The following is a 72,089-nucleotide window of genomic DNA, read 5'->3' as shown; positions in this document are numbered from 1 at the left end:
GGCCCAGCCGCTCCGCGGCATGTGGGATCTTTCCGTACCGGGGCACGAACCCGCGTCCCCTGCATCGGCAGGCGGACTCTCAACCACTGTGCCACCAGGGAAGCCCTATATACAGATCTTTAATGAGCCTCCCCTTTTCAGCACTACTTCCCATTCCTGCTCTGCTTACTCCTCTGACTTTGAGGCAGGAATCCCTATTGGGTACCTTGTTTACAGAAATCATCCACGTAGGGTATTCTCTCGGTTATGGCTTTCTTTGCTGACTTCATTCATTAACATACACCCTTCAGTCTTCCAGAAATGCCTTGGCACCGCTCTTATACTAAAGATACTCTCCTCTTATCTGTCTCATTTTGTGGTTATTCCTTTTTCATGCTTCTATTTTTTTTATTTCATTGGAATGTCAGATGGATGAGAGGCAAATAAGTGTGCTACTTGCTGTCTTGAGCCAGATGCTTCTTCTCATGTGATATTAACAAGATACTCTGTGTGGCTTGGTACATTTTGTCATGAAAAAAATTTTAAACAAATACAAAAGTAGAGAGAACGCCCAATGACCTAATTTTAACAATCTTCAAGATTTTGCTTTATCCAAATTTTAAACGTGTTTTCCTTTGATAAAGTATTTTAAGGCAAATCTTAGGTATCAAATTATTGCACCCTTACATACTTCAGTATACATCTCTTAAAAATATGGTATTTTTTAACACAACTGTAGTATTGTTATCAGTGACAAAATTAACAATTCTTTGATGCATCTAATATGCAATCTGTAATTAAATGTTCATAATTGGTTGTGAAATGCTTTTTTTTACAGTGACTTTCTTTTCTTTTTTTTTAAACTCAGGATTCAAACAGGGTCCACGCAATGCATTTAATTGTTGAATTTCTTAAGTATATTTATAGCTGGAGCAATTGCCCTGCTCCTCCCTCTGGATTTCTCCTACCATTTACTTCTTACTGAAACTGGGTCAATTGTCTTGCATAATGCCTGACATTCTGGATTTATCTCTTTGCTTCTTCATAGTCATAGTTCACGCAAATGGAAATTGGGTCCAAAGTTCTGATTAAGTTCAGGAACACCTTCACGTTACAAATTTTTCATCTGTGCTGCTGCGTGCTTGACATCACCTCATATAATGAGACACATGGTGTCTGGCTATTCTTTTTGTGAAGTTTAAAATGACTGGTGGGCTCACGCATAGCACAGGAAGATCAGCTTGGTGCTTTGTGACCACCTAGAGGGGTGGGATAGGGAGGATGGGAGGGAGGGAGATGCAAGAGGGAAGAGATATGGGAACATATGTATATGTATAACTGACTCACTTTGTTATAAAGCAGAAACTAACACACCATTGTAAAGCAATTATACCCCAATAAAGATGTTAAAAAAATAAATAAATAAAAATAAAATTAAAAAAATAATAAATTACCTGGAAACCATCAAAAAAAAAAAAAAAATGACTGGTGGGCTCAGAGGACCAAACCTGATACTTTTATTTTAATGTTCCCTTTAAACCTATCTTTTGATGGGTTTACTCAATGATGACCGTCGTTTGATTAATTATTTCACTAAGCATTGCAAAATGGTGATTAAAAAAAAACAAAGAAAAACACTTGATCATTTCTTCTACATTTAGCAGTTGGAAAGCCTCTGCTTCCTCAGTTGGAGTTACCCAGACATACAGTTTGTTCAGGAAAGACAGAGCAAACAGTTATTTCTTCTCTCAGTTTCCAGTTTTCAGAGTAAGAACTTCATGCTCTGGTTAAGTCCAGTGGTAGTTATTGTTTCTGTAGAAACTATTGTTCTCTCAATTTCTGCAATTGTCACATAGATTTTTTTCTCTGACAGAATCATTGTTTAAGAGAGCATTCAAATCATCACATGGAAGGGTACTTTGATTTCTGGTATGTTGTTTATTTCTAGTTTTATTACTTATTTTTTTATTAAACTTCCTCAAAATATGATAAACATCACATTTAAAGTGTTCATTTTTATCAGTTTTGACATATGTCTATGTATATTCTTCTTAACAATCAAGGTAAAAAAATATTTTCATTACCCTTCAGAAATTCCTTGTGCCCCTTGGTAATCCATCTTTCCCCCCCAGGCAACCGTTGTTCTACTTTCAGTCATGATGGATTAGTTTGCGTTTTATAGAATTTTGTCGAAATGGAATCATATAATATGTATCCTTTTAATTGCCAGGCTTCTTTTACAAAGCACAGTGATTTTTGAGATTCATTCATATTGTCGCTTATATCAATAAGTTTTTCCTCTTTATTGTTGAGTAGCATGCTATTATATGATTATGAAACAATTTGGTTATCCATTCAGCCACTGATAGACCTCTGGGTTGTTTCCAGTTTGAGTAATTACAAATAAAGCTGCTGGGAATATTCTTGTATAAGTCTTTGAGTGGATGGCTATTTCCTTTACTCTTGGGTAAATACCTAAGAACAGAAATTTTTTTTGTCATTTTGTAGGTATATTTTTAACTTTTTAAGGAAACTGTCAGCCAGTAAGTTCTTTTTTAACCACTCTGTGGATCTCAGCCTTTCCATTGGCATGGTTAGAGCTTTTCTGTCCAACACAGTAGCTACTAGCTACATGTTGCTATTGAGCTTTTGAAATATGCCTAATCTGAACTGATTTGCCCTTTAAGTGTGAAATACAAACAGTATTTAAAGACAGTCCAAAAATGTAATATATTTAATTAATAATTTTTATATTGATTACACGTTGATTCAAATGTAAAATTAGAGGGACTTCCCTGGTGGTCCAGTAGTTAAGACTACACACTTCCACTGCAGGGGGCACAGGTTCAATCCCTGGTCTGGGAATTAAGATCCCGCATGCCAGCGTGGGTTTTTTTTAATTAAAAAAAAAAAAAAATGCAAATGTAAAATACAGCTAATTTTGATAAGATGATTCTACTTTATATTCATAAATCTTGCTGTGTACATTGTTGAAAATAGAACAGGATGAGGAGGACCAGGACATGAAAGAGATGTCATCCTATGGGCCTCCAGATCTGAGATTTTTATAGCACTGGACTTTTTAGCTACCTGGTCATCAATAAAACCTATAAATCTGACAAGGCCCATACGGCCTGGTGATCAAAATATACATAGCGGGGGTGGCCCAGTGGATGGTGCCCTGGTGGCGCAGTGGATAAGACTCTGAGCTCCCAATGCAGGGGGCCTGGGTTCGATCCCTGGTCAGGGAACTAGATCCCACATTCTAGACGCAACTAAGAGTTCACATGCCACAACTGAGGAGCCCACCTGCCGCAACTAAGACCCGGTTCAACCAAATAAATAAATAAATAATTTTTTTAAAAAAGGATTCGTATCTCAAAACTCAATGAAACAAGCAAACAACCCAATTTAAAAAAAAAGCAAAAAACAAAATATACATGGCATGCCTAATGCACATGACTAACATGAAAAGGATTGTTCGCAATAGAGGTGTTTTAGGCTGGCTATAAGCAATCTCTAATCTTTTGGCTGCAGCAAATTTAATGGCAGAGAGATACGGAGTTATGTATTGCCATCTTCTGGTGAGTTTCATCTACTCCTGGCAGTACTTAATCAGATGGTGGATAAGGTTTCACAATAGACCCTTAACATAGCTGACTTTCCTAAATTAATGCCCTTATCAATATGAATATATGTATTTATTAAATTAACAGTGTAAATTACGCCTGAAAAAGAATTACCTATTTTTATTTTTGTTTTTTTTCTTTTATTCTGGCTGTGCCAGGCAGCATGTGGGATCTTAGTTCCCCCACCAGGGTTCCAACGTGGCCCCTGGCAGTGGAAGTCCTAACCACCGGACCGCCAGGGAAGTCCCATCGAACTACCTACTCCTAGACATAGACTGTTTTTAAGTTTAAAGGGCTGGGATTATGATTGTTTTGTTCATCATTGCATCCCCAGTACCTAACACTATTTAGGGTCAATCTAGGTATTCAGATACATATGTTGAATAATAATAATAGGTTTTGTTATTGTCTTTATATTGTCTGACTTTGCTTTTTGAATCAAATGGAAATTGATTCCTGAGTCTGAGGCCTCAGGGCTATCTCACAATTTTCTAAGCTCCTCGCCTTGCTTCTTGTTTTATCCAATATATTTATATTACTTCTGGGTGTTAAAAAGCCCCAGTTTTCTATGAAAGAGGTGATTTGCTTCCTCTTCCAAACATCCTGTCTCTCCCAATGTCCTGGTTAATTTCAAGCACTTGATATTTTCCCCATGGAATATACAAACAATGCCCGAGATCTTTCCCTAGGGCTGAAATTTTATCTTGTTGACTCCATTATTCTCTACTATGGAAGGTTTGGCCACATTGACTTGTAACAATTCTGTTCTCCATTTCTGTGTTATCCTTCACGCAGGCTCCTCTGGCAGATGGACCTTGCGTCTTTACTGAGATGCCTCTTTCTGATGAACGACGATCTCAGAGAATGTACGTTTTGGTTGTCAGAGCCAAAGTCCTCACCATACGTATTACATACTGAATCTGGAGGGGATAAATATCAACTAGTCCACCGAATGGATTTTGTGTATCACAAAACAGTGGCATATCAGTTTAGAGTGACTTGTTTAAGGTTGTAAAGCACACCAGGAATAGATGTTCTTCAGCAGTTTTGCCTCCTTGTTTCTCTTGAATCTTTTAGACATATTTGCCTCTTTAGCACAAGAAAAATAATTTTATAGGAAAGCTGTTTCCTCATAGTCTTGTAGTGAGAAATGATTTTTCCTTCCTTATTTGATTATGTCATTATGCTTCACACTCCTCTCTGGTACATTTCCAGGAGGAACTTCATCTGAGATTAGTTTTTCCTTTTCTACCCTGTATATCTGTATCTTTCTTCTTTTATCATCTCTCCTTTTCCCCTTCATACCAGTTCATTTTCTCATTATCCTCTTCCTGACTCACTGATTCCTTTGTGCTTATATATTTTCCTGTCCTGGCGTGGTCATTTCCTCCCTGTCCTGTGATTACCACGATTCCAAACATTTTTGGTGCTAAGCTTCTGAAATAAACTAAGGCACTCATAAGACACTTTTTCTAGCAAATAAAACCTCACACCTTATTCAAAGGCATGGTTTTTGTGTATAACCATTAACAGCTTTACTCTCTTCCTGCTTGTTAATTGACAAAAATGATAACTACCATAATTGAATACCTACTATGTCTCAGGTACTGTAGGAATCACTTTCCATACATTATTTCTAATATTAATAAACTTCTTAGGAGGTAAGCGTTACATTATGCAAATAAATGAACAAGGTCTCAGAAACTAAAAATAATACATCCAAGGTCACTCAGCAGAGGTAGGATTAGAACCCAGAATTATCTGAGACCAAATTTTGTGTTCTTCTCATGAGGTTATATAACCTTTTAAAACTAGGTTTAGTAGAAACCTAAATAGTAGAAGCATATTTCTACTATCTCATCAGTACTTTATAAAATTTGAATAACCCCAAAGACATTTAAAAATAATCCAAATTTAGTGGATTTTAGTGGATTTTGGAAGTTTTTTCCAAATCTGGTAATTGTAGGACAGCACAGTCCAATAAAGCTTTCGGTAATGATGGAACTCTGTATCCATGGTGCCTAATATGGCAGCTACTAGCCACATGTAGCTTGAGCACATGAACTGTGGCTAGTGTGACTGATAAACTGAATTTATAACTAAATTTAATCTTAGTCCATTTATTTTTGGTTTTAAATAGACAAATGTGGCTACCACATTGGATAGGGTGGCTATAGAATGTACAAGCATTCCTCCAATTTTTTCCTGTTGTAGTAGTTTTACTACATTGCTTGCCTAATTTTAGGTCTTTCTGTTCCATTTAGCCACTCTGAAATCACTGTGAGAAGGGCAAAAGAAATTATTTGAGTCTTTGATTATGATCATGGTAATGGGTGTCAGTGGAAATTATTTTTAAATATTAATTTCTAAGAGCAATATTATGGCATCACCATATATCTTTGCCCTTGCTTAGCTTCTTTTCAATGAATGTTAAAAACTTAACACTCTTTTCTTTAATTGGGACTTAATTAGCTTCAATGTGTAACGTAAAGGTCTTCTTTTAACACCACTGATTCACAGAATATTTCTTTTCTTTACTCCATAGCATCATTTATTGCTCTCTATATGCTTTGTACGCATGCATTTAGTATTTAAGATACAAAGAGGGTGAGGTTACATAGTCTACATTGTGGGTACCATCCCTGTGTCATATAATTTATGTATCAAAACATTAAAAAAAACGCTCAAAATGAACTGGGGATGTTATTCACATAAATTTTTTTAAAGATATTCTTCACAAAGTATATCTTTTTAACAAACTAAAACATACAATGAAATCTGTTTGAAATAAATAAAAACAATTATGTAAAGATAAAATGTGGACCCACATAATACAGATCTACCTTGTTTTTAAAATATCATTTATTGTTTGATTCTTCTGTATTATAAAATGAATCACCATTTTACCAAAAATAATTCTCTAAAGGTTCCTTTAATAAATGAACTCTTTTATTCAAAAGAGATTATAATTATCTTTTGGGGAGTTTATCTATTGCCTACATATAATACATCTAACATTATTTTGATAAGGGCCAATTTATTCAGGTTATAGTAATGAATAAACCAGAGTTGTTTCAAGGAAAAGTTTGTACTTTGTAGTGTATAACACAATCTCAGTTACAAAATGAAAGTATTTGGGCATTGAGAACTGTGAATATATAGGCATTTGGTATCCACTAGTGTAAACTGTGTGTGATTAAAAAAAATAATCATTCACAGGGGAATACAATTCCACTGACTATACATAGATTTTCAAGGACATTTCTCTACTGTCTCTTCCCCTGGAATTCTTCTGTTAGGGTGTGAACTAAGTAAGAGGAAATGAGCATTTAATAAAACTTAAAAACAACTACTCCAGTGTTAGCCTGCGTTTTGTTTTCAAAATTTTAATGACCTGTAAGAGATAAGGAAAAAAGCTGGTGGAAGCAAAAGTTAGAGAAAAAAAAATTAGTTATTTAGAGTATTGTATTTCTCTTTATATAATAACACCATTTCAAAGCTTAGACACATTTTATTTATAACCAAAAAGTACTTTTGGTGGAGAACACTGTTGAGAATATTTTTATATCTGGACAATTCATTTGAGCTGGTTAGCCATAAGCTTCTGTGTCATGAATTCCCTTGAAACAAATAAACGTGACGGAGGTATTTTTTCCACCTATGGGATAACACAAACTATCTTTCTCATTTGTTAAGTACACTTCTTCAAGGTTAAATTTATTTTAAGTTATTCAAAATCATAAAATCATGCTCTTACATGTAAGAAACAACAATAAATTATGTTCAAAATTTAATTTCCCCCCCAAAATATTACCATTGTATTACTGTTTTCCTTTTCCATTTCTACTAGTCATTTATTTTTTGTTATTTTATATAAATATAATTTCTACTAAAATATATATTTAGATATTGAATAGACCCATTTTAGTCCTGTTGAAATCCACTACTACTGTTTCAGTTTAACTTTATTTTATATCTTCTCGATTAATAGCATGATATTTAAAAAATGAGAACTTATAATAATGTCCCTATAATTAGGAAATTATCACCATAAAATTAGCTAAAATAAAACCTAGAATAGCTCTTAGAGATTTTCTAATCCAAGTCATTTTTTAAGACATTAGGAATAGGGTTTGTATAGATCAGGCACTATAGTTACCATAGATTGACCTCAGGATCTAAATGCTTTATAAGAGTCCTTTCATTAACTCATTTGTTAGTTTTGGGATGAGTATTATAATCACCTCAATTAACACATGAAAATATTTAAGTTCAGAGACCTAGGAAAGAGTGGAAGAAATGAAAGAAAGAAATCAATCGTCAAACAACCGAAGAAGTAAAACACCTGCTATACATGATAGGAAAGAGGAAATTAAATTTCTAATCTATCAAGTTAGAAATGATTTGAAAGAAAAAATTGAAGCTCTCTTGTTTTCTGGGTATTCCATTGTACAACCCTTTTGGCCTCGGACAACTGACTGTCATGTAAAATAAACTTTTAGGGCAAACAGAGTTTAGGTATGTGGACTTCCGGGTTAAATTGTTGAATCTCATTTTACACGTTAGGGAAAAACCTCATTGTAGTTAAATGACTTGGCCAAGGTCATAAAGTGATTCCTTTAAGTACCTGAATGTTGACAAAAAGTCTAGAGCAGGGCCTGGGGGCTGGGAGGAGGAGATTATAGAAGGGGAAAAGAAAAGGGAATTCTTACCTCCTTCCCTCCATAGAGCCATTTTCCATGTTCCAATTATTTGAGGGTAGGAATGAGCTTCCTGGATGTAACTTTAGCAACTGCCTTGATGTCATGGCAGACAGGAACAGAAGGAATTTGGGCAGCTGGTCTTCTGACTGTGGGTCCCAGTGGAATGTAAACCACCGAATGCTTTGTGACCAAGCTAAAACTTGAACCAGGGCAGAAGGGGCAGAGGGTGGGGCTTGGCTGCGAAGACGAACCTGCAGCAAGTAGTGTGTTAATTATCTCTACACCACACCCCACTCGCACCCACAGTCTTCAGCCTTGCTCTCCATTTTGTTCTTTCCTCCTTAGATTTGTTAAAAGAGAAACTGAGGCATATTAAACTTTTTAAGAGCTAGTTGAGGAAAAATCTGTTGGAATTGGGCGGGGCCAAACCAGAGAGGTTGGGAGACCCCCGTCCCACCCATAAGGGCTAGGGGAAAGATTTTACCGAGAAGAGGTGGAAGCCAAGCAAGGAAATTATTCCATTGGCTAAGCTTAAGCATTTACCTTATTTGGAAAAGCACTGTTGGCTGTTGGTGATTGGCTGTTCTTAGGTTCGGATTTCTTAACCTTGAGACATTTCAAGCTTAGGTTTTGGTTTGCTTGTATAGGTTACTATGGCATTAAAGCCCCCTCAGTCTAATGGCGTCCTTGTTAAGTTAATTTAACAGATTTAACACCAAACCTTGCCAAATTTTTATTTGCCAAAATTTGCATAGCCTATCACACTTTGTACAGTTATGTTTTTTTTTTATTAACCCAACTTTGTGTAGCCTATCACATTTTGTGAAGTTATGTTCATATCCATTCTCTTATTTAATTTTTATCATAACTGGACGTGCCTGATATTAGAATCTCCATTTTACAGATAAGGCCTTTGCTTGACTATGAGTAGATGGGGAGATTGTAAGCAGACAGGGCAGGGAGTCCCCGGAGAAAGAGAAACAGGTATGGTCTTTTTGACAGAAGAGAAGCCAGTTTTAGCCTAAGCCGTTTTGTGATCTCAGCCTGGCCACAATCCTTGCCCTTGAACAGATCTCAGTAATTAATGATCTTAAGGGATCAGAAGAATGCAGAATCAAATGACTAATATCAGGCAAGAGAAGTAACTAGAGCAAAGGTAATATATCAGTTGTAAAGGCTCCCCCTTCTGTTTCAGTTGTAATGATCAGCCTGAAAGCGCTCAACCACCAGATCAACTGGAACCTAAGGGATGATGTTGTTGACCTTTTCTAACCCTCATGACTTCAACTAAAGCTTGGACTCTGTCCATGGCCCAAGCCCTTTCATGAATATGTATGTACTCAGCTTAAAACTTCCCCAATTTTGCTGTTTGGGGAGACACTGCTTTGGGAAAGATGCCCGGTGTTCTCCTTACTTGCTGCAAGTAATAAATCCCTCCTTCTCCTGCTCTTTGGCTTGATTGTGTCTTTTTGCCTGAAACCCACAAGAGGCGAACCCTGTTTTCGGGTAACAGGATGGCTGTAGTTCTGTGACATCCCGTAAATGCTAGAGTTCACGTGCTTTGCTCTGGAACATGAACTACTAGACTAAGTGCTCTAGTTTTCCCCAGAAACTTCATAGAATCTCTTTAGAAAGAAAACCACTTTTTGCAAAAGGGAGGAGGGGGGATCGGTGATGGAGGAGTGGGGGTTGGGAGGTGCAATGGAGAATACCTGGTGATCTGGCTGTCAGGTGTTCTTCTTAGATTGGGGGTTTGGGGGAAATGGGCAGTGGACTGCACAATAAACGTATTTACAGTCAATCAACTTATTTTCATTCCCACATCTCTCATACTTTTACTCAAACCTGGCATTTTCATGTCCCAAGATTCTCTGAGGTTTGGCGGGATAGACTTGATCCCAAGAGACCTCGTCCTGTGTCTCCTGTCCTATTTCATTAGTCGCCACTCCATAGCTCATTTCAATATTTCACAAAATTTTTTCTAAATCCAACTGTGTATTCCTCTTTGTTGTATGTATGCTCCATCCCTTTTCCTATACTCCCTTCCTTTTCTTTCTTTCCTTTTTTTAAAAATTTTCATGTTGGTGTCATTGTAGACTCACATGCAGTTGTAAGAGATCATAAAGAGGGATCCCTTGTACCCTTCACCAAGTATCTGCCAATGGAAACATCTCGCAAAGCTATGGTACAACATCACAACCAGGATACTGACATTGGTAGAACCCATTGATCTTATTTAGATGTCCCCAGTTTTACATGCATTCGTGTGTGTGTGTGCGTGTGTGGGTGTGCTCATGTCCTTGCAATTCCCTCAAGATTCATCCAACTTGCAGGTAACAATGTTTTGTTCCACCTTTTTGCTGGATTCGAGCATAATGGGAATTTGAATATCAACTTACCACATGTAGCTTTAGAGAGCCATAGAGCATACGAAAGTTTTTATTTTTAAAAAGAAAGAAATTGGTTCCAAAAATTTTAAATATTTGCCATCACTCCTAATAGGTTTTAGAATGAGTTTTTGAATGAGTGACTTGGGGAGCGCTCAAGAATGAACACTGATCATTGTAGGAGCCTGTATTATTGCGATAAAAGCAAGTCATGCCATGTGAAATTAGTTTTCTTATTAAAATATGTCTAGGCTGTAGGACCCTCACTATTAACAATGATCATATCAAACAAAGTGAACTATTCCTGTGGGTAAGATAAAGTCAGTGAAACATCACTGACGCAGCTCTACTGCATCCTTCAGACCTCATTGGGTTTCTTCTCAACGTGACAGGCATGCAGAGATTTGAATGTGCTGTTCATGTAAAAATGCAGGTAGGTGATGCAGGCTGTATGGTAGCTCCAGTTATGAGAGATGCAGGTCCTTTTCTTGGGTTCACATTCCTGACTGTGTTGTTCACCTCCTGGTCCTGGGTGTCTGCTCCAGCAACTTCCATATCCTCTGCATTTCAGCAAGAAGAAAGGAAAAATGGGGAAACAGAGGGCACTTACCCCTAACAACAGGGTTGAGATGTGACCCTTCTCACCTCCATTCACACCTAATTGGTCGGCATTTAATCACCTACACATACCCAGTTACATAGCATACTGGGACTTTATTTCACCCAATAAAATAATACACAGAAGAGTAAATGTATAAGAATGTACAAATGAATACATATGTAGACACATGAACTTCTCTTTAAAATCCACTTCCTAGAAATATATCTACAGTTCACTGCAGCATAGATTGTGACCATAAAATGCAATATTTTTGTTCAAAAAATTTTTGAATTAGCAAAAAACTTGGGAACAGCCTAAATGTCCTTAATAAGATCAGTTAAATGATTCCATTTATTTTATTGGATCCAAATCCAATAAAATAAAGGTAATAAAATAATCTTGTTAATAAGATCTTTTAAAGTAGATATTGCAAATGAATATTTGGTATAGTATAGAATGTACTGGAAGATGCTGATATCTTTACGTTTCATGGTCTTCCTACTCCAAGAGTGTGGTGTTTCTTTCCAAATATTTCTTTTCTTTTATGAACAAATTTGATTTTATAGTTTTCTTGATATAGATATTGTACATTTCCTGTTAGTGTATCCTTAACTATTTTATAGTTTTTCTCATTAAGATGACTATATTCTACTACATTTTCTATTGTTTATTTAAGATATATAAGAAAATCGCTGATTTTATGTGTTGGTGTTTTATTCAGTAAAATTACCAAACTCTTATTGCTTTTCATAGTTTAACAGTTAATTCTCTTGGCTGATAGCTGCTATTGAAAAATCACGATCAGATTCCAGACCTGAGCCAGTCTTAGACCCAGAGTTTATCAAATACAGTGGAGTCTATGACCTCTTGAGGATAGAAACTATAATGCCATGGGAAGAGTTATACAGCAGCAATTTCTTTCAATCTTCCCACAGAGTGACCTATGGCTGGGATATTCCTTCGAAGGGATAGGAAGAGTTATTGCATCTTGCACCTGACATGTAACATTCTATTATATACTACAATGTCTTTGGAAATAAAAAATAAAACTATAATTATTTGTAGATAGAGTGATTGTCTATTTGCAAAATTCTGAAATCTATTGACAAATTATTAGAAATAATAAGAACCTTACAAAAGTTTGCTGGATCAATATACAAAATATACAAATATACAAAATCGATTAAGTTTCTACAGCAGTTTGTAGTTTGTATTTTCATTTTCTTTCTGACTTTTTTTAATGGACATAAATTCTTGATTCTAACATATTCCATTTAGTCAACTTTTTCTCTTAGGTTTGTGTTTTTGGTACATTTTGTTTAACAAGTCCTACTTTGTTTTCTAAAAGTATCTATCTAGAACTCTTATTTTTGTATGGTACAAATTTGGGATTCATTTTCTTCCTATGTGGTTATTCAATTGTACGACAGCGCAGTTTTCTGAACAAACCATCTTTCTCCATTGTTGCTGTCATAACTCAAGGATCCATTTCTGGATTCTCTATTTACCTGGGATCCATTTATGGATCCTCTATTTATCCCGAATCCATTTCTGGATTCTCTATGCTGCGTAATTGGTCTGTTACTTCACCCCTGAGTCAAAACTATACTGTACTGGGTACAATACATTATAATACGTCACAATGTGTTTATAAGTCTCCTAAGCTAATTCTTCTTCTTAAGTGTCTTGACTATTTTTGGTCCTTTGGTCTTTCATATATATTTTAGAATCAGCTTGCTAAATTTATTAAAGAATGCTCTTAGGATTTATTTAGGAATTAAAAAACTATATGTCTGAAAAATATATGTATATTGAAAATAATTGATATCTTTTCAGTATTGAGTGTTCCTATCTGTGAATATATTATATCACATTTTAAAAGTCTTCCTTCACATCCTTCAATAAAATGTTATCATTTTCCATATGAATCTTGCACAATTTGTTATATTTTTCTTCTTTTCTGTATTTTGTTGCTATTAATAACTTCTTTCTTTTGTACGTTTTATATTGTTTGTGGTAATATAGGCAATCATACATAGATTGTAAGAAAAATGATAATTTCATTTCTATCTTCCCATTGTATATTTATTTCTTTTTCTTATTGTCCTGGCCAGGCTGTGCAGTCCCATGTGGAATGGAAATTATAAAAGTGGTCAGATTTGTCTTGTTTCTTAAGGGAACGTTTTAAAGGAATTATAAAGGGAATGGTTTAATATTTCTTCAAGTTTATAATGTTTACTGAATTTGTTTTTAATTCATACTACATTTCAGGTTAAGAAAGTTTCATTCTTCTCTTTAGACTATAATTAATCATCAGTATCTTTATCCCCTTTTTGGACAATTAAAGCACCTGAATATTTTAGCTCATTTTGTACCTTTTACTTACAGGCTGTACTTTCCTACAGGATTTTAGTTCTGTCTTGATCTGTTTAGTCCAACAATTAGAATTTATTGTTTTCATTTTCATAATATAAACTTTTGGATTGATCCACACACTTGCCAGTTTTTTACATCCAATTTGCTCTCTAAAATAATTTTCCTTCTTTCTGACCTTAAGTCTTTGGTAATTCTTAGGATAATAAAAATCACTCAATTATTGTTTTCCTGAAAATGGGTGTATTTTACTTTTATCTTTGAAAAATGGCTTCATTGTATACTCAGTTGCCTAGGTAGACAGGTTAATTTTTTCTCTCAGAACTTTGAAGATATGATTGCATTGTCTCTGGTTTCCACTGTTACCACTGCAGTTCAGCTTTTAGAGGAATTGACTTACTTTGGAAATAATCTGTTTTCTTGGGTCGGAAATCTGGCCACAGTGTGCTTTAGCTGATTTCTCTGCTCCAGGCCTTATAAGACTAAAATCAAGATGTCAGAAGACCTGCATCCCTAACGGGAGGTTTTGGGGGAGAATCTCCTTTCAAGCTCATTCAGGTTGTTGGTTGAATTCAGTCCTTTGAGATTGTAGGACTGAGCTCCCCATTTCTTTGCTGGCTGTCAGCGAGCGCTGCCCTTGGCTTCTAGAAGCCTCTCTGGTCCTGACGCTTACATTTTAGAACAAGCAGCAGCGTGATAAATCCATGTTAGTCTGGAATCTCTCTGACTTCCTCTTGGCTGCATCTCTACTGCCTCTTTTCCATCACATCTCTCTGACTCTAAGCAGAGAAAGTTCTCTGCTTATAAGAGTTTATGTGATCACATGAGGCCCACTCACATGATCCAAGATAATCTTCCTTAATCGCATCTGCAAAGTCTCTTTTGCCTGTAATTTGACATTCACAGGTTCCAGGGATTAGGGTGTGGACGGGGCATTCTGCTTACCAGGTGTGCTTATTGATTTTTTTTTTTTATAAGCCCTTGTTTCTAGAAGAATTTCTGGGAATTCTTTGAGATCTTGGTTTAAAGTGTGTTCCTTTAGAAAGCTTGCTTTCTCTTGGTGTGCTGGTTAGTGCTAATACAGCTAAATACTTTACATTTTCAACTTGCTGTTTGTTGGTACTGTAAATTCAGGTCCCTCACACACTCGGGCACAGGATTTTGATGAGGAATTCTCAGTGGAGCTTTATTTTCTTTCCCCACCTGCCTGAGTCAGAGGCAAGGTGAGCGAATTTCCTTTTGCAGGATAATTTCTTCTTCTTGTCCAGTTTGCAGATGATTGAGCAGTAGGTGCTGACAGCCATCCTCAGGATGAACATGAAGTCCAGGGCTCTGACCCTGAGGCTCTACCTCTGCTTCTCAGTGTTTATCTCAGAGTGGGCTTCTCTCTCTAATGTGATCATCTTTTACCATAGCCTCAAAAAGACATTCATAAAGACGTATTACTTAGAAAGAAATACCACCACCACTACCCCAGTCCCAGGAAATTATCTCTATCTCCACTGCAGTTTGTAAAATCTTAAATCCCAGCAGTAAGATTTTCACACACATAACCTGACCTCTATTTTTGGTCTTTTCTAGTTTTGTCATCCCCCTACCAAATGGAATGAGTTTAAAAAGAAAGGAAAAAGAAGACCAACTCTCATACCATGAAAACAAGGAGAAAAAAAAGCATCAATATGTTAAAATGAGATGTTTACATTTTAATTTATCCTCCAAGTTACTTTTTAAAAACTTGATTTTTTTTCGATAGATATAAAATTGCAGTTTTTGTGGGTAATTCATGTATGTTCTGAAAGTACTCTCAATTTAGCTAAATTGTTTGGATCAATTTAATATGGGGCAGGCAAAACCCATGAGAGTTTTAAAAGATAAAGCTAAAAAAGGAAGTTTAAAGTCAAATGTGTATTTAAAGTCAAACGTGTTTTATGTAATGTGACAGTTTTCTATGTATCACTTGACTCTGTATCAAGTTATAAGTCAAACTTTCAATATATTGAATGTCCATTAATAAAGATTTCTAATCTGGGTTTTTGAGCAGTGGCATTTTTATTAACCTGACTTGGGATGTCCAAAATACTTTTGAAACTGGGGATTAGATCCATTAAACTATACCTTGCTTGTCTAATCAAGAGTAAATTGTAACTTACCTTCACTGATTGAGCTCACTTTAATTGTTCTTGCAAATTGCATACCCTCCAAGCTTAGACATATCACTAGACTCCTTTACTCATTTAGATAACACCTCTGATAGTGGACCCACGCTGGGTTTCAACGGATGACCTTTCCACGGAAACTTTGACCAAAAGCTCCACCCTCAGATCGCGCTAATGCTTCCATTTTCTGAACAGGTGTCCCGTGAAGAAGCATGTAACTCAGATATGCTTGCACAAAGCAGCAATGACCTCACCTTTTTCCTGCCTCCAATCACCTTCCCCTGAACCCCTGACCTATACTCTTCACCCATAAATATCCGGAGCTCGTCACCTTCGGGGAGGTGGATTTGAGATTTGTTCTCCCATCTACTTGCTTGGCTGCTTCGAGAATAAGCCTTTTCTCTGCTGCCGATGTCAGCATTCGGCTTGCTGAACGTCAAACAAGGCTGCTTCAGTAACACTCTCACCTTCAGATCCCTTAGAATTATTTCATTCCCTTATTAAATAAATATTATGAGCCTGTTATTAAGAACCTGTATTATTATAAGATCCTCTTATATGGATCTCTGCCAGGAAAAATACGAATCCTTTACCAAGCAAATTACATACACAGATAAGAGTGAATGCTACCAACAAGCTGTTCACAGAAAAGAAAACTATTCCTAGGTCACAAAGTGCTAGCACTATACTGGCCACAGGATTTACAGATATGAGCAAGATCCATAAAGTTCCTGTCCTCATGGAACTTAACTTCTGGTGGAAGAGACCAAAAACAACCAAAAAAGCAAAAGCAAGCATAGCATAATGTCGGGGAGTGATAAGTGCTCTGAAGACAGTGATGATGCCGAGTCAAGGGAGAGAGTGGCTCAAGTGGAAACGCTTTAGACAAGGTGAGTAGGGAGTGCCTGGCGAAGACGCAGAGACCTGCACGAAGGGAGGGAGGGAGGCTTGTGATGGCCTCTACAGGGAAGAACAAACCTCCAGAAGTATTTTATGACTACTGGAGAATCCAGATCTAAAGACCTGACTTGTGAAATAACCAACAGTAGAAGAACAAACCTAACATTTTTGAAAGATAAAAATCAACTTCCTGTTTTGGCATTACAGATCATGGGATTTGAAAATCACATAGACATAAACACCCTCTTATATGGATCTCTGCCAGGAAAAATATGAATCCTTTACCAAGCAAATTACATGCACAGATAAGAGCGAATGCTACCAACAGGCTGTTCACAGAAAAGAAAAATATTCCTAGGTCACAAAGTGCTAGAAAACAAATTTTCTTCAAGGTTTTGACAGGCTTCTGGACATTTGCAAAAGTGAAAACTGGGAGAAAATCTGCATGATTAAACACTAAACAATGAAAGGAAGTCTCAGCCTGTATCCCAGCCCTGAGATGGAGTGAGCCCTGCTTCTGCACAGAAGGCATTTCCACCAAACTAGACTCATCCACTCCACTCATCTGGTTTGTGGTTTTAGGCCAAATGCACTCTATATAACTCTTTATAAAAGTATATCCATTTTTGAAATTAGTATTTATTGAATCAGGTAGCCTATAGTACAAAATGTGTACTTAAAAATACATGTAATAATTGACAAATCCCACAAGAATTTAGAAGTATGACAATATATTTTCATCCAGATTATGTTTTTCCAGAAATAAGATAGTCTTTTAATTTTCTATTTTTATAAATTCTGTCGAAAATATTGAAAAGTAAAGATAAATATTAAAATATGAATCCCTTTTTTTGTTTTTCTTAAGCAAAAAGATAAGTATTTTATTTATTCAATTATATGGAAATAAATCTTAGCAAGAATATTATAGAGATAAGTTTTCATACGTGCTCAGTGAAATCTCTAAATTTTTCATAATATTCCACTATTCTCATTTAGGTGTCTCTATTTTAATTTCCAATGAATTTAAAGATAATGTAAATATATCAAAATTAAGAAAATGAGCAGAAACAACCTAATATTTAGAGAATTAGGAAGGCAAAAATTTATATGTGATCAACTTCATATTCTGTTTTTTTTTTCAGATTTTCCTAGATCTACTCCGGAATATATTACAGACTTCATGAAGATGATTTACTGCTTCACACCAAATCACGCTGTGATGACAATTAGGCTGAATGCAAGTTACACAAGAGTTAATGATCAAAGATGGAGGAAACCAGATTCTTGAACGCAGTTTAGTGCATTTATTAAGCACGGGTGGGCACTGTTACTCCTCCTTCCAATGGCTTCCCAATGCTCAGAGGATCCAGGCTAAGCTTGTTAAGCTTGCGGACAAAGACTCTTGAAATTTTAACTAATCTATGTCTCCTGAGAAGTCTCATGTAATTCTTTCCCATAGTGCACTTTCCACTATAGTCATCCAGAATACCCACAAGATGAATTGTCATGATTCCTCTCTTTTTTTTTAAACATCTTTATTGGAGCATAATTGCTTTACAATGGTGTGTTAGTTTCTGCTGCATAACAAAGTGAATCAGCTGTACGTATATATATATATCCCCATATCCCCTCCCTCTTGTGTCTCCCTCTCACCCTCCCTATCCCACCCCTCTAGGGGGACACAAAGCACCAAGGTGATCTCCCTCTGCTATGCAGCTGCTTCCCACTAGCTATCTATTTTACATTTGTTAGTGTATATATGTCCATGCCGCTCTCTCACTTCGTCCCAGCTTCCCCTTCCCCTTCCCCGTGTCCTCAAGTCCATTCTCTACATTTGTTGATGTTGTTCTTTCTATCTTATTACTCTTTCTCCACTTGGTAAAATTATTTTCGTACTGTCATACACAATACCAAAGTCATCACTCCTCCATGAAGAAAAACATACTGTTATCATTGTACTGCTTACTATAGGGCTTACCATTCTGTTGTAATTGAATGTTTGCATTTACGTTGCCCCTAATTGGCTTTAAGTAGGGCCCTTCAGTGTGGAAACTGTTTTTTCTCATATTTACCTACCAATTTTCATAAAAAATTAAATATAAATTACTTTTGAGAGGTATTTATGAAATAAAGAAATGACTTTTCAAAATCAATATCCCAAATAGAGCAAGAGACATTAAGAATTTTAGTAAGTAACTGAGTTATAGAATAGGTATTAGATAAACTTAATTGTACTGGAACAGAATATGGATTTCTGAAGAGTTCCCCCCCCACCGACTTACTATATAAGTATAGCTTTCAAACATTGGAAAGCAGTCTATTTCTTTATCCGATGTAAGTTTAACCCCAGTTAGATTTATATCTCAGCTGTAGCTGAGAGTTTGGAATCTTCCTCTGTATCAGTAGGAGAAGAGGAAAGAACAAGAAAAGGAGCCTCTTATCCTCAAAGCAGTTTGGAGATGGTGGAAAGGAGGGTACTTAGCAATTCAGCTGAGGAAATGACGAGAAGGAAATTGTTTTGTGTCTCAGGAACTGTGTGGAATTCCAAGATAAGAAAAACAGTTGCTAATTTGAGTATAAAAGCAGGAAACATGATATACTTATTTCCTTTTATGCAAACACAAGTATATGAGGGGTTGTGTGAAAATTATTTTTCTCTTGCTGAACCACAAAGACATAAAATCAAAGTGCTTCTTTTGGACATACTGGCTTTTCTTCTCGCTCTTCTCTTCCTGTGGATATCATGGCTAATAACACAACAAGTTTAGGGAGTCCATGGCCAGAAAACTTTTGGGGTAAGATTTTCTTTAACTGTTTTTAATTTAAAATTAGGATGCAGAGAAATGTACTGCCTAAAACTTATTGAAACATTGGAAATCTCTGAGCCATTTTGTTTATGGTAAATCGATTACCTAAAGTTTTCATAAATTTATTACAAAAAATTTGTTCATATAAAATGTCCATAAAGTGGGCGATGAAGTCGTTCAAGGAGAATCTGGGCAACACATATAGATTATGGCTGGTGTTACAAAATAATGAGAAAATAATAGGAAATGCTAATTAGAAAGCAATAAGAATAAAACTGAGAAAAATTTTGTAAGTCATTGCTGTTCGGAAATTGATAATTGATTTGTTGGAAAATTAAGTTTTATTTGTCTTACGGTTATATAGATTATGTATCTTTTTTAATGAAACTGAGAATTTCTATAGAGATTATTTTAACTTACATCGTCAATGTTATATTCTTTAATTTCCAAAGCGAATCTAAATAATAAATCTGTACTGAAGGAGTGTGATGACATGATTAAATAAGAAATCATATTATGAAATTAGACAAAAAAACTGTAATAGAACAAGTGGAACTAATACCACAAATAACATTATAAAGAAAGCCTAACAAGGGGAAAAAAGGAACAATACAACAGTAGCTTTTGGCTGGGTTCAGACCTGGCTTCTAGTCAGTTAGCAGCAGCAGGATGGAGCTGAGGTCAAAACCACGAGTCTTCCAAGGCTGGAGACACAGGGAGGAAGGGCTGAGACATGAAATTGACACGGATGCTTGGGTTCAGGGAAATTTTAAAAATAAAGGGGGCAAGTTGAGTTAAATCCAGAAAAAAACTTTAAAGGAGATAATGGAGTTTATGAAGAGATCGATAGCCCTATTTACTGGTCCCGAACAAATGTTTCATCTTCACAGAGAACTCTTTTAGACTTTTCGTTGTGATTCCAAGGTACGTTTGGGGAACTATCCGGTGAAAAATGAGCAGTGATGCTGCCTGCTCTGAACAACCTACCTGGTCGTCCACCGTCACAGAAATCTGCATGGAAAGAATTAATTAATTCTTTTTTACCATCAACATTTATGTTTGTTTCAAGTCTGAAAATGAGGGATATTAATAAACATCATAATGTAATTATTAAAAAATTAAGAAAAAGAAAGTAAATTATACTTGCATATTGTAAAGAATGGCTTTGGTAATAAGTTATTCTATGTGGAAACCAATAGACAATAAATCTTTGAATTGTGGGAGTCTTACTTATATAGGTTTCTTACAATACAGTTTGCTGTCCTCCTTTACAGAGAAAGTGAATGTGCTAAACACGCTAAAAAATAGCTAGCGTGTGTTTACCCTAAATTCATCATTGCAAAAATAAGTAACTATATAGATTATTCAAAAGTAAAGTAATTCTTACTGCAAAAAATAATCTGTAAAAGCCAAATCAATTTTTTTCAGGCCATTCAAAGTTAAATTTCAGGTTTACTTAAAGACTTAAGGAAAAACAATCATTATCTACTGATTAAAACATGGATAATAATCATAAAATAAACCTCAATTAAAAACAGAATGTTTAATTGGAGTCTATTTACCAATCCTGAAAATTTTTTTTTAATATAGAAATCTATGCTTAAGAAAGAATTAAAACTTATTGTTCCAAAGATAGTTCCTAGTGTTTCTTTATCTTACTTTGTGAATACAACAGAAAATAGATGGAAATAATGAAAATCAGGAAGGGAAGTGTTACCTTGATAAGCATTAACAAAGCCAAACAAATATGTTGAGTAGATATAATGTTATAACGTTTGATGATATGGGGAAAATATATAAAAGATCACATGAATTCTTCTGGGGTTCAAGAAAATATCAAGTGTAAAATGCAAAGATGTAAATGTGAATATATGAAATGTAAAAATTTCCTAAAATATAAATGTTGATCTTTTAAATTTTTATTTCCTTTTTGTATCTAAATTGATATCTACATCACTGTCTCTGCAAAAATATTATTTGAAAATCTTATAAGGTACAGTGCAATACATTGCCTATTGCTTCCAAAATCAATTGTCTGCTTGGCACTTTGAATTCAGAGAATAGAGAAAGAAGAGTTTAGAAAAGCAAAACTTGTACATTTAACCATATGAATTTCCCAAACTTAGGCTGTATAAAAGTTGTTTTCCAAATATAATTTTCCTGATTTACTTTAATGAATGTTGAAAAATAAGATAATGATACCAGGTTATTACCAATAGTGATAGCTTGAATTTTTTCGGTGATCACCCATTAAACCTTATTAATTAGTGCAAAGGTGGGCAATAAAGTTGGCCTGAGAGTGACAACACAGCTGAAGACCACCACCTTGCATTTCTCACTTTTGCTTTCTTTGATGCATTTCCCGTCCCTACAAACATCCCCCATGAAAGCAGCAGGAAACATAACCTGTGAAAGTTTGCTGCACTCTGCTTTAATGAAATAGACAAGTGGTGTGAAACTTGGTTAATTTTTTGGTATTCAGAATCTTAAAGAAAACCATTTGGTTATACTTCTTGCCTTACCACTTGTGTTTTTCCCTTTTGGCTAACATTGTGAAAAATTGGGGAATTTATTGGCTTAGGAACTTGCATTTATTCACCTCATTTAATCCTCACCAAAACTATAATGTCTGTCCTCAAGAAGATTACACTCTTGGAAGAGATTATGTGTCCATAAATATGCAAATATATGTCTATACTGTCATGGAATAATACAAGATAATGTACATTAAAATGACAATGATCGTTATGAGTTAGAAAGACAAATGTGGCAGAAATGGTCCCTAAATCCTCCTTAGAAAAAAAAAATGAGGCTTTATCTGTTCCTATAAATCAGATGAGTTTCAAATAGGGAAACAATTGTAGGAAGAACATTGTAGTCATTCATTTTTCCTACATTAGCTTATTAACTCATCCTTCCATCCGTTTATCTATCCAGTTCATTAGTTTACTCAGAAGCACTGACTGACCACTCCTTATATATTAGTCAATACGTCAGGTGTTAGTGAGATAAATAAGGCGTAGTTGGAAATTTCAGGGAGTTCAGGAGAAGTGTTATCAGCAAATATGCAGAAGTAAAAACACACAAGCTGTATTTGTGGAGAAGTGTGAATGACTTGAGAAAGATTTGTGTAGTTTTGAAAGTCACTGTAAATGTTTGACCTGATTTAACATAATTATTTTCAATTTACTTACTGCTTTAGGGGAATTGTCCTTTTTTCTTGCCTCCGCTGCTGAGGACTCTTACCATAAAATTTGCCTCGTATGGTCTGTGCAACATTTGCTAATGTCATGATTTTTCCTTTCTGGTCTACTGGCTCTTATTCACATACTTTTCCTTCTCAGTGGCACAGAACAATGTTGAATGCTCTCCCATCACCCTGGAGCTGTGGGAATTTGGACTGTATATCAGACCCCTAGACCTGGATATACTAATGTCCACACTTCCTCATTCCTCCTCTGCCTTTCAGGGACCCAGAATTTCTCAGAGGGGATTGTCATCTTTCCCATCTGCATCCCTCTAAGAAGCTGGGAATGGATACCAATTTCTCTGGCATTCCCTAAATCAATCTGTAGCTCATCACAGGCAGAGATGGAGTGATGGCCCCCTCTCCAGGACTCTTACTGGTCGCATAGTTTATAGCCCTTCTTCTCTCTCCCAAACATCTACTCTTTACGCTGCTTCTGAAAGTTTACTTGTTACGGATTGAATGTTTATGTCTCCTCCACCGTTCTTATGTTGAAGCATTAACCCCCAATGCAGTGTTATCTGGAGATAAGACCTTTGGGTATAATTTGGGTTAAATTAGAGGGTGGGGACGCCATGATGGGGTTAATGGCCTTAAAAGAAGAGGAAGAGATAGTACTCTTTGTCTCTCTGTCTGCGTGTATGCACTGAGGCAAGGATGTGGGTTGTCTCCAGAACCTGATCCCGCTGGCACCTGGATCTTGGATTTCCTAGACCCCAGAACTGTGAGAAATAAACATCTGCTGTTTAAGCCACCCAGTCTATGGTATTTAAAGGGCAGCCCAAATTGACAAGGGCATGACTCATAGACCATGGTTTATTTTTCCCAATACAGTTCATTATAGTAAAAAGGTATGTTCTTGAGTCCTTTAGGCTCTTAGCATTTTGAAACTGCAACAAACAAAAACCAAAACACTTTTCTCTGTCTCACGTTGTCTAGTGATTGCAGTAAAACAATTGGTTTTCAAGACTATCATCTATTCTATGTATTTAATAATCCTATTACCAATTCTAAACATTACCTTTTTCTTTATTCTGGGTATTCTTGATAACAGCCCTAATCCTCTACCAGATAATTGAAATGGAGGATCGTTAGTTGATTTTTTGGTCAATCAAGTGCAGTCAAGGGCAGAAAACCTTGGTTAATAGCTGAAAATTTTATTCTTTAACCTGTGGAAAAATATGTCACTTAGAGACCTACCTCAGCAGTTGGGAGTAAGTTGTTTCCAGAGATGTTGAGGAGGGAGAAAGATTTGCTGACCATGCACCCCAAAGATCTTCTTTATATTTCCTCTTCCCAAATCGTAAACAAATACTGACTATATTTCAAATTCATATCTTTACTTTCCATTTTAAAAACTCTTGGACATTTCTTATTAACAGCCTTCTAATTACTTCCTTTATATCAGTTACTTAGGAAGTTTGAATAACAAATGCTTTTCTTTAAAACTGCTGTATCTCAGTTCCATAGAGAGAAGTTTGAAGATTCATCTCTCACTGAACTCCATGCTCAGAGATTATGATTCAGTAGGTATGGAGCAGAGCCTAGAAGAATGTATTTTTTGATAGGTTCCTGACTTTAGAACTTCTGCATCTACATTAATGAGAGAAATTTGCCTATAGTAGTCTTTTCTTATAATAGCCTTGTCAGGTTTTGGTATCAATGTTATGCAGGTTTCCTAAAACAGAGTAGGAATTGTTTTTTATTATCTGGAAACATTTGTGTAAGAGTGGCATTGTTTATTGTTTAAATGTTTGAAAAAAATCACCAGTGTAATTATAGGTAGTACTTTTAATAGGAAGGTTTTAAATGAAAAGTCAATTTGTTTAACAATATTGGACTACTCAGGTATTCTACTGCTTCTTTGATTGCTTTAGGGCAGGAATCGTGTTTTCTAGGCATTTGCCCATTTGAAGTAAATTTCTAAATGTGTTAACTTAAAGTTGCTCATGGTCTTCTCTCATATGTTTTTCTAAAATTTATTATGAAAGTGTTCAAATATACAGAAAAATTTGAAGAATTTTACAGGGAATATCCATATACCTACTGCCTGGATTCTACTATTAACATTTTTATAATATTCATTCTATCTACCAATCTGTTAGTTTATATTTCCAAGTAAATTGCAGATATCAGTACACTTCCCCCTAATTAATTCAGCATTTTTTTATTAACAGGAATTCAATATTTTTTTTTCTTTTTAAGGTCAAACATACATACAATAAAATGTGTAAAATGATCAAAAATGAAGTGCACAGATCATAACTGAACATTTGCTGAATTTTGACAAATACATACACACCTGAGTAACCCAAACCCCGATCAAGATACAGAACATTATCTCCAACCCAAAAGTTCCCTAATGACACTCCTAGTCAATCCCTGTCTACATCATCCCCAGAGGAAACCACTAATATGTATTTATTGAAAAAAAATCTATGTATAAGTGGACCTGTGCAGTTCAAACCTGTGTTGTTCAAGGGTCAACTGTGTTTCTATCTTTGTGAGGTCTACTTTTTTTCCTATTTGCTGTTACTCTTAGGGAATAACCCTTTGGAAGTCCAACTCAGAGTCTAGAATATTTCCCAGAGTCTATCCTCCTTGGTATTCCCTGAAATCCAGGCTTTGTTTTCCAAGCCTACTGAGATTGCAGAGTTCTACTCAGGTTTTTTGCCTCTTCTGCCTCTCTTTACAGATCACTGTATGAGAGATTTTCTTTTCTCTTAGAATTTGCTCCCTCAAAGTTTGGGTAGGCCTCTGATGGCTTCAACCAGATTTAAAAACATATTTTTGATCTGTATTTTATAATTGGTCCCAGTGGTTTGATACATGTTAGTTTATCACACACAGAAAGTGATGGTCTACCGTGTTCCTTCTGAACATAATTTAACTTACCTTCCACTCTAACAATACTGTTGACTACTTATATTCAGAGTATGACTTATGCCTTGTGGCTTTGGTCAAAACTACTTCCAAATCTCCCAGATTTTTACTTGTCCTACAATTGAGTCTAGTTTCCAGTAATCCAGAAAGAAAAAAGAAAATCAAGGGTGGCAGTTAGGCATCAGAAGTGGGACAGGATAAAATTTAGATAGGGCCGTCAGGGTAAGCCTCAATGAGAAGGTGACATGTGATCAAAGACCTGAAGTCACCCTTGTAGATGGCTGATAAAAGAGTTTCAGGAATAGATTACCACAAGCACAAGGCCCTAAATTGGGAGCACAGCTGATGTGTTTAAGGAATGGCAAACAGGGCAGTGTGGATGGAGCTGAATGAGCCAGGGGAAGAGTAGTGATGAGCACAGATAATTGAGATCAAATTGGGAGCATCAGGGAGGTAGTAGAGTAGATAATGAGAAGTTGAATTCTGGCTATATTCTGAAAACAGACCCAATAGGATTTTCCGGGAGATGAGATACACATAGGAAATATTTATTCTTTGTTTAAATTATTGTAATTAAAAGTTTTCTGAACCTTAAATGTAATTCTTCCTAAAAATGATTTTTACTGAAGTCTTATTGTCTGAACCATCCTCCTATATACTCCAGGGTACCAAGAACAGCATAGCCTACTTCAGTGATAGCTAAGCTTAATGATTCTTACAATTGGAAAAGATTTTGTGAATTGATCAATGTTCTGTTGTCAAAGATAAAATCACTTTTCAGATAACAGAACAATTCAACTCAAGGCCACTAGATGGTGACCTCTACTAAATTTTGACACTAATGGACAGAATTCTAGGTGTGGGTAAGATTTATTGAAAACCAGATTCAATATTAGAATCTTAGAATTAGAAGGGACTATAGTGACCATTATCATTAGGCCAGGAAGGGTCAAATGACTTGGGAAAGTTATGCAACCATTAGTAATCATAGCTGTCATTTATTGAGGACTTACGTGCCGGCCTTTTGGTAGTTGTATAGACACAGGTTACAAAATAGGATAACAACACTTAATTTATATGCTATGCCCTGCTAATGTTAGAGTTTCTTCCTTTTTTCCTTTAAGGGAGATCTACCTTTTCTAAGGCAATCCTTTGGTCTTTTAAGTTGCATTATATTGTAATTACGTGAAGTAAAATTATTTCCCCTTGATTCTACATTTTAAAAGTTTCTATTTTCTTTTTTTTCTTGAAATGAACCTTATGCTACTTTTCTCTATAGATTAACCTTTTGGAATATTTTATTTGTCAGAAGAGACTGTGGTAGAGAGGCTCAAACGGCATATACACTGAGACCATGTATAGGAATGCTTGTAAACTTTAAATTGAAATAGTCGAAATAAATATGTCTCTTTAATCTTATCTATTATATCTGCTTGTATCCTGAGATATTTAGAATCTTCCATCAGACCCTAGTGGTTACATTGGTTTATACACAAAAGCAAGGACATGTACTTTGCAAACCAGAGTATTTGTCTTTTCACTTTATGTCATACCTGAGTGAAAGCCCCCCTGACCAGTGCTAGTTGTCAATATTCAATTATTAAAATAAATTGTGTTAGTTCTACAACATAAACCTTAGACTCTGTTTCAATATCAATAAAATTAGGAGACTGTGGGACTTCCCTGGCGGTCCAGTGGTTAAGACCCCACACTTCCACTGCAGGGGGCACGGGTTCGATCCCTGGTGGGGAAACTAATATCCTGCCCACCATTCAGTGCAGCCCCCCAAAAAAGTAAGAAATAAAAAATAAAATTAGGAGTGTGAGCTGAAACATTTTTAAGAGTTTGTTTTCATTGAAACCTTGTATCTCTGATTCTATATCTGAAGTTGTTGATATTTAAAATTCTCCAGTGGAGGCTGTTGATTTAGGAAAGTATAACTGTAGAATACATAATACTGCCTTACCATATTTTCCCCAAGTATTTCTGTCCGTAACAGGCTACTAAATCTGGTATTAAATTGATACAGTTTTTATGCATTTTCACTTTCATTTTAGGTTAATATTTTCTTAGAACACACCAAAGAAATAAAGCATTCCCCTAATTGGGTTGTTTGACAGTTAAGTGATATAGTACACTTAAAATAGTGCCCGAGAACTATAAATTAAATTAATTGAATTAGAAATGCATATTACTGTTTACCACAATAATAAAATAAAAATAGGTTTGCATTTTATAAACTGTATTCCTCCAAACATCAAAATTTTCTTAATCACAGTTTTAGTGAAACCTTTCTACCTTGGAATAATAGAAGTTCAAATTTAAAAGGAGCTTATAGTTTACCAGTGAAGTGTCTACCTAATGCATTATTTTCCTACTCAAAGGTATAATAACATTAAGATGGATCATAATATATCTTTCATTCATCTATTCTAAATAGGAAGACAGAATATCTGAGTGAATTTATTCATATTCTTTGATTAAAGTGTTTCTCACGGTAATCAACTCACGGAATCTCTGGAGTATAAACTAATGAATAAACTCTTTCAGGGACAACTGATGACAATGTACAATAATAAATTATTCAAGTTATGTGCAATATGCCACACAAAAACAAAGATTGCCAAAAACTCACTGAAATATGGTAAAGTTAGGTATTTTTCTTAACCAAAGAACCAAATTTAGCAAAATGCCTGGACTCACATACTTATTTGGAAAGAAGAGAAAGGACTGGGTTTTATGAAGTATTTGAGTAGTTCATGATTTTTATTTATCTCTTTTCTAAGAGCAACTAAAACAGTTTTTCCAGTGAAATCCAGAATTTAGGTAGCCATTACAAGCAACACAAAAGTTAAAGGGACTTTATAATGATTATACTAATAATTAAAATTTGATCCAGCAAATCTATTCTCTGATAAACTATTATGGCATAAAATGGCAAAGACAAGTAAGTATAATAAAGTAAGCAGATGCTAAAATTTCTAAAACATAATTTAATCTGATTATTAAATTACTGCTAGACAATAACATTATCATTTACATCATGGGACAAGAGCATCTAAGCCTCAGTTTATCACCACTACCCCCCTCAACGTCTTATTTCTAGGACATTAGGTGGTATGATACTTTGGAATAATTTTTACATTCTTTTCACTTTGGGTCTCCCATGACCAGGTTCTTTCTTATTCTTACTACAACTTCCCAGATTAAACCATTATTACTGCATGTTTGAATCATTGCTTCACCATCCTCCCCGTTTCTCTGCTTTCAGTCTACCACAGATGTCACTACCTGCTCCATCTTCATCCTTCCTAATGGGTAATTTTGCTCAAGCCTCTTCTTTGTCCACAGTGGAGAGGTTGAACTTCTTGGAGAAGTACTCATGTTCTTCCATCATCTGACCCCCAACTTATTGCAGGTAAAGTGGCCAATGACCCACTCATTGCCACATCTAAAGGACATTTTTCTTATTTTAAATCTTCTAGAATGTTAACTCTACCAGGACTGAGACTTTATTTTCTTCCCTGCTCTCTCTGTACTTAGCAGTACTTGGTATCTAGTGTGTGCTTTATGTGTTAACAAGTGAATAGTAAATATCTCTGGGGCATCTGGTTGCTAATCAGTACTACCTAAAATTCTCTCCTCACTTTGATTCAGAGCTAGTAATCTCTCTTGTCTCCGTGGACCACCCTAATTAGCCCTTCTTTTTTTCCCTGGTGTTGACTTCCACCACCAGTTAAATTCTGGTCTTCCTGGAAGTTTGTTCTCAACTTGCTTCTATAAACATATTCCTTTCCTTTAGTAGAAGTGCTTTCCATGGATGGTTGAACTCTTGTAGCATGAAGATTCCCAGTTTTGCTTCTCTTTAAGTTCCATATTTATTTAACCCTGAATTCCAAATAGATGTCCCAGGGACACACACATTCCACATCTTCCTAATATCAGCTTCAGCCCCAGTTCTACATTCTCACATTTCCTCCCTGTTTGGATGAATGATACTAGTATCCACCTATCCACCCTCACCTGCCCACGCCAGAACCTGGGAGTCATTCTAGATTCATCCTTTCCTCAGTGTAGCAAAGCGTGTTTTTTTTTACTGGTTGACTTTGTGTGTGTGTGTGTGCGTGTGCGTGTATGTGTGTGTTTGGTTGGGTTTTACTGGTTGATTTTTATTTTTAGAAGATGAAGGTGGGGAGGGATTGTATGTCCTTTGTTTTAAATTTTCTTTTGTTTTGAAGGATCCCCAAGTTTCCCCTCAATCTTGCCTCTTCTTTCCTTTATTTTGTGGTTCCCCAAAAGCACCTAATCTTTTCTTTCTTTCTTATTTTAAACAGCTTTACTGAGATATATTTCACAGACTATGTAATTCACCCACTTAAAGTATACAATTAAATGGTTTTTTTTTTTTAATAGTTACAGGGTTGTGTGACCACCACCACAATCTGATTTAAGTACATTTTGTCCTTCAAAAAGAAACCTGTCCCCATTAGAGGTCCCTCCCATTCCCTTCCATCTCATCCGCTTGCCCTAGACCATCACGAAGCTACTCTCCGTCTATATAGTTTGTGTGCTCTGGACATTTCACGTAAATAGAATATAAAATATGAGATCTTTTGTGCTTGGATTCTTTTCTTCCCTATAGGAAGATTACTTTCCAAGACTGCCTCTTCCCATACCTATATTCACTTGTAAGTCTGTTTCCTATAGTCAGCGTGATCATGGACAAGTTCACCTTTTCACTATTTTTACAGTATTTCCAGAATTGCCCTTCTTCTCCATGATAGCTTGTGGTAGAAGTATGAGCGATAATTTACTGGTTTCTGCTTTCCATCATTTATTTATTTATTATTATTATTATTATTTTTGCGGTACATGGGCCTCTCACTGTTGTGGCCTCTCCCGTTGTGGAGCACAGGCTCCGGATGTGCAGGCTCAGCGGCCATGGCTCACGGGCCCAGCCGCTCTGCGGCATGTGCGATCTTCCCGGACCGGGGCACGAACCCGCGTCCCCTGCATCGGCAGGCGGACTCTCAACCACTGAGCCACCAGGGAAGCCCCATCATTTATTTTTAATTTACCGGTTTCTATTTTCCATTGCTTATTTTATTTTTAATTAATTTATTTATTTATTTATTTTTGGCTGCATTGGGTCTTCGTTGCTGTCCACGGACTTTCCCTAGTTGTGGAGAGCGGGGGCTACTCTTCTTGCGGTGTGCGGGCTTCTCATTGTGGTGGCTTCTCTTGTTGCGGAGCACGGGCTCTAGCTGCACAGGCTTCAGTAGTCGCGTCTCACAGGCTCTAGAATGCAGCCTCAGCAGTTGTGGCGAACGGGCTTAGTTGCTCTGAGGCATGTGGGATCTTCCCGGACCAGGGCTCGAAACTGTGTCCCCTGCATTGGCAGGCAGATTCTCAACCACTGTGCCACCAGGGAAGTCCCCCACTGTTTATTGTTTAGGTAAATTGAAGTTTGAATTTTTTTTCTGTCTTCTAATTATGCTGAAGGCATGGTTTTGTATATTTTTAGTTGGTCATCTTGTTTTTCTCTATTGTGTTTTAGAAGAAACTTTGGAAAATTCTGACTTACATGGTTTCACTGCCTTGGCAGCCCAGATTTTCTATAATCCCTTTTTTAGATTCCAAATTTTGGGGCACTGATAAGTACAAGTTAATGTGGAATTTTACTGTATTATCAATAAGGCTAATTTTAGGTTCTGACTGTGTTTATTGCTTTTTCCAGAGAAAGCCTAACTCTATGAAATCCCAGTCTCAAGAAATTGAACTTTAAGGCTATGACAATATTATTTTGATGAAAGACATTTTTGAAGAACAATACTGGGTCTAGAAGATCTGTTATAAATCATCTTGTATTTCAGAAATCATCTTCTTAGTATAAAGAATGTATTGCTTAGATTTGACATAAATAGTTGTTTTAGAGGATTTTGATATAAGCATTTGTGATAATTGTGAAAATAGGACATAACAAATATACTCTTATCACGGGAGATAAATGTGACAATATAAGGTGGAAAGACACTAAAATATATCCAAAAATGAATTATTCTTTTGTATTTGTTAATATTGGTTTGTTTTGTTATTTCTGCATCATAGATTTTGTGTATACAATCATAGATTACAACAAAAAACTGGAGAGAACTTTGGCAATCATAAAATCTAACTCCTTGATTTGAAGAAAGTAATAAAATAAGTGAGTCTAAATAAATTTTATAAAAATCACACAGTATGTTAGGAATAGAGCTGAGTTTGGCACCCTAAATCAGTTATCTTTTGCTGTGTAACAATCCACCCCAAAACATAGTGACTTAAAACAGCCATTTACTTAGCTCACACTTCTGTGGGCTGGCAACTTGGGCTGGGGTCAGCTTGACGGATTTTCTGCTGGTCTTCTTTCATGGACCACACTCAGTTGTTGGGTTGACTGTATTTAAAATTCAATGCATACTGAGTTTTCCAAACAGAAATTTTAAAATTATATCCAGGTATCAGGAAAAATATGTTGAAATGCACAGAATTTGAGAGAGAAAGACAGGCTTTGGGATAGTGGGAAAATCAACATGGCTTGTGGGTTAGATCATGGGGTAGAGGGTCGGTAAGTGTGGTGGGTGGTAAGGCCAGAAGGGTCTTCTAATATCCAGCATGCCTTTCGATTCAATGCAGGGTCTCTGCTACCCAGTTTTATTCAAGAATATGTTTTTAGTTCACAAGAAGAAGCGATAAGGTAGAATTTCCATTTGGGAATGGCATTTTCCCCTCCTCACAACAGGAAATCTGGACAAATACAAGTTCTGTGAGTTGGAGGATACTGGTGTTACAACAGAGATTCCATGGGGATTCAGGGGACAGGAATTTCAATATCACAAGGGCATGATAACAGCATGAACCAGGTTGGGAACCAAGAAAGAGCTCAGTAGTCTGCATAGGTCATGTCATCAATGAGTCAAAGATATAGGTGAGAGTCCAAGAGTTCCGGAAATATGACATAAATCAGTCAGCCCCCCAGGTGGTTCTAGCCCAGCACTTCCTGTCTCAGAATGAGAACAGGAAGTGAGGCATCATGCAGCCTGCGGGTGGAAGACATTGGTGGGGATGATGAAAGCAGACAGAGGAAAAGGCAAAGTCAATGTGACTATGAAATTTTTTTATCAATTTTTGGCACATTAGTTGCTACTGTAACTCTAAAGGAAATAATCTCTGGACTATATTTGCAACTCCATAAAATTTATGAGCTAAAGAACAGCCTTTTTAAAAAAATGAGACTTTTTAATTACTAATTTCTTAAAGATAATAAAATAGCATAAGCAATATGGAATGCTACAGTTAAAAAAATCTCATTTTGTATCCTTTATTCTCTTGCTTTGATAAACGGAAGCATATCCGCTTCATTTATTCACATCCACCTAGCACCATCTTCTATTTCCCAAATCCGAAATCGAAGTTAATCATGTAATCCGTAGTAACCGTTTGTATTTTGCCTATGTATTTAGTTGGACACCTATTTACAAAGCAAATTGCCTCTTTGTTTTCTTTGTTTCAGAGGGCGTTATAATGTCCTTCACAGTGTCCATGGCAACTGTACTTGTAATTGGAGGATTTATTTGGGCTTTGTTTGTTTGTTTCTCTCGAAGAAGAGCCAGTGCCCCCATCTCACAGTGGAGTTCAAGCCGGAGATCTAGATCTTCTTACACCCACGGCCTCAACAGAACTGGCTTTTACCGCCACAGTGGCTGTGAACGTCGAAGCAACCTCAGCCTGGCGAGCCTCACTTTCCAGCGCCAAGCTTCCCTGGAACAAGCCAATTCCTTTCCAAGAAAATCAAGCTTCAGGGGCTCAACTTTCCATCCATTTCTGCAAAGTCCACCACTTCCCGTGGAAACTGAGAGTCACATGGTGACTTTCCCTTCATCCAATACCTCCTCCACCATCAACACTTCCCACAGTCTGGGCCGTCCTGATTTCCACTGGTCCAATCACAGTCTTCGGATTGGCCTTTCAACACCAGCCCCACCTGCCTATGAGTCAATCATAAAGGCTTTCCCGGATTCCTGAGTAGGGTGCTTTTGTTTCTCTCTTTTCTTGTCTTTTATTGAAAGGAAATCACAAATAGGCTAAACAGAATTTTGAAGACATGGCCCAAATGCCTAATGAGTTTCTAACCTGAAACGAGCACACACAAGTTGGACATTACAATGTAAAACACATTTTCTTTGAACACATCTTTTTTCTTTGTCTCACAAAAGAATAATATGTTTCCAAAGAGTTGTATATTTATGTATTTTGTATTCGATGTGAGAATTATTAAAGATAGTGATTCTTACCTAAGAATCAGCTGGATACAGTATATATACTTTAGACTAAAATAAAAACTTTAGATATTTGTGGTTTACAATCCTCATTTGCTGTCCAGTGTGACTATAAAGGGGAAAAAAATCACTTAAAAGTGTATAACATTTTTTAAAAAAAATTTCTATCCTAAGGCATTTTAATTTAATTTTCTTTAGAAGGACAAGTGCCCCACATCACCATCTTGGATTTTCAATGGATTATATGGACACAAAATGACAGAACATAGGAGATTCTAAAGTTTCTTGATTCCACTCATTTATGAGAAGTGAGGGAAGCAAGTAAAGGACGCTGAACTCAGTGGGTGTTGCAGATCCTATAGTAATTCTGACACTTATTTTCCCCCCAGACTCCTTTTGTGCTTTCCCCAAGAATAGTTATCCACATCACTAAGGCAAAATCCTTGTTTTTACTCACACGGTGATTTAACATTTCTTTACTGTTGTGCTTATATTGCTATAAAAACAACAACAGCAAATCCAATTCATTTGATCTAAAAACAAATTTTAACACTGAGCTTACATTTTTTTTAAGGGGTAAATTTTATTTCTTACATTTAAAGCTAGCAACTGGGAAAGTGCATTATCTAGGGATCTTCTGCAACTTCACAGACAGAAGGGTTAGTGGGGAGACAGTCTTTCAGCCAAATAGGTGTTACAACCATGAAGAATCCTCCTTCCTGGATGGACTCATTGGTCATCATCTTTTATTTGCTTCTCTATGAATTTCAACTTCAGCTTCTGTGAAGAGTCTTTGCACAAACGTTAAACTATGTCAAATGGTCCTTGGTGCAGATAGTTATTTAAGGAGTCCACCTCTACAGGTAGCCACCCTCCTAAAGGAAGAGAGCTTCAGTGGCCAGATGCCTGTGGCTGCCCTTTTTCATTTAAGGACACGAGTTCACAGGATTATTACTCAAAAGACCTGTGGTTTGTTTCTGATATAATGAATATTTAGCTTATGTTGCTGTTTGTTTCTCTGAACATTGGAATTTTCCGTGAAGAAAAATGTACTCTCATTGTAGTTTCTGCAATGCAGCTGTCCCAGCTAATAGTATCTGAATATGGCTCAAGAGTGGAATAACTCTTACTTAATAAAAGATTCTGTATAGCATTTTCTTTGTTTTTTATTTAGCTTACATCTTCCATTGTTCTTCAAGGACAATTATGCTAAAAGATGTCTATAGTAAATGTCTATAAATAGATGCTCTCTAATGCAATATACCTGAAAGAAGAAAGAAAGAAGGAGGAAAGGAAGGAAGGGCAGAAGGAAGGAAGAAAAGAAAAAAAAAGCTCGCAGGATAACGAATTTGTTGTAAGCTGTTTTTGGACAAACTTGGCAGTTACCTTATAGCCACGTAAGGTTTTAAGAGATCATTAATTTAGTAACAAGTCTATCTTTTGCTTGTGAGTCATCCTTAATGTTTACCATGAGAAGTAAGTAAAGTGTATGGTTTTTATCTAGAATTTATGCTGTGAGTAAAAACTGCTTTATGTCTCTCAAACGAGGAAAATGAGAGCAGAAATCCCCTGGGTATTTAACCATCTGGCAGAATTATTGCCTCCTCTCTCCCCAAGTTATGAAACAATTAAAATGAGTATCTTGTAAAAATTGTGCAATGTATGAAATGTGAAATTAAAGCAAAAATTGGAGACTTTTTTAGTTGTATTTGTTTTATTTGAAATATTTAGTTGATTACAGAATAAAATTAAACTGGTGTCAATTTCGATTCAGAGTTTATTTATTGAATAGCCTGTGACGATTTCCTATTTATTTGGTATTTTAACTCAGTTAAGGCCATTCTCTATAAACTATTCCAGAGATACAAACCTTACTTTATCTAATAATGTATAACAGAAAAAGAGTAACATCACAAATAAAAGAAACAGAATTTTCAATGTATTAATACAGATGTAAAAATAAGTAAGTTATTTGTTAAAAACATTAGATTCTTACCTCGCTAGGTAAACAATTCCAAAATTATTTAACTTTTTTAGAGAATAAACTTTTTATTGAGATATAATTGGCATATAGCATTATATTGGTTTTAAGTGTACAACATAAAGATTTGATATACATATATATTGCAAAATGATCACCACAGTCCAATCTAATTAACATCCATAACCACACCTAGTTACTTGTGATGAGAACTTTGAAGATCTACTCTCAGAAACTTTTAAATATACAATATGGTATTATTAACTATAGTCACCATGCTGTACATTACATCTCTGGGGTTTATTTATTTCAGAACTGGAAGTTTATGCCTTTTTTGATGACCTTCACCCATTTGATCTCTCCTCTCTTCCCCTGCCTCCCATGTCTGGCAATCTGTTCTCTGATATCAGTAGAAAGTCCCATTTATTCATCTGGAATTTTGCCTAATATATTCATGTCTTGAAGCAACTAGGAATAAACTTTTTGAAACTAAGAAAAAAGAACCCTAGTAATACGTGAAAACCACAAGCCAAACCTGAAGAGCTATAGAAGTGTCTAGTTTTATTGCAAGTGGTGGCTGATGTACAGATAAGGAAGAAAAAAATCAAGCCAGAAATTTCCAAAATTAATTAGCTTCTGGGTAACGGGAGCAAAAGACGGACAGTTTGCTTATCTCTCATAGTGTGAGAGTACAGAACACACTCTTTTGTCTGCCAAACCCTCTGCTAGTCTGAAAACCATATTCCTTTCCCTGACTATCCACATGATTATGGCAGGAACAATCACTGTGTCAAAGGTAACCCCATTAATTGGTCTAGGAAAAGGCATCTGAAGAAGCAAATCCAGTGGTCCTTTGCAAAGGATATTGGGTAGGGATCCCAAGAGAGGCCAATATCTCTCAGATGCTTAAAGCTGTAAGAAGTAAAATTTAAAAGCGTTTTTTCTACCACATGGTAGGAAAGAAATCAAACTGATCCACAGAGAGAAATTGAAAAAAAAAATGGAATTGCCAATGGATTTGAAATTCTTAGTCCCTGTAGCTCCTGAAGGCTGGCTGTATACACCCCTTGCCTTCCTAAGGCATGGCTAATGAAACCTTTTTTGGATTTGACTGAATATCACAACAGCTTTCTAGCAAATTCTCATTTTTCTATAAAGCAAATTGGGTTAGACTACAATAACTTGCCAAAAAGGTTTCTAACTAAACAGATATTTAATATATACTGCTTTATCTTTGAAACTGATAAATTGCCAAATATGGGCATAAGAATATTATGAGATATTGTATCAGCAACTGCTAGTAAAATTAGAGTATCTATCTTAGGAAAATAGGCATGTAGACAAAAAACAGATTATATAGCAAATGGTAGAAAACAGAGGAAATAATGAAAACTAAAAAGTGAAAGCATAAGATCAGAATTAAAATAAAATCAATTACATTCTTTACAAAATTAATTCAGACGAAATAAACACAACACAAAATAACAGCTTCTATTGGATGAAAAAAATTCCAGCTGCAAGCCACCTGTAAATCTTGCCTAAAATGAAGTGATTCAGAAAAGTTGAAAGTATAGGCGAAGATATATTAAAGTATACCTATTATCAATATCAGAAAAAGTTGAATTCAAGATGAAATATGTGATTAGAACAGAGTATTGCTTTATAATATTAAAGACCATAATCCCAATGAAGATATAAATTATCTTGAGTCTTAGGTAGCAAGTAGCAAAGCACAAGAAATGTTTTTATAAAAAAATAAATTTCTTTTATTTATTTACTTTTTGGCTGTGTTGGGTCTTCGTTGCTGCGTGCGGGCTTTCTCTAGTTGCCGCTAGCGGGGGCTACTCTTCGTTGCAGTGCGTCATTGCGGTGGCTTCTCTTGTGGAGCACGTGCTCTAGGCGTGCGGGCTTCAGTAGTTGTGTCACATGGGCTCAGTAGTTGTGGCTTACAGGCTTAGTTGCTCCGCAGCATGTGGGATCTTCCCGGATCAGGGCTTGAACCCATATCCCCTGCATTGGCAGGCAGATTCTTAGCCACTTAGCCACTGTGAGTCCCCAGAAACGTCTTCATAAAACAAACTACAGACACAATGAGGGATATAAAGATATATTTGAATATATATGGGGGACATGCCATAATTTTTAAGATATTTTATGCCTAAATTAATTTATACATTATTTGAAGATATACATAATTAATTTAGGTATATTAATTCTATTGAGAAATAGAAAAAAGAAATGGAATTGCCAGTGGATTTGAAATTCTTAGTCCTTGCAGCTCCTGAAGGCTGGCTGTATACATCCCTTGCCTCAATATTTTAAGATATTTTATACCTAAATTAATTTATACATTCAATCTATTTCAGTCAGAATCCTTCCATAAAGGCTTATGTTTTGTACCTGTTTTTTTTATTGTCTTTTGACTTAGATGAAGATAGAAAGTCATGTTGGAAATAAAACTTAAGAGACAAAGTCATAAAATTCTGAGAAAGAAGAGTAATAAGAAGAGACTTGGCCTATTAGATATCAAAATATGCTTAAAGCTAAAGTAGTCATTCACCAAAAAAATCAAAAGAAAATAATGTACAAATCAACCGAACAGAATAAACAACATAGAAATAGAACAAAGTATGTATGGAAAATTAGTTATGATGAGGGTAGAATTTCTAATAAATGAAAAAATTGATTAACAAATGTTTTGGGGAAAACTGGTTGGCCATAGAGAAAAATCTCTCACTTATCTTAAAATAAGTTCAAAATGGGGGCTTCCCTGGTGGCGCAGTGCTTGAGAGTCCGCCTGCCGATGCAGGGGACGCGGGTTCGTGCCCCGGTCTGGGAAGATCCCACATGCCGCGGAGCGGCTGGGCCCATGAGCCATGGCCGCTGAGCCTGCGCATCTGGAGCCTGTGCCCTGCAACGGGAGAGGCCGGCGTACCACAAAAAAAAGAAAAGAAAAAAAGTTCAAAATGAATAAGAAACATAAAATATTAAAATAAAATAAAGGCATACCATAAAAATATTTTAAAAATATGTACTTAGAAATAACTTTTCTAAGTGAGTTTGGATGGTGGGAGATCAGACTTTTTTAACTCTGAAGGTTAATTTTTTTTAATGAATAAATCTTACTATTTAAAATCTATATTTGAAACCAACTCTATGAGACTTAATTCATATGCAATTAGATGCAGAGCACTTTAAGTGTTGAATCTGACCCATTTTGAAATAGGTACACACCAATGTTACCATCACCATGTTCAAGATACATAACACTTGCATCATCACAAAATGTTCTCTTCTACTCCTTTCCCAGTCAATCCTCATTTTCTACCTCCAGGTTGAAGCAAACATGGATGTACTTCCTATCATTATAGATGAGGTTTATTCATCCTGGAGTTCTGTACAAATGAAACCACACAATATGTGCTATTTTGTGTCTGGCTTCTTTCCCTCAAGATAAGTATTTGAAATTCATCCATGTTGTTGCATGTTTCAAGGATTCATTTTTTTAACAGACAAGTAATATTCCATCGAATGCATATACGATGACTTCTTTATTTGTTGGGGGCGTTTTTTTCCCAGTTTTTGGCTATTATGAATAAAATTTCTGTGAACATCTGCGTCCAAATCTTTGTAGGGATCTATAGTAAGCTGAGGAATAGCCTCCAAAAAAATCAGGTCTTAATCCCTGGAACCCATAAATGTTACCTTTTATGGGAAAAGGGTTTACACAGATATGATTAAGCTAAACATTTTGAGATGGGGAGATTAGCCTGAATTAGGCAGGTGGGGTCTAAATGCCATCACAAGTGTCCTTAGAAGACAGACAGAGGAAGATTAGACACACAGGGAAGAGAAGGTGATGTGAAGACAGAGCAGAGAGAGATTTGAAGATGCTGGCTGTGAATATTGGGGTAATGCTCTCCCAAGCCAAGGAATGTCCTCAGCCACCAGCGCCTGGAAGAGACAAGGAACAGATTCTCCCCTAGAGCTCCTGAAGGAAAAGCAGGCCTGCCAACACCTTGTGCTAAGATTTCGAACCTTTGGTCTCCTGATCTGTGGGAGAATACACTTCTGTTATAGCAAGCTACCCTATTTGTGGTAATTTTTTACAGCAGCCATAGGAAACTAACACAAGAACTACATTTTGAGTTTTCTTTTTTTTTTAATTTTGATTTTTATCAGGTAAATACCTAGGAATATCATTGCTAGATTGTGTAGTAAGGATAGGTTTAACTTGATAAGAAACCACTACATTCTTTTCCAAAACTGCTACACCCTTTTCAGTTTTCACTAGCAATAAATGAGTTTCATGTGTTCCATATTCTCATCAGCACTTCGTATTTTCTGTTTTCATTTGTTTGTTTAGTTCTAACCATTCTAGTACGTATATAATGTTACCGCAATATAGTCTTAATTTGCATTTTTCTGATGACTAAAGATCAGAGCAACTTTTATCCTGCTTATTTTGTCCATTGGTATAGTTTCTTTTGTGACGTATTTTCTCAGATATTGTGCCCCTTTAAGAAAAACTGAATTGTCTTCTCGTGAAGATCTGAGAGTTCTTTACGTAGTTAGGTAAAAGTCCTTTAACAGATATGTGTATTAAAAAATGTTTTCTCCCGAGTTTGGCTTGCCTTTTACGTTGTTAACGTGTATTTCAAAGAACACAAGTTCTTAATTTTGATGAAATCAATTTTATCAATTTTTAATGTTTTATGATATCTATCTGCCCCAGAGTCAGAAGGATTTTGCAACTAGTTTGTTCCTGATGTATAATAACTGTGTAGCAACTTGTACCTACCTCAGCCCTCCTGAACTGTGAACTCCCCCCTCAACTTGGTAAGACCAATGTGCTGTGCTTAGGACCCCTCTCCCTGCTCTGTAACGTGTCTCCCAAAAACGAAACGTGATGTGATTGTAGAGCTTACCTCATGTGCTTTCATTCTTTCAGGAATCCAACTCGTGTGTTGCCTGCTGCCTAATATGCTCAATTTTACAGTTTGTTCGTGGTCAGAAGGTAAATCTTGTCTCTTTTATCTATTGTGGCTGGAGGTGGAAGTCTCTGAAATGATATTTTTTAAGAATAAAGAAAATTATTAAACATTGCCTGGGGAGGGGATGCTATTAAACCCTGTTAAAAGACAAATTATGAACTGTGAGTAATTTTTGCCATATACATGTCAATAAGTTAACAACCTTAGTATGGATTAAATGTTCTACTGTTTAATATAGAAAAATATCTCAATAGAAGATGCACAATGGATCAGGTAATTTGCAAAATAAGAATATAAAAATGGCCAGCATGGCCTTGACAGTTACTTTTCTGAAGTGTACTTTGGCCATATAAATACTCCTTGAGGATTACATGCATTTGCTCTGGGAAAGTAACTCTAGCTAGCTGTTTTAAATTTTATATTATAACTTGCTTCCTCAGGTACCTAATGATTATTAAACCAAAGCCTCCACTGAATAGACAGCATACAAAACAATCCTCTTCCCCAAACCCAAACCCACTTACATCTCCACTGGACTAAGAATGCACTCTTGACTTAGAGGTTGCTCAGTCATCATCTGATTGATGAGATGAGCTGGGATTTGAATTTATAGTCAGAGAGGGGAGGAGTGCGATTTTAAAGGTCTCACTGTACTCCACGCAAAATAACCCCAAATCTCTGATCTCAGACAACTGTCACATTCTGCAAATGCTCAAGTAGAAAAGTCTGGTGGCCTCCAACAAAGTAGGTATTAAGCAGGAATTACAAGTAAATGGCAGGAGCTAGAAGCAGAAGTCGTGGAGACATAAAAGATGAAGTGGGTAGTATACATTTAGCCAGGGTGAATAAACAAAGCAGGAGGAGAGAAAGAGAAGCAGATTACCAGAGGAAGATTACTGGAGTGGGAAGACAGAGAGAGACTCTTCCCTGCTTTCCCCCCAGTTACCTAGCTCTCTGGCTTCCAGCCTTTTCTGAGATTTATTTTGTGCTCCTGAGTTCCACTTGTAGTGGACAAGCATTTCATTTGCTTGTCTAGCACACCTGTCCATTTTTGCTTACTTAATTTTCTTAGGGAAACTATTCTTCCATTCGACACGATCTTATGGCAATTCTCAGCCAGCATTTCCCACCTGTCCCTATGCTTACCACCCTGCTTATCAAAATGGAGAAAACGCCCCTCTTTCAATCAATATTCCACTAGTGCCTTTAGTTTCATTCCCTCTTTCCTTCTTAATGATCTTACTGTTTCACATACCCCTTCTCTCTCTGGTATTAACAATACTTCCACCTTAAATTGAGATCATTGGAAACAGACTGTGAAACAGTGATTTGTGTGAAAAATATAGACGGGGGGCTGCGCAGTCTCGGGAAGAATATCTATACATGAGCAAGGGAAGCAGGACTTGGCAGAAGGAAAATGAGTGGCTTTTCCAATAGAGGTCTCAGCCAGTCCTGTGGAGATATAGCATGGTCCTTCAGAGCCGTCCCTAATTAAAGCAAAGGGCTGGACAGTGGTTAGGTTTAGGGTCAGGGTTAGAGTTGAGTGAGCTATGAATGAGGCAATATGAAGACACGCCCTATAAATGGGGTTCTCAGGGAGCTAGCTGGCAGTCAGGTCAAACTGTGACTATTCTGTGAACACGGGGCTTTCTCAGGAACTCTAAACTGACAAAGATTCTCTCCTTGCTGAAATTCTACTCAGGCTCCCCTCAACTCTCTTCTCAACTAGACTTTGACTTTTGAGCTTCCATTTTCATCTCTGCATTGTTCAAATTTAGCAAGAATCCTACTAAGTCAGTTTAGCCATATTCCTCCATTCTCGATATCTGATCACTCTTGGTATATAATTGGGTTCCCCCTCCTATACCATCCCCCAAGTGATGTCTGGTCACCCTGGCCTGCCTTTGGTAAGAATCTCATTAGGCCAATTTAGGCAGAATCCCCTCTTCACTGTGATGTTTCCTCTTAGTGATTTTCTATCCACTGATCCCCACCTTTCTCCCTGACTGTAAATTGTGAATTTTCCTTATTGTATTCAGACTTGAGCCCAGTTCTCTATACTGAGGTCTCTTTTCCCCTATGTTACTAGTTTTTCTGAATAAAACCTCCTTTTACCACTTTACTGTCCAGCTCTGTTTAATCTTTGACAAAACCTACTTTGACTTCTCCAGTGACTCTTAGGCTGTTGGTTTTCATCGGTACTGTGGTTGCAAGGCCGATGATTTTCAAGCTACGATGGAATGGGCAAGAAGGAGCTGGGAATAGGCAAGTTAAAAATGCCACGTAGCTCACTGTTCTTACCAAGACTTTTGTTTTTTTTTTGAATAAATTCCCCTTGGGTTGTTGCAAGTCTTTGGTTAATTTTCAGAGTACTGAAAAAGTTCATCATTTTGGCCAATGTCCTCATTGTTTTTATGAAGAAGAAAGTTTTCAGAGGTCCTCATTCCATCACTCCAGAAGTGCTTCTGCTTATCTTGGAATTTAGACAATCGTGCTGTAAAAATCTACTGGCATAAGGTGCACAGGTTCTAAAAATTAGAGACAGAGATATACTGTAGTGATTCCTCCTGGCTCTGCTTTTCTCATGATATGAAATGACAGGTGAGAGTTAACCATCCTTTGGGAGGAGCTGGCTGACTTTAATGGCATAGCCCTCCTCCACCATGAATCAGTCTTGTGAGTTAAAACAGAGTGTGGAATGCCTACTGTTGACTAAAAGACTGCTTCATTGTATCTTAGTTTCAGAATCTGGACCATTTTTCCAAGTCTTTCAGGCCTCCAACTCTCCTGTTAATTCCACAATTTCATTTAACCTATTTCTTCTGGACAAGTGTCGAATTTTATAGTTCAAGTCCCTTCCCCAGGGCTTCCCTGGTGGTGCAGTGGTTGAGAATCTGCCTGCTAATGCAGGGGACACGGGTTCGAGCCCTGGTCTGGGAAAATCCCACATGCCACGGAGCAACTAGGCCCGTGAGCCACAACTACTGAGCCTGCGTGTCTGGAGCCTGTGCTCCGCAACGGGAGAGGGCGCGACAGTGAGAGGCCCGCGCACCGCGATGAAGAGTGGCCCCTGCTGCCCACAACTAGAGAAAGCCCTCGCACAGAAACGAAGACCCAACACAGCCAATAAATAAATAAGTTAATTAATTAATTAAAAGAAGCCTCAACATTAAAAAAAGAAAATCCCTTCCCCAAATGTCTTGGAGTGAAGACATGCTCATGTGTGATAAACATCAAGATCAAAGGTGTTGCTTGAGATAATTTCAATCTGTTTGTTTTATTAAATTTATTTATTTTATTCATTTGTCTTTGGTGGTGTTGCTCAGGCTTTCTCTAGTTGCGGATTGCAGGGGCTACTCTTCGTTGCGGTGCGCAGGCTTCTTGTTGCGGTAGCTTCTCTTGTTGTGGAGCACAGGATCTGCACGTGGGCTTCAGTAGTTGTGGCTCGCAGGCTTAGTCGCTCTGCGGCATGTGGGATCTTCCCGGACCAGGGCTCAAACCCATGTGCCCTGCATTGGCAGGCGGATTCTTAACCACTGCACCACCAGGGAAGTCCCAATCTTTATGTTTAGACACTTCCGTTCACCTCACTGGAGGGAAATACAGCCATAAGTGGTAGAAATAGGTGATGAGACTTGTGTGCGGGCACTTTTTGTCCTCGGCTCTGCCTCTAAGTGTGTGCTTTTGCATAGTTTCTTCCACACTGAAATTCTCATCAGAGGAGACACTTTAGCAACATTTCCCACGTGCTTTGACATTTTTTTTTTTTTTGAGGAAAATGTTTCATTCTATTAGGTTAATTCCACCCCAAGGTATTTGCATAAGTGGTGTGGGTCTGGCCTTTGACGTTATCTTCCTGAATGTTCTCTGATTGCTCACTCAGGCGTATTGTAGACACAGGGTCTGGTCTCATTGAATCTTGTGCTATCTTTACCAAATCAAATCTGTAAAGTTCACTTGCAATTTAACGTATTGTTTCTGAGTCATCTTGACATTTTGACTTCATAAGTGTAAACTGCATTTACTGGAAATTTGTTTTTAAAAATAAAACAACATAGGCCAGATCTATGACCTACAGATGCATTATAAAATTAGGCAATGCTTATGAGATAATGCTTCTGAAAGAAATTTTTAAAAATAAATTTATATCTGTTTTTAAAGCACATAAAAGACTACGTTCAATAGGAACAGAAAATATACAAGCAATAGTGTAAATTATTAGGATGGAATCTAGTTTTTTAAAAGCTGGGGGGGGGGGGGCTTCCCTGGTGGCCTAGTGGTTAGGATTCCAGGCTTTCACTGCCATGGCCTGGGTTCAGTCCTAGATTGGGGACCTGAGATTCCACAAACCATGCAGGGCGGCCAAAAAAATAAAATAAAATAAAAGGGAGGCAGAGAGCATAGTCAAATGTTAAAAGGGTGACGATGTTTAGCATTGTTAAAAGAACTGACTGGGAAGTTTCTATTTCAAAGTTATAAATATTATAAATAAGTACGATTTTTGGCATAGCACACCTATATTTGAAAATCAGTGCATAATGGTTTTTATTAATAGAACCTTTGCATAATTCATAATAAATGATTCTAGTAATATTGAAAGTTGAAATTTTCCTGGCAGATAATTTTTATTAGCGACTTAAAGAGTCTAGAGTTATTTCTGGCTGCTGAATGGGATCACAATATGACCAATTCCATCACTTTATTTTTCTTAAGCATTTAGAAATACCCAGGCATGTTGGCATTTAGAGGTAAACAAAATGGCTAAGCAGGGGTGAAGAGGAACTTAAAGTATGCTTACCTTATATATTCTAAGGTTAAGAATTTTGGGCAGTTATAAAAGGTTTTTTTGTGGGGGGGGTGTAGGATACCTGGGAAATTTGAATATAGACTAAGTATTAGGTGACATTAGGAGATTATTATAAATTTTGTCAGGTGTGAAAATGTCACTGTGATCATGTAGAAATAGATGTTTACTTTTCAGGGGTGCACACTAAAATATACAGAGGTGAGATATTGTAACATCTGAGGGAAGCGAAGAGGAGATGGTGAAGTTACTTCTGAGTGGAGCCCGATACGTTCGGTTCTAACGAATTCAAGCTGAACCACCCACTGAGGATTATGTCTCCTTGGTGAAAATCAGCCCCAACACCTCCCAGTTCCTGCTGGTCTCCTCCTGAGATGTGGCGGTTCATCTCTACCATGGGCCGGCCATTCAGCTCACGTACCAGCACCTAGCGCTCTCTTGGATGTGCGTTCAATGGTCCGACACATGCCTGGAGTGGGGGATCAAACCCTCGACTGAAAACACATGATTCCAACACTGATCAGGGAGATCTGGCTGGAACCCATGATGCCCCTACCAGATGTGTTGAATACTGTCCAGAAGTGAATGTGGTAGTTACTGGGCCTTGGGATCAGACAGTTAAATTGCGGCATCCCAGAACTCCTTGTAATGCTGTGACCTTCTGTCTGTGAGTAACACCCTCTCTGTCTGGAGATCAGCTGATTGTGGACAAGGTGGGCAGTAAAGTGTTAATGTGGGAATTACAGAACATGGGTTACGTGCAGCAGTGCCAGGTGTCCAACTTGACGTACCAGGCTCGCTGCCTTTGAACATTTTCAAATAAGCAGTTTTGTATTAAGCTCAGTTGAAGGCCAAGTGGAAGCTGAGTACTTGCTCCCAATCCCTGAGATACAGAAGAAGCATGTCTTCAAGTGTCAAAGAAAATAATATTGAGCAGATTTATCCTGTCAATGCCATTTCTTTTAACAACGTCTACGGTACGTTTGCTATGGGTGGTTCTGATCGATTTGTAAATATTTTGGGTCCAGTTAACAAGAAGCGACGGCGCTGGTTCTGTAGATACCCCACCAGCATCACACCACTTGTCTTCAGTAATGATGGGACTACACTTGCAATAGCATCATTATATATGTATAAAACGGATGACACGGGACATCCTGAAGATGGCATCTTCTCATTTGCCAAGTGACAGATGCAGAAAAAAAACCTAAGTCCACCTAATCATCTCCTGAAAGCAGCTTCTCTACGGAAAGCTTTTCTGCTTCCTACAAATCATACTTACCCCCTGGATGTGTTAGAGCCATTGTTGTTACATTATGTAGTATGGATTTCTCTATTTTCTGTCTTACGAAAATCTTGTCTGTGCCTTTCCATACTGACTTCGTGTAGAATGAGGATTCTTTGTTTCTTTTGTATTTGTTATTTACTCTAAAATACTTGGACAGAAGAAAACTAAAAGAAGCAAATATGGCAAAAATTTAAAATCTAGGTGATGGATACATAAAGGAGTGTTCATGATACCCTTTTCTCAACTCTTCTATATATTTGAACGTTTCAATAATAATTTTTAAAATGTTTTGTAGCTGAAAAAAGTGTTTTGGCAACTGAGGTTTTGCAACATGTGGATTAGCAAAATTTTTATTACCTTTTTCTGTTTTTTTCTAAATTTTCTAAAGCCTTATAAAACTTTAAAATATAAATCAGAATCAAATATTTGATGAATTGCTTGCTTTGAAAGTAATTGAATATAAAGGAATATAACAGTTCATCTAAAAACTGTTTCTCATCTTTTTCTTTATTCTATCTTTTTTCCTCCTTCTTTGCAATGTGATACAATTTCTATAAAAGGTTTCTAAACGAGATAACATAAATAAGCAGTAAACAGTAAAGTCAGGGCCACGAAACAGTAGAGCCAGTAATGAGACTAGTGCTCGAAAAAGAGAGTCTTACATCCTAAACGTTTACCAGCAAGGGCCACAGATTTGGTTCTTAGCTTTCTAGGTATAAATTTAAAAACAGGAATATGAACAGTTATATCATTCAGAGTGCTCATAAAATAAAGGCAAATTATTCACCCAGGAGAAGCACAAAAATTTCTGGTTTGAAGTTTATCCTGAATAGGATCTCTGTGATATAATGAACAAAGCCCTAAACAATATGCTTAGGATAACTACAGCAAAGGAGTTTTGGGGGAGTGTGTCTTAATGTAGGCAGCTGTCATTATGACAAAAAAATAATCACTGAAAATAAACCTATCAGAGCAAATACCATGGTATCATCCAGGTAAGCAGCAACTCAGAGGTCTTGAGAGACTTTTGGAGTATCTTGAACAAACCTTCTTAAGCGGTTTCAAGAACCCAAGGGGAATTGCTAGATAAACATTAAGAGTTTTAGGGAGCCTGTAAGTTGTGTATGTTAGCGGGCATGAATGGGCATGAACACATTTTTCTGAGGACAGGTTTTTTAGCTTTTATCAGAAGGATCTTTGCTTCAGAAAAGAGTGAGAACCACTAATTTATAGAAATAAAGAGGCTACACATCCATTGGGGATATCTTTTTCTTGATGAGCTTTTCAAAAATATATATGATAAGGAGCTTTGAGATTGTGCTCTCTGCCTGCTTCTCAGAATGAAAAAATTCTGCATGTCCTCTAAAAAAGGAAAACATATATCCCATGAGTCAGCTCACCAGAGCAGGCTGGACCACTGATAAAAGCTGAGGTACTGATTTAGGACTGATTGGTAGAGAAACCTGCTTCATATATGCTTGGAGGTAAGGCCAGTGTGTATTTTCAGGAAAGATGAAGGTTGTTATAAAAAATAATTTTGTGTATACTCCAAATGAAATGAAAAAAAAATTCATGTACTGCATTGATAAGTTTAACACGAATATTTTTAAAGCTGGTGTAATCAGAAGCTTATCTTAAACATTACAAAATAAAAGTTAAATAAATCACCCATAGACAGTCTGGCTTTGAGTGATGCAATTTCCTGGAACAATGTACTAACATAAATTGCTTTGCAAAATGTATCCCTCTGTAACTGAATGAGATACCTTGCCGAATGGTGTTTTAGCTGTAAATAAATTAAAAATTTTCTTTCTGGGAGTAACGAGTCAGGCCAGAAGTTTCTTGAGGTCTTGGATAGATCATAAGTATAAAAATTTATTATGCATCTTGTGTGTGTGAGTACAAATTAAGATTTCATATATATTTTATATATTAAGAAAATATATATCGACTATATATATAAGTATATTATACTTACATATATAGCCTTAATATATTTTTCTTAATATATAAAATACATACTATATGAAATCTTAATTTATACACACATATGTATATATATACATACATGTGTATATATACTCTTAATATATAAACTATACAAAATATGTCTATGTATTTATATATCTATATCTATATATCTATATCTATCTATATCTATATCATCTATATCTATATCTATATCTATATCTATCCCAGAGAGATTGAATAACTTGCTTAAGGTTTTACACTGTATGTAAATGGTGCAGTGGGATTCAAACCAAGGCAGTATATGTCCAGAGTGTACTCTTTGGCCATTAAGCTAGACCCTCCATGTGCAATAATACAATCATGCTATTTGCTTATAAAAGAATATGCCTTTCCACTGTTTGTGTCTGGTCTAAGAGCTATGCATCTATTGCACTCAAAATGCTATTCAATTATTAAAGAACAAGTTAGTATGAAAGGAGTATCTATCCCTATTATTTTCACCTGGAAACAACTAACTCCTCTGTCAAGAGCATTTGTATGGGGCTTCCCTGGTGACGCAGTGGTTGAGAGTCCACCTGCTGATGCAGGGGACGCGGGTTCGTGTCCCGGTCCGGGAAGATCCCACATGCTGCAGAGCGGCTGGGCCAGTGAGCCATGGCTGCTGAGCCTGCGCGTCCGGAGCCTGTGCTCCACAACAAGAGAGACCACAAGAGTGAGAGGCCCGCATACCGCAAAAAAAAAAAAAAAAAAAAAAAGAGCATTTGTATAGTGAACATTTTATCTAAGGTTTCACAGCTGAGAGAAGTCTAGAGCAGCTAATACAATAGCTGGATGTCTCCTTTCAGGCCGCTACTGTTTGAGCGTAGGAAGTATTGTTTCATTTGTATGAATTAGGAGTGTCCACTAAAATGGTTTATTCTTCGTTCTTTCAAATTTCTCCAGCCAGCTTTATGACTGTTTACACCAGAATTGACACAGCAATTCTACTCTAGGGGTTTATCCCAATGAAATTACTTAGGGGGAGCAAAAAAGCTATATTCATGAAGATATCCAGTATGTCTTTATTTGTAAGAGAATATAAGAAAATATTGGGAAGAAAACACCCCAGAGACCTTATATTAAGGGGGATAAAGACAGCTATATCAACACAATGCAATATTATAAAAATCTTATGTATAATTATAAAAATTTGTAAAATCATGGAAAGCGTCTGGCTAAGCATCAAGAAAGGATAGCAAAATACTACTATATAAACATATACTTAACAACTGTTATAATTTCAACAACTAAAATTATATATTTGTAAAAAGAAACGTGAAAGAAATGGAAATAGTCATACTGTGTTGGAATTATAAACATTTGTCATTCTTTCCTAAATCTTGTGATTTTTATTTCATAAATATTTCAAAAATTCCTTGACAAGTTCCTGCATTTTCATTAGTGTTTTTCAGGATTTCATTAGTCATTAATGGACTTCCTCCCTTTTAAATACTGGCTCCTCGACTCATTAGTGGACAAGATTGTGCCAATTAATTAACTTCTCTAGACTGCATTATTTTTTCCCCTGCTGAAGATGGAGAAAATAACACTTAGCTCATAGGATTGTTTAGGTCAAATGAGATAGTGTTTAATACAGTTTCCTACTACATAGTATGTGCTTTAAAAAACAAAAAGAGCCCAAATGGATAAGGAAACTCAGCTACCATTTTGCTGAGTATTCAGAATTTCACACTAATGTGTGGGACATTATCATTTTATGGTGAGAGAAATTGTTAATAGGTCAGAATGAAAGTTACTCTGTTTTTAACCCTGTTTTGGGATAAATAATGAATCATAAAATACCAAGTATCAGACACAGCTTCATTTTTTTTTTATCTTTTAAGGAAAAAAAGTTATTTCAATTAAAAGAAGCTAAAACTCATGAATAAAAATTTGAAAAATTGAGAAAAAGATAAAACACGGTTTTATGGCTCCCTCCAAAAATATAGCTCCTATTAACATTTAGGGACTGGAAGGGTTTATTCTCAGCTTTTTGTTTCCTATACATAGGATACTTTTCCAAAAGTAATACAGTTATATTTGCAATTTTGTATTTCTCTTTCCACTAGAAATGGTTTTCTTTGTTGCTAGATAGTTTCTATAAACAGAATAGTAAAATGGCAACATAATGTTATATTGATTGGGTAGTATAATTTATTAAAATGTTTTACAATAGTGTACCTTGTTTTTCACTATTAAAAAATAAAGCTATAATGAACTTTTTTGCATAAACCTTTTTTGGTTTTTAGGATTATTTCATTATTACTTTAGAATAGTTTTCTAGAGGTAGAATATTGGTTTAAATCATGAATATTTGTAATGATTTTGATATAGAATGATACACTACATTGCTGGCAAAGAATGAATAAAGAATAAGACAAAAAAAACATTTTGGAAAATGAGTCTATTATTTAAACTTGTCTCTTTTATCTTCCATAACCATATGATAGAAATTTTTGCTGTATTTATTGATCATTTTGGATTTTCTGTGTGGATTATCTATTCATATTGCTTACACGCTTATTTTTAGGCACTTCATATTTCATTACCAATTTATATGACTGCTTACATTTAGAAAATTATTACCTTTTAGCATGTTTTCAAGTATTTCTCCAGTATCTTTCCATTTTAAATTTGATATTTTTAATCAAACAAAATTTTTAAACGTATGTTTTCAAAGGTGTCTATGACTTCTTTTGTAATTGTTAAATTTCACTTCAAATTTTACATCTTTCAACGTTATAAACTTGATAAATATTCAATTCTATATTTTTTAAAAATGTTACACCATCATTCGGTTTCTTTTATTTGTCTCTAACTATTTTGGTGAAAACTGAATTCGGTTGCTTCATGTTCATCTATCAGAGGACGGTGTTTGTTTTCACTTTTTTAATAAATTTACTTATTTATTTATGGCTGCATTGGGTCTTTGTTGTTGTGTGCGGGCTTTCTCTAGTTGCAGCGAGCAGGGGCTACTCTTCGTTGTGGTGCGCAGGCTTCTCATTGTGGTGGCTTCTCTTGTTGCGGAGCACGGGCTCTAGGCATGCAGGCTTCAGTAGTTGTGGCGCACAGGCTTAGTTGCTCCACGGCATGTGGGATCTTCCCGGATCGGGCCTCAAACCCGTGTCCCCTGTATTGGCAGGCAAATTCTTAAACACTGAGCCACCAGGTAAGTCCTGTTTTCACTTCTAAGTTCTTTTCCCTTTAGAATTCTTGACTTCCTAAGAGTAAAAAGAAAAAAAATTAAAGAAGAAATGACTCATTCTGAAATGTTATAATTATTATTTCCCTTATCTTTTATTTAAAAAAACCTTTTATTTGAGTAACTGGAAGAAAGTTCTAGAATGTCCTTATTTTCTGATAAATGCTTAAAAATTTGCTTCTTTTCTTACTGCTTAGTCAGAAGGAATCTTAGGCAAATTGACAAAACAGCCCTAAATAATCAAAAGTAGATGTAATATGGAAATAGAAACTTAAACTTGAAAAATAAACAAAAAGAAATTAAGTACAAACATACCTCATTTTACTGTAGTTTGCAGGTATTGTGTCCTTTATAAATTGAAGGTTTGTGGCAACCTTGTGTTGACCAAATCTACTGATGCCATTTTTCCAACAGCATTTAATTTTCTCACTTTGTGTCTCTGTGTCATATTTTGGAAATTCTCAAAATATTTTTAATTTTCTCATTATTATTATATTTTTATGTGACCTGTGATGAGTGATCTTGGATATTACTGTTGTAAGGTTTTTTGTTTTGTATTATTTAATTAATGTGTATACTTTTTTAAAGATATAGTGCTATTGCACATGTAGTAGACTATAGTATAGTGTAAACATAGCTTTTACATGCACTAGGAAACCAAAAAATCTTTGGACTCACTTTATTGTGATATTTGCTTTATTGTAGTGGTCTAGAACTGAACCCACAATATCTCTGAAGTATGCTTGCAATTCTAGCTTTTACGAAATGATGTAAAATTTATAAGTACAAATTTGAAGTAAATGCATAATAAATTGATTTCATTTTAGTAAATTACTCTGCTCTCCATGTTTGTATTAGTTTAGTACCTTAAGAAGTCAGTTATTTACCTGATGACTCGTGGCTTAACAAAGTTGAGAGGGAGGTTTTAGGAACACCCTGGCCATTTTTTCTTGCTGGGATAAATGTATACCAGGAGTGGAAATGGAAATGGGTAGAATAAGTATACCGATTCTGAAGCCCAAATTAAATAATATTTTCCTAGTTTGGTACATTAACTTGAAGCTATATCAGAGGGCAAAGAAAAAAACATCCTAGCACTGGTAGTTTTTCTAATCTAGGTAAAGTGACTAATTAGTTTTCACATTCAATACGCTCACTTATCCTAAGGAAAACTCTTAGTTTAAATAGACCCCACTATGGAAGATTTTAGATCCTGGAATTATCTTGATCCTTTACACTCTAAATCACAATTCATAGATGAATTGACTTTGGAGGATTTTTGTAAAGACACAAAAATCCTCATGCATTTGAAACCTGCTATTTCTTTCTTTCTTTCTTTTTTTTAAAAAAACATCTGAATTGGAGTATAACTGCTTTACAATGGTGTGTTAGTTTCTGCTTTATAACATAGTGAATCAGCTATACATTTACGTATATCACCATATCTCCTCCCTTTTGAGTCTCCCTCCCACCCTCCCTATCGCACCCCTTTAGGGGAATCCAACCTAGTCCTATGGTTTCCTTTACCTTACTCAAGTTGATAAATCTATCTCCTACCCATACGTTTCTTTTGAACTCCCAAGTCACACATCCCTCTAACTACCCTCCGTTATTCTGGGTGACTGACATAGCTCCTTCAACTCAACCTGTCCAAGATTTAACTTATCCTTATCCCCTTCACCCAACCTGATGAAGAGTCAGTCTGTTTCTTCTTCTTTATCTCCTATTCTGCTAGAGGCTACAAGACCCACCTCGTTCAAGCTAGAAATATGGAAAACCCCCTTGACTTTTCTCTCACATACCTCATACCTCAACAGTCCCCAAGTAGCCCATCCACTGCTACCACCTAAACAAAGCCACTTTTATATTTTCACTTGTACTACCTCCTAACTCATTGCTTTGATAGAAATTGCTGGGAAAAAACCCACCTTGGGGTTTATGACCTTTTAAGCAACCCCCATCCACACATACAACCACTGAATACTGTTTTCTTGAAATGTTATTTCATGATTTTATAAGACGGTGGATAAAGTGTTCAAATCCTACAATCACTAGCTATAAAAGCTACTAACAAAGTTTGACTGAAAGAGAGCAGCTTGAAGGTGGGCACCATTCATGGCTTTGGAATGTGTGAGCGTGTTGACTGACATGGTAGACATGTGCTAGAGGATGGTGAATTGTTCTTGCCCTGGTGTTCCAGACCCTGAACTCCTGGCCAGTCTAACCTTTTAATGTCCAATCACCTTCAAATCAATCAGCTCTCCAACACACACACAAAGCCTCAGAAGATTCTGTTGTACATCTTAAAAATGTTTTCCACCAGACAAAGGACCCAATTTTCTGGTTATTAAGAGAATGCCCACCCACTCAACTCTGCCCTGTAGCTGTACCCTCACCGCATACTGAACTCAGCCTGCGTCTTTTTTTTTGTTGAACTCAGCCTGCATCTTAATCCCCTTTTTGACTAAACTGTGTCTCCTTTTATTCCTTCTGTGTATTGTGAGGTAGCGTTATTTGCTTGTATTTCCCTCATATTCTGTAAATCAAAGTGTCTATAAAAGATAGACATTCTGAGAGACAAAATCTGCTTTAGTATCCTCTGGAGCTAGAACATTAGTCTTGGCAGACTGACATTCTGGTTTTTCTACACCCAGTACTTTACCTGTTCTCCATATAGCAGCCAGAGTGATCTTTCTGAAAAACAAACACAAGCTCATATCATACCCCTACTTATTGGCTCTCCTTTCCCTTAAGATAAAGTTCCATATTAATTTCTCATTTATGCCATACTTCCAGGTCTTCTAAAATATTTTTTTGTTATACCTAGAATGTTCTTCCATCTTTCTCTCTTTTATCTTTTTTTGCGGTACGCGGGCCTCTCACTGTTGTGGCCTCTCCCGTTGCGGAGCACAGGCTCCGGACGCGCAGGCTCAGCAGCCATGGCTCACGGGCCCAGCCGCTCCGCGGCATGTGGGATCTTTCCGGACCGGGGCACGAACCCGCGTCCCCTGCATCGGCAGGCGGACTCTCAACCACTGCACCACCAGGGAAGCCCTCTTTTATTTTTTAAGCCAAGGTTCATGCACTCAATAAATCTCAACTTTGCTATAACTTCCTCAGAAATACCTGCTCTGCCTCTCATAATACATCATACTTCTTAGGCCCACTCACCTTATAATTATGAATTCAATGTCTGTACTGATTTTACTCTATTTGAGAGCTGAGACAGTGTTTGGTGTTTCAACTCTGTGTCCCTAAATGAAATAGAAAACGATGCCTCTTTTGGATATTGAATCCCTATAATCTCTCAAAACAAAGAGGCAGGACTACATTATCTTTCTAGCTAAAAATTATGGTTTTATGAGTCAGAAATTAGAACATTAGTCGCTCAGCCTGGGAAGTACAGTGAAATGACTACAGATACATGGTATTAGAATGATGATTAACCAAAAATCCAAATTTATCAAACAGCCACATCTCCTGCTTCCTAGACAGTGAGAGTTTATTTCCTGAGGATGAGGCGCCAGGAGCCCTGGAGAGGTAGAGGCCATGTTGGCCTCAGATCTCCTTCCCAGGGCCATTGTGCTGCTCCCCACAGAGACCCCCATCAGGGTTTGGTGTTCGGCTGCTGGTAGTACACTGACCTTTCCTCCTGACATGTGTTACAATAGATCCAGCCTCTTTTCCTGGGGGGACTTGAGTAACAACAAGGGTCTGAAAGGACTTCTCATTTATTTGTGTTTTACAACCTTTAAAAACCAATTGCTCACCAATCCAACAGATGTGCTCAGGGCTAGAGTGACCTTCCTTCAAGATTCCACGTTGATTATTCTAAGGATTCCCTCAACTTAAATTTAAAATATTAAAACTTTAAAAATGAGCATGCCTTCTAAAGCTATTGAATCCTAAAATTAAATGTCTGCAGTTATTCTTAGAAGTGTGAGGTTGGGTTTGGGAGTGGGAGTGCATGAGGTATGGTCTGGGCAGGACACACATGGCTCTGTCCAGACATTAACTGAGCTGACTTTCATAAAGATACAGCAGAGTTTAATAAGGATTGAGGAGAGTTTAATAAATATGTTGAGAACCAATGAGGCGGCAAAGGGCTCATGCAATAGCTCAGCACCTAAGCTTTCAGCATCTCTAGGGCTGCAGGAGAGGGGCCACCGTACATATGCTGGGTCTTGGGGGAGGAATGTAGTCTCTTCCAAACCATGGCCTATGGAGAATAAATATTCAGAACAGGGCTTCCCTGGTGGCGCAGTGGTTGAGAGTCCGCCTGCCGATGCAGGGGACGCGGGTTCGTGCCCCGGTCCGGGAAGATCCCACATGCCGCGGAGCAGCCGCTTAGCCTGCGCGTCCGGAGCACCTGTGTTCCGCAACGGGAGAGGCCACAACAGTGAGAGGCCGGCGTACCGCAAAAAAAAAAAAAAAAAAAATTCAGAACATTTTTTCTTCTAATCTTTGGTCCCTTTAGTTTCCTACAAGAGCCTCACTTTGGCTAAACCCAACAAGAGACCAGAGGACCACAGACCATGGATGAATCTGGAGGTCTACCTTCAAGGGCACAAAAAGCAGAGTGGAGAGGAGCAGAGAGCAGATCCGAAGCAGCACCTGGAGAGTGTTCAGCAGAGGCGGGTACCTGGGTTTGTAAACTGTGAGATCAGATCTGTCCTGAGAGCAGTCAAAACTCAGGCTTCCCAGGGGGTCATATAGGACTGAGGCAAAATGAAAGAAACAGACTGAGAGCACGAAGGCCAAGAAGTGGGCTGGGGAAGCCTAGAAAGGGAACCAGATGTCAAAGCTGGGGACCAGCAAGAATGACTGAAGGACAAGGGGTTGGAGGAAGACCCGAGGGAAGGGCTCATTACTCCAGGATGGGTCTCAACATTGCCAGGCTTCTGTCTCATAGTCTTTTTATTTTTTATTTTATTTATTTATTTTTATTGGGGTACAGTTGCTTTACAATGTTGTGCTAGGTCCTGCTGCACAGTGAAGTGAACCAGCCATACGTACACGCATATCCCCTCATTTTTGGATTTCCTTCCTATTTAAGTCACCACAGAGCACCGAGTAGATGTCCCCGTGCTATACAGCAGGTCCTCATTAGTTATCTATTTTATACCTAGTGGTGTATATATGTCAATCCCAATCTCCCAATTCATCCCACCCCCATCTGTACCATTTTTCTAGATTCCACATATATGTGTTAATATACAATATTTGCTTTTCTTTTTCTGACTTACTTCACTCTGTTTGACAGTCTCTAGGTCCATCCACGTCTCTACATATGACCCGATTTCATTCCTTTTTATGGCCGAGTAATATTTCATTGTATATACGTATCACATCTTCAATCAATTTGATACACCATATTAACAAATTGAAGAATAAAAACCATATGATCATCTCAAGAGATGCAGAAAAAGCTTTTGACAAAATTCAACACCCACTTATGATAAAAAACGCTCCAGAAAGTGGGCGTAGAGGGAGCCTACCTCAACATAATAAAGGCCATATACGACAAACCCAGAGCAAACATCATTCTCAATGGTGAAAAACTGAAAGCATTTCCTCTAAGATCAGGAACAAGACAAGGATGTCCACTTTTGCCACTCTTATTCAACATAGTTTTGGAAGTCCTAGCCAAGGCAATCATAGTCTTTTTTATTTATTTTTTATTTATTTTTTGCGGTACGCGGGCCTCTCACTGTTGTGGCCTCTCCTGTTGCGGAGCACAGGCCCTGGACGCGCAGGCTCAGCGGCCATGGCTCACAGGCCCAGCTGCTCCGTGGCATGTGGGATCCTCCCGGACCGGGGCACGAACCCACGTCCCCCGCATCGGCAGGCGGACCCCCAACCACTGCGCCACCAGGGAAGCCCAATCATAGTCTTTTTAAAGTTAATGTTGATACTAAGTAGGATAAAGGGCCCTGTGCAGTCTTCTCCTAGTCAAAGCATGATCATACAAACTCAAGATCATTCTTAGAGTAATAGCAACTACAAATATTCACAGGCCACATAGCATCACGTGCAAAAACTTTAGCTCTAAAATGTTTTCTCGAACTCAACTTCTATTTTATTCCTCCAGTCCACAGAAAATGTATTCTTAGTCATTTCTGGGTAAACACAGTAATTTTAAGATTTAACATTCTGTCAGTTCAGGATTTGCTCTCTCCCTCTTTTCCCTCACGGTAGCATCTAAGTTTGTGAGCATGTGTACATAACAGCATGAAATTCCAGGAGGCCTCCTCTGGGTCCTTGGGGGATGCTCTGTGCCTTGCTGTTGTCCACTGAGATGTGCAGTCCCCTCTGGTCTCTGGGTATGGTCTGGCCCTTGGTTAAAGATTGGTAGGCCCTTTTAACTTTTTACCACCTGGAAGGGACTTAGGGTCTTCCCAAGCAGGGAGTGGCAGACTTTCTTTGTCATACAGGTCTATCTGCTTCCTCTACCATTGCGGAGTGTTTCTCCATTGTTTGCTGTGGCAATCAGATGAGAAAAGAAGCCAAGTTAGCCTCTACTACTTAGTCCCCAAGCTTAATAAGGCAGGGCTCTGTCATGCACCCCTTCACTCCTACCATAAACCTACTACTACCGACAAGGGGCAGAAGTTTGCCTCTCCAGCTCTAATCATTTCTTCTCCTCCCCATCTCAGAGGTTCTTTCCTCGTCTGGGGAGAATAGGTATTGTGGTGCAGACACTGTGCGAACTCACTCAGTAAATATTCTTGCCAAATCTTTCATTCTAACATATAGACTTCAGAGTTCTTAAAGTCAAGAGCCAGGGGTTAGACATCATTGCTTCCCATTTCCTCCACTGGTAACACCCCCACTCTTTGTGGACTCGTATATTCTGATCTCTAAGTCGAGGTGGGGGTCACTGAGTTAAAGGCTGGTTACATGGAATGTGTGTATGGTAGAAGGAGGGGCATATGTATGGTCATGACATTGTGAAGTAGATGAAATTTGTTCTTAAATCTTTAATACATTTATTTATTTTATGATACGTTACAGGTGTACAGCATTATAATTCAACTACTGGGTACACTACAAAGTGATCACCAGCACAGGTCTAGTTACCATCTTTTACCATACAGTTGACCCCCTTCACCCGTTTCACCTACCCTCCCAACCCCCTTACCCTCTGGCAACTACTAACCGGATCTTTGGATCTATGAGTCTGTTTTTGTGTTATTTTGTTTATTAGTTTCATTTTTTTTTAATTCTACATATGAGTGAAATCATACAGTGTTTGTCTTTCTCCATCTGACTTATTTCAGTTAGCATGGTATCTTCAAGTTTCATCCATGTTGTCACAAATGAATTTCATTTCAAAAAAAGATTTCATTCTTTTGTATGGCTGAATAGTATTCCACTGTGTATGTATATATTACATCTTCTTTATTCATTCATCCATCTATGGACACTTAGGTTGTTTCCATATCTTGGCTATTATGAACAATGCTACAATGAAGGGGTGCTTTAGATATATGTATACATTATGTATATTACACATATGTATATACATACATGGATATTATACATAGTATATACTAAAAGTATATGTGTGTATATATATATATATATACACATAAATATATATACACACATATATATTTCCTAATACAAGTTATTGAAAACTAAAGACTTAAGAATATTAAGGTAAACATGACTTCTTAAATATCTTCCCAAATGGGAAGCTCTAGACCAGATGTCTACAGCTTTTCTGTGACCCTTCTTTTCTGTGAAGGACCAAATAGTGAACATTTTAGGTTTTGCAGGCTCTACAGTTCTCTGTCACAAGTACTCAGCTTGGCCATTGTAGCACAAAAGCAGCCATAGACAATACGTATGTGGTAAGCATTTTCATGGTCCAATAAAACTTCATTTATGAGCCCTGAAATTTTACATTTCATATAACTTTCAAACAAAGTATTTTCCTTCTATTAACATTTTTCAGCCTTTTAAAAATGTAAACATCCTTCCTAGCTTGAGTGACAAAACTCAGAGAGTTGAGCCAGATGCGGCTCACAGCCAGTGGTTTGCAGAACTCTCATGTAGACCCTCAGGATGACCCTGGCAAACAGTGGACAGGTCTCAGGGCTGAGTGTGAGTTTGGCTGAGTTAGGCAGGCAAAGCTGTCACCTCAAGACACAGAAGAGCACAGCTTTAGCTTATCATCTTTAATAAGGACCCTCTATTAGCTCTTTTCACTAAGGAAAAAAGGGTGACTCTGGCTTTCTGCCTATTTTCTGAGCCTGAAAACCCCTTCCATCTGATTTTCCTTACATTCAGTATGTTTTAGTTTAGAATGCCAGTTTTCTGTCTCTGCCTTTGGTCCAGTTGGTGAAAAAAGGAGATGCCAATGTTTTTATGAGGGTTTTTTTTTTCCTTATCTGACCTTTTATCATCAGTAATGGTGATAACAACAGTTACAGAAAACCACCAGTCTTTAACGGAAAGAAAACTTAATCAAGATCAGAAGACCTAGGTTTCATCCCCTATTTGTAACTACCACCTGAAAATTACTTAAACTCTCTGGACATCAGTTTACTTACTTGTAAAAGAAGGGTCTTGGAGATCTGTTCTAGTTGTATGAACAACTGGTTCTTCTTTTTATAAATATCATTTTAATGAGAAGCCTTAAGGTAGGAAATAAGTTCTGCTAGAGATGTGGGAACATTATGGAAAGATATGCCAAAGTAGGGGAAAAAGCAGATTTAAACAGTAAATTCACATTTGTATTTTTGTATTTACTGAGTTTTATAGTAACAAAGTATTCAGAATAAACTCAGCTATAGTAGTTTTTAACATGTTTCTTTCTCTGGAAGATTCCATAATTTAGCTGGATAAAGAGCCTCTGGTTTACATCCATTTCCTTGAAAGAAAAGAGAAGAAACACATTTTTAAAAAAATTTCTGAATTAAGGCTTTTCAACCTGAAGATGGTGCTATGATCCCATTTTGAAATTCAGTTTTGATTTCTAATTTAAATTCATAGGAAAAAACACAGTTCTTTGATTTAGTTTATTTTTATTCAGAGGTAATAAGTTTTAATTATTTCTCTTTATTTTTGTGTTTTATTATTGTAATGGGAGAAACTGTCTTCACCATTGGAAAACCTACTGTAGTCACTCTGTGTGAATGCTAAGTACTTGCTTAGACCAAATAATAATCAACTTCATGTCTTTTTTTCTTTTAGATTTTTCTGCTTACCTTCAGCAGTGGGTTCCCTGTGACTCTCAATCAACTTATTTTGCTGTTGCTGTTCTCAGATAAAATTGCTTCACTGGGAATTAGGTGATGAAGAGCTAAGGATAAAAAAAATTCCATATGAGAATGATTTCAACCTCTAGTTTGTAATTATCAGGTAAAAAAAGATTTCCTGGAATTAAGCCACAGGAACTCTGGCTTAAGTCAGAGCTGTCAGCTGGGAAACAAATTTCCAGACGTTTTGAAATTTAATTCACTGAATTTTTCTTGTAACTGGATTAGAAAATATGATTAAGCAAAGCAGGATATTCTTTTACTGGATCAGTCTGACTTTGAATGAAGGAAATAGATACTGAAATCTTAAAGCAGAAGAAAGAAAGGGGGCTTTAGAGCTGTTACCCCTTGAGGGACTTACAAAGAAAAATATAAAAGAATACACACCCTGGCCATTTTTTTTTAAACAAAAGGGAGAGTGACATTTTATTTTGTTGTCCATGAAATTGTTCAGGTAGCTGCATTTTTACCTTAAACTCTGATGCTAGGCTACTTTGAATTAAAAACCCACAAATAGAAATTAAGTGTTTATCAAAGTACTCCATAAATGCTTGCCAACTAGTTCTTTGTAATCACCTGTCAAGTGACTGTGCTGGAAATATTAAAAGCTGGTATGCATGTGGTGTGTGTTCAGGGATATATATAATTCCACACAGTGCAAGACTTTAAAAAACTGATGAATATAATGTTCAAAAAGAAAGAAAAAAATGAACTTTTGGGACTATCCAGTACGATAATTTTTTTTTTTTGGATAATTTGAGGTCATGTATGTGAAAATGCATTAGGAATTATGACATTTTTATGCTAATGTGAAACAGCAGTACTGCTACTATTCTAAGCAACAGTGTGTATATTACAGTATCTTAGAGGCTTTTTGAAAATTTATCCAGGGACTTGTTTCAATATAAAGAAAAAGTAGTAATAGAAAGAATAAGGAAAATTGTTTCTGGATGCTTTTAAAATTAGGATAGATCTCAAGAAAGATTAAGTCAGGATCTACATGAATAGTATAAAAATACAAAGGCTTTAGGGCAATCGGTGCCTTATAATAAAGGAGAATTATGCTTGTAAGCATATGAGCCTAAGTATTTGTTGCTTTCTGCATCTGTTCCTGCACCTAAAATTCTTATTTTCTGAAGGAATTCCAGTGACCTTGGCCATAACACTAATCAGTCTTTTATTTCATTGCTACTCATTAGAGATGAAAATATTTCACATTAAGCTTGGTACCGTTTTTTTGTTTAAAGAAAAGTAAATTTCCTCTTTATAGCTTACATCTTGAAGTTACTCACTATAAATTTATATAAATCAGGCATAATGACAATTTAATAAGAACTTCAATCCTATTCATCCCATGAGAATACTACTGTGACGTCCTTCAGAGAGCTTTGTGATTGCTCAGTCCTACGCCTAAGCCCTATAAAATGATGGGCTTTGAAATGCTGGTCAGGGTAGAGTGAAAAGCAGTTGCTGGCAATAGTAGCCAACCCTCAGCCAGCACCAAGTTCTGGTTCAGCTCTAAGGGCACGAGCACCTGGTGGAGACTTTGTCGGCCTCAAGGGGCTTCAGCACCTGAGACAGCTCTAATATTCTCCTTGGAACAGAAAGCTCCCTAGGAAAACTACTGAACAAGGTAAGTGAAAACTTTATCTTTCTTCTTTTTTTTCTCCCCCTGCCTCTGGAACTTTTCTCAGGATCTATTGAGTTTTTCTTTCTCTTGAAAAAGAATTTTACAGTGTTCCTCCTTTACAACAACAAAAATACAGGTTTGTAAGTCACCTGGTAAGTATAGAAATGCCTCAACTTCCCACATATGAATGGGTTTTCTGAATTCTTTAGTTGGAAAATGCTTTACCTTCCTTTTTCTTTTACTCAGTGCCCCTTTAAAAATAATGTGTTAAAGTAGGGTTTTGGTTTTTTTTTTTTTTTGGCTTGTATATAAATTTTTGACTGAAGGTTCAGTGGATACATTTGTTTTGGAAGTTTCAACTTGTTTTTTAGTGCTGTTCTTTCTATTTCATATGTTAGTTATGTGAACTTAAAAAGCATTTATTTTCCTCTTTAAATTTAAATGCTGTGAGTTTTACAGACAGCACAAGAAACAGACATCAAACTCCTAAATTTCTATTTAGAAGCTATTTAGAAATGAAATGTGTAAGTGTATTAGATGTAAAAATATACAGGCTTTGTATTTAATATATTTTTCCTTTTATGGCAAAAATTATTTCAGTGGTAATATGTGGTTCAATGATTTTTTGTATTAATTTTCACTACTAATTGAGTTAGTTTGTTCAAAACCAAACTCTTTATGGAGATTAAGCTCCATGTTAATTGTAACATCTACAATTAAAAGAGGAAAAATGTATATACAAAATAATTTTATAAGGGTATGTACATACATATATACATACATTATTAAATAGATGACACTCCAGTTTTATATTAATCAGATACTAAAAACTTAGAGTAAAAGAAGAAACTTTAGTTTCTTGAAGTTGTTTCCTTAGTTAGAAAAAATACTAGACATGGATGTTACAACTCTGTTATAAGGAAATTGTCCCTATAGTTGCTTCCAGTACTGTAAGAGTATTGCATTCAATATATGCTTGTGCCTAGTGAGAGACAGGCAGCAGTTGAAAAAGATCCTAATTTTTATTCAAACACCATTCACACACACAAAAACCTTTTTGATTTAAAAAGTAATCATATTGCAGTTTAACTCTTTCTGTATGATGAAAATTACTTTTTCTAAACTCTGCAAGAGCCTTAAGACATTACTGCTAGACACTCAGAATGACCTTACTGGAACATCTGTGGTTGGACAAGCCGATGTGCTTCTCTCCCCTTTGAGTTGCAGAGAGATGGAAGCGAGAAGCAAACCCCAGCTACTCCTGGTCCTGATATTTTTCAGCGTGCTTTTCTCACAGACCCTGGCATGGCCTCTTTTTGGAGCACCTTCTGCTCTAAGGTAGGTTCTCTTTCAATTCAGACAGTTGAACATTCCTTCTCCATGGAAATAGGAATTTCCTATATGTTATTTTGGACAGCTCAATTTAAAACATTAAGTATTAGTTATTTAAATCTGTTGGTTGACATGTTAAGCAAGTTTTTTTCAACTTCAGGTCCACATGATTATTCTGAGTCTTGGAATTCACTCTCAGGGCCAGAGAAACAGTGTCAATGACTAGTTTTATGGGTAAGGTGGATCACATTTCCAAGCAAGGCAGAAGGAAGGTTTGATTTTCCTTTCATTCGAAGCCAGTTTTAGATGAGTAATGAGCTATTCCCCATTGTCATCTCTGTTCAGTTCAGTTTCTGTTGGAAAAATAGGTGTCTAGTTGCCTACCTCATTTTAGTTCATTTTTTTTATCATAATGTAATTTTATTTCATGTTCATAGAGAATGACAATCTTTTATGGGATTATGTACTTTATATGTTCCCTTCCCATTATCATCAAGAATAAGCAATTGGTGATTAAGAGGACTGATTTGGAAAAATGAACTGATCCCAGGAAGTAAAATCTGGATTTACTCCTTCATACTTTTATTAAAGTGAAAATTTGCAGCATAATTATACTTTCTATTAGTTCATCAACTAATTCAAAATTGGGTTTAGTTCATTTTTAAGATCAGTCGGCAAATAATCATAAGATGAGTAGTTGATTAGTGGAATATGCATAAAATCATGTTGGACAGATTAGGCAGAATCAATTTGTCAATATTAAGAATTGTGGGGTAATTGATCTACTGAGACATCCTCCCCCAATGAATGAATTTTAAGGGACTTGGTTTTTTATCGTAATTCCTTAGTTTTACTGCTCTCTATATTGTGTTTCATATTTCAAGTTCATACAGTATAATAACTCACCTTTAAAGCTTTATCTGAAATAAATTTATGCTAAGGAAGGAGACAGTAAATGGAAACTACATTAGTTTCCTTCCAGTTTACAGGGACTACTATATCTAAGCACAAATAATCACTTCTTTGCTTATTTTCTTATTCCTAATTCTTTGTTCAAGGTAGGCTTATGCTCGATAGAGTAAATAATCTCTTAGCTGTTAGTGGTTCTCTGTGAAGTCTGTTTAAAGCCAGATCATACATTGCTTTGATAATTAAATAGAATGAGTCTATCTGAATGGTTATATCACAAGAGATGAATAATCTCAAGAATGCCGAAGTTCGCATTGATTGCTAGGCTTCATGCTCAGAGAGGGCTGCTTGTTACTGTCTACCAGCTACTGCCTCACCAAAAAATACACAAGTGCCCGGCAGGCAACACACTCCTTAGAAGTTTACCCCAACAGTGAAAATATGCACACACATAATTTTAACAGTGTGCTGGTGTTCAAAATTTGCATGCATTCACAAGTATAATCATATTCCATGTTTAGGCATGTCTATGCTTAGTCTCCCAGTAAAGCATTGTATATCCCTTATTAAAATTGTGTTACTATGTAAGAATTGAAACAAAAAAGCTCGACAAAATTCATTGAATTTGAGTAACTATTCAGAGATGGAGAAAGTCTTCGGACTTGGTCAATACATAGAAATACATCACACCAAGGTGAATCTTTGAAACAAAGTTTAGGGACTTAGAGAAGGAAAAATAGTTAGTACTCAGCTCTTGAGAGATGTTGAGACAAGTAATACTGACCATCAACAAATACATGAATTGCTCCCAATTTTCATATTGAATATAAAAAATTTTCCAAAGTTTCTATTTTGCATAAAATCTTTCTACCTGTGAACTTTGCAAAGTGAAGCTATTGCCAAGGAAGTGTACTTTGCTTCATGCTCTGAAAGACTGAACTAAGTAGCTCTTCTGGTACATAAAGCCTGTATGGCATGTATTTTATGGGGTAAACAGAAATTCCACTATTTATACTCTTGGAAACCATAGAAGCCATTAAATCAATTATGCTATCCATATATTGTGAATGGGTGATATATCCTAAGATTTTGAATAACTCATTTCAAATGTTTGTAAAACCATAAGCACTAGCTTCTGAGAAATGAATGTATTATACTTTACAGTATTTTTTCCTAACAGGATGGGTGACAGGATACCTTTTGAAGGAGCAAATGAACCTGATCAAATTTCATTAAAAGCAGACACTGACGTTTTACAAAATGCATTAGCTGAAAATGACACACCTTATTATGATGTATCCAGGTGAGTCCATTTCTATTGTTTTATTTTAGAAAATGCTTTTTTGAAATCTAAACATCTTGTTTTTGTGTCACCATGAAGCTACTCTCACAGCATTGCGCTACGAGTTTCCATGTGTCATGGCTTCATTCAGCCTGATTTGTTGAAGCTCTTGCTGCTGTACATGATTTTCATGCAGAGAGGTTGTAACAGGCCAGGCTGAGCAACTCATCCACTTACATTCTGTTGCATAAATTTTTAACATCAGAAGGTGTGCCAATTCTTGTAAAACTATAGCATTTATAGCATTCAAGAGTTTCACCTCTATGTAAAGAAAAGGTGTCTAATAATAAAAGCTATGCATTTCACAGAACCATTTGTCCAGAGCAGCATTCCAGTGTAGACAGGGTAACTCTATACAAAAGACAAAGCAAAAACTATTTCTCATTGGGATGGAAAATTTGGTTGATATGCTCTGTGATCCCTTCTATCTTAAGGGATTTTGTTTCCAAATATTTTGGCAGAAGAAATAGCAAAAGGCATAAGAGGATTTTTTGCTAAAATCAGGAGAATTTCCCTTTGCATATAGCTTTATTCAGAATAGAAGAAATAAAGCACCATAAATAAATAGAAACTAAATATATTTTCCCACCAGTGTTTCTTAGGAGAGAATTAGTTTTATAGGTTCTACCAGAGAATACTATTTTAATATTGAGATATTGCTTCTAAAAAAGCTAATTTCTTTAATTTTTCAAACTGTAGGGTTGGAAATATAGATAAAAGTCATTAGAATAAGTCAATAGATTATATTGTTTATTGGGTTGTTAGAAAACCTCCTTTTGGATTTAAGTTTACATGAGGAGCTCTCAAATAAGTTGATGTTTCTTTTGTATCTAATGAGCCAAAATGATATTTTAGCAAACTATTTACAAAATAATGACTATTCTTTCTTCCTTGTTTCAGAAATGTCAGACATGCTGATGGAGTTTTCACCAGTGACTATAGTAGACTCTTAAGTCAACTTTCTGCCAAAAAGTACCTTGAGTCCCTTATTGGAAAACGAATTAGGTAAAGAGAGTTTATTATTTTTTAAAAACATGTTATGATTATTAAATTTGACAATGATATTTTCACTGTAAACAACTAATTTTCTTTATTTGAAATGGATAACTCCTGATAATGTTTAATTTAGTTATCAAATAATTTATATTCTTCAATAAAATGTACCAGGCCCATGGATTAAGAAAAGAAGTTTTCCTAGTAATACCATACTCATTGGCTCCAGACACACTTGTTTTTCTTAAATAATAATCATTTATAAATCTGCAAACAAACTGAACTAGACACAGTAAAAAATAAATAAGACATAGTACAAACTGAAGCAAATTTTAAGGTTAACCTTAGTGTTTGTGTTTTACTTCCTGCTCAAAGCAAACATTGGAAGATTCTGTCTTTAAATGGCCAATAACTGAACATGTAGAAGATACTACTCAGAGTGGCATAACTTCATAAAGAAGTATTTATTTTTTAAAGAACTTTTCCTTCCAATGGCAGAACACAACTTCAAGTAGTCCCCATTTTTTTTTTTTTTTGATAAATTATTTGCTCAGTTAGGACAGAATGTGTCTAAAGGCACTCCCAGTAAAGGCCAAAGTATGTTGGATTATTCCTTGCTCCCCTATTCTTAGGCTTAGATGCATTTTTCTTTCAGTCTTTTTGTGATAGAAAATGAGTTGGGTGTTGGAATTCATTTTTATCTGACTCCAAGAAATTCAGACCTTTGGTACCTTTATCATTTCTTGTTAAAATTATTTGGTCTCCTTATTCTCTTGTTTCTTAGCAATAGCATCTCAGAAGACCAGGGACCAATCAAACGCCACTCAGATGCAGTCTTCACTGACAACTATACCCGCCTTCGAAAACAAATGGCTGTGAAGAAATACTTGAACTCAATTCTAAATGGAAAGCGGAGGTAAAGAAACAGAGAGCTTGCTAAAAGGAGAAATTGTAAACGACTTTCAAAATAGAAGCTGCATATGGAGATGTCTCTCTCTCTCTAGCTCTGAAGCAGTAGTTCTCAACCTTGGCTAACATTAGACTACCCTGGAGAATTTAAAAAATACTGATGTCTGAGCCTAACCCGAGACCAAGTGCCAGGAAACTAGTGGTTCTAGGGATGCGGCTCTAGACCCTGGTATTTTTTAAGAGTTCTCCAGTTGTTTCTACCGTGCTTCCAGGGTTAAAAAGGATGACTGTAGAGACATCTAGTCTGAGTCTGGGAACAGGTTTTATCAAAAGTGCTGATTTTTAAAACATGTAAAGGGCAGTCAACTAGCAATTTGGTACCACATGGAATTCCCTTTACCTGCATATATAATATCTGCATTTTACCGAATTAAACCATGAATTATTTTGTCTTCTCAGATTCAGTAAAACCTATGTCTCTCCGTGGTGTGTAAATATCGGAGCACAATATATAGGACATGTGGTACTCTCTCTTTTTATTCCAATTATTTTTGTTTAGATGGTGAGTATGAAGGACAATTCTGTTCGGGTGAAATCAGGCAAGATGACTCTTTGCCCACCAGATTATAATTCTGTAAGAAAACTTTTAGACACTTGAAGATTGAAGAACCATTCATAGGTAATGACTCACCTGAAGGAGAATTGTTTAGCTCTTAGTGCACTTTACAGAGAACCTCGAACAACCTGGGTCACACATCACCTCTCCTTTAGAAGCTTTCTCATCCAAGAGCCTTAACATGCACGATTCTCTCTTTCTGGTCTGCAGCAGTGAGGGAGAATCTCCTAACTTTCTCGAAGTGATAGAAAAATGATGACAAGTTCTTTGGAGCAAAGCTGCTGACAGCTTCCCAGTGGTGAGTATCACTGTGCGTTATTATATTCTAGTAGCAATCATCTAACTATTTAAGTAGGTAAGAGTCACTTGGTGAAAAACATCTTAGAGTTCTCTCAGTGAGACCTCATCTAAGAAGGACGCTTCTATCTGAAGTGGACCCCAGCTTAGTAAACAGCTTGAAACGATTCATGCATTTTCTGATAGCATGAGAGAGAAATCTCACAATGAGTAAACAGTTTGGTATCTCCTAGCTTCCACAGACTCATTCCTATCCTTCTGATGAGATATGAAAAAAAGGAGACTGACTCACACTAATGAGAAAAACTGGCTTTCTCTTTGATAGTCAAGCCATGCTGCTTCTATTAATTTAAGGTCTAGTCCCGTGATTGACTATTAGCGTCTCATTTAATTTAAGTATAAGGAAATACCATAAAATTACAGCGTGGTTCATTATTGTGAAAATACCAAGACAGTCTGGGTCTCACTGTGTTTCTTAAAACATAGTAAACCTCATGCAGCGAAAGTCAAATTTAGCTTATTTCACCTATGAAGTGAGTGTAGGTACAACGACTCTAATAATATTCGCTGTAAAATATTTTTTGAGTAGAGAAAACATGAATAGATTTTATCCTTTGTTAAGTGACAAGATTGTTATCAAAATTGTTTTTATGTGAACATGGATACAAGGCATGTTTCTTTCCTGAGTTACACTACTGTTTACATTAGCTCATAAAATATTTTTATAATCCTTGGTAAGCCTTTAAAGAAATTTTATAGCATCACTATATCAGGTTGTCAAAAATTTCTCTAAAGGACTCCAAATAAATGCTTTTGGTTTTGTGGATCCTATGGTTTCTGTAACACCTGCTCAACTCTGCTACTGTCACATGAGAGATAACCTGTAAGATACACGGTCAGGGGTGTTATATGTGCTTATTCCTCACCATGCACAGACATTTCAGAGAAACAAATTCCTCAAATGCTCAAAAAAGAAAGCGAGTTACATATAGCTTCTCGAAAAAATGTTTATAAAAATAAGGTTTTTCCAATAAATTAAGAAATACAATAGGCGCTACAATATAAAGGAGGATTAATTACTCTGTCTTTTTATGAGTTTCCATCCTCCATTCTTTGCCTTTTTGAATGGGTGATATTGGACAGATTCTTTTAACAGGAAGTTTTGTTGGTCAACCAGTTGTAAAAATTACAAATGGGTAATTATTTATGACTAATTAGAGAACCCCTTCACATTCTGGCTTCCTTTCCAACAATAAGTCCTTTGGAAGATTCCCTCTTGATATCCCCAAATGCTATCCCCTCTCAAGAGCTGCTGATGAGGGGCTAGGAGAAATATTGATCAAATGAGTGGAGAAGTAAATGAAAGTAAGAGGCTGTAAATAAAAATGTTTTCATGCTTGAATCACCATTACTTTCTTTTTCAGAATTCTTGAAGGAAAACGATAAGCAAAGTAATTCTATTTTGAGTTCTACATAAGTAATTCAAGAAAACAACTTCAATATCAAAACCAAATAAGATATGCCGTGTTGTGAATGTTGTGATTTATTTTACTCTGATGTAATAACTGTGATGTTTACATTGTAAATATTATTTGTGAGTTCTAAAATTTGTCTTTAACTCATGAGAATCCTGTGATTTCATATGCTGTGTATCCTTTCTAACAAAAATATATTTAATGATAAGTAAATACTAAGTTACTTCCAATTATATGAGGCTTTTTGGAAGGGTAGTAATAGAGCAAAATTGATGTGTTTATTTATAGGACATACTTAACTATTCAAAAGAGTAGAGCAGATAATCAGCACATCTAAATTGGAATGTTGAGCAGATAGGATGTTGTGTTAAATAAACTTCAGAGTGTCTAAGAGAATACCAAAAACAAAGAGACATTCTTCAAAAAAGATTTTCAGAAAATGTTGTAGGTTTCCGCATTCTTAGGCAGCATCCATTTTGAGTGAGATTTTTACATCTCTCAATTTTGGATCTCTTATTGCCAAAAACTCTCTTCAGATCGAATGTTTCAGTTAAGGAGAATGGCCTCTACTTCTGACACCGGACTTTTCGTTTATGCTTGTGTTAAGTATGTGTAACACGTAAACTGAAAGGAACATTTGTTTTTCAGTGATAAATATTTTTTCCATAATCTCTCAAATAATGCTTAGGTCATATCAGCTTTCTTCAGTGAAAGCACTTTTGGAGAAACAACTATTTTTTCCAAAATGATTGTAAGAAATTAAATATAGAAAATAAAGACCTTTGGTTATCATTGCATACACTTTCTATTGTTTTGATTCTTTTAAACGATGCAGCAGTACTTCATTTTAGCTCTAAGTTTCCAGGAACTAGATAGTTTTTGTGATGTTTGAGGTAGGATTATGTTTGATTTTGGGTGTGTCCTAAACTAACTGTGACTTAAATAAGAGAGAAATTTCTTTCTCATACAAGGCCAGAAGTAAAATGTCAAGGGTTGGTTTGATGGTTCTGTTCCATGAAGTCCTCAGTAATCTAAACCCCTTCCAGCTCACCCCTCAT

The 72,089-nt window shown here is 36.4% G+C and overlaps 2 protein-coding genes and 1 pseudogene across 4 annotated transcripts; all 3 read left to right on the top strand.

Annotated features, from left to right (window-relative positions):
* The first annotated feature begins 19,333 nt into the window (after positions 1-19,333).
* On the top strand, positions 19,334-35,634 carry MYCT1 (MYC target 1). Its single transcript, XM_067701744.1, has 2 exons — positions 19,334-19,523; positions 33,218-35,634. Exons 1-2 carry the CDS (start codon positions 19,472-19,474, stop codon positions 33,727-33,729), a joined length of 564 nt encoding a protein of 187 aa, XP_067557845.1. The 5' UTR covers positions 19,334-19,471; the 3' UTR covers positions 33,730-35,634.
* Positions 35,635-41,222: 5,588 nt separating this feature from the next.
* LOC137205116 (mitotic checkpoint protein BUB3 pseudogene) lies at positions 41,223-46,983 on the top strand (annotated as a pseudogene).
* Positions 46,984-62,952: 15,969 nt separating this feature from the next.
* VIP (vasoactive intestinal peptide) lies at positions 62,953-71,821 on the top strand. Of its 3 annotated transcripts, none has more exons than XM_067702925.1 (7): positions 62,953-63,161; positions 64,380-64,496; positions 66,580-66,702; positions 67,642-67,746; positions 68,519-68,650; positions 69,473-69,557; positions 70,981-71,821. In XM_067702925.1, the coding sequence occupies exons 2-6, from the start codon at positions 64,390-64,392 to the stop codon at positions 69,513-69,515; spliced, it is 510 nt and encodes a 169-aa protein (XP_067559026.1). In that variant the 5' UTR covers positions 62,953-63,161; positions 64,380-64,389; the 3' UTR covers positions 69,516-69,557; positions 70,981-71,821. The 3 variants fall into 3 exon arrangements, with proteins under 3 accessions (XP_067559026.1, XP_067559025.1, XP_067559024.1); XM_067702924.1 differs by having other exon boundaries at positions 62,955-63,161; positions 64,386-64,496; positions 69,470-69,557; XM_067702923.1 differs by having other exon boundaries at positions 62,955-63,161; positions 69,470-69,557.
* Positions 71,822-72,089: the final 268 nt, after the last annotated feature.

This window comes from Pseudorca crassidens, chromosome 13, assembly GCF_039906515.1.
Source record: "Pseudorca crassidens isolate mPseCra1 chromosome 13, mPseCra1.hap1, whole genome shotgun sequence".
NCBI classification, from domain to species: domain Eukaryota; kingdom Metazoa; phylum Chordata; class Mammalia; order Artiodactyla; family Delphinidae; genus Pseudorca; species Pseudorca crassidens.
This window is presented reverse-complemented; position numbering and strand designations above follow the sequence as displayed.

Coding starts and splice junctions, on each gene's coding strand:
- VIP (XM_067702924.1), top strand. CDS start 64,390: ATGGAAGCGAGAAGCAAACCCCAGCTACTCCTGGTCCTGATATTTTTC. Junction 64,497..66,579: donor GGAGCACCTTCTGCTCTAAG/GTAGGTTCTCTT, acceptor TTTTCCTAACAG/GATGGGTGACAGGATACCTT. Junction 66,703..67,641: donor CCTTATTATGATGTATCCAG/GTGAGTCCATTT, acceptor TCCTTGTTTCAG/AAATGTCAGACATGCTGATG.
- MYCT1 (XM_067701744.1), top strand. CDS start 19,472: ATGGCTAATAACACAACAAGTTTAGGGAGTCCATGGCCAGAAAACTTT. Junction 19,524..33,217: donor ATGGCCAGAAAACTTTTGGG/GTAAGATTTTCT, acceptor TCTTTGTTTCAG/AGGGCGTTATAATGTCCTTC.